This window comes from Podarcis tiliguerta (assembly GCF_965153285.1).
Source record: "Podarcis tiliguerta genome assembly, chromosome: W".
Lineage (NCBI taxonomy): Eukaryota > Metazoa > Chordata > Lepidosauria > Squamata > Lacertidae > Podarcis > Podarcis tiliguerta.
The window spans coordinates 7,019,718-7,091,806 of record NC_139552.1 but is presented as its reverse complement, the minus strand read 5'-3'; the positions used below and the strand labels follow the sequence as shown (position 1 = coordinate 7,091,806).

Here is a 72,089-nt window from a genome sequence, read left to right as displayed (position 1 = left end):
TTGACAGAGTGCCAGTAAATCAGATTTATTGCAGTGTCGTTGCAGCAGACTCCATGGGCAAAGGATTTACGAGCCACAAACTTTAACAGGTTATGGGAGGAAGTAACGCGTTAATGGCTCCCAGACCTGAGAATATAACTATGATGCGGCATGCTTTAGTCGTTAAAAAGACAGGGTGGTGGTGACGTCATCTGCGCAACGGTCAGACTTACCCTCTCAATTTATTTGCTGATCATATCGCACTGATGATCTCTGATCCAGAATAATCACTGCCAGAGGCCATAAGGGAGATGGAAAGCATATGGTAAAATTGCTGGGCTATCTCTGAACAAGTAGTTGTGTTTTAGTTTATCCTGTAAATTGTGATACATTCAAAGTGATCAGAGGCTTTAAGATCCGTCCACAGTGTGTAAAATATCTAGGAAACTCATTAACAGTACTATTTCACCATTACTAAAAATATTGTTAAAGACCGTAAGTAATAGACCCAAGTTAAACCTATCATGAATGGTAAGAGTGTTATCGGTAAAAATGATGGTATTACAAAAATTGTTTTCATTTCAGACTATTCCTATTTGTATATTGACTGAAACTCTTACAATTATTGGTAAGGTTTGTCCATCAAGGCAAAAGACTGACAGTGATTTACCAACACTTCCAGAAGTATAATGATGCGGTTCATCTACAAAATGCAATTAGAATGATAATATGCAATAAAAACCTATGCTCTTCAAAATACTCAGCCAATTAACAATTGGACAACATGATACTGTAAAATGGCTGTGGGAAACTTGTTGTGGTTCTGGACAGTCAAGAGTTAACACTCCAGGAAGCGTTCTGATTCACTGGGTGCACTGCCCACATGACCCGGGCATTTCCCTTTGATCTGTGCTCTGTGGGGGCTGAGCTCTCTCTGGAGAGCAGTCTGTCTGAGAATGTGAGCAAGGTAGTTTCATTTTTGTTAGAGACAGAAAGCTGCGAACATGCAGCTAGATTCTGTAGATTTTTCCTTTCTGTTTATATGCTTCTGAATAAAGAATGATAGAATAGAAGCACTGGTGTCGAGCTGAGTTATTGAAGACACCACGTCGACACAGACAAAGCCATTTTACGCTGCGTGTGAACTCTGCTATCGTCCAACAACTGAGAAGAGTGGCAGCGCACAAGTGGAAGCGTGTGGGTGCCATTGAAGTTTGACAGAGTGCCAGTAAATCAGATTTATTGCAGTGTCGTTGCAGCAGACTCCATGGGCAAAGGATTTACGAGCCACAAACTTTAACAGGTTATGGGAGGAAGTAACGCGTTAATGGCTCCCAGACCTGAGAATATAACTATGATGCGGCATGCTTTAGTCGTTAAAAAGACAGGGTGGTGGTGACGTCATCTGCGCAACGGTCAGACTTACCCTCTCAATTTATTTGCTGATTATATCGCACTGATGATCTCTGATCCAGAATAATCACTGCCAGAGGCCATAACCCTAACACTCAGAAATAGGATTTCCCTCCCTCATTTTTTCTTCTATTTCTACTGTGGCCAAGCCTTCAAAAAATATTATAGGGCTGCGTTTCCCCCCCAGTTCAGCTCAAGATCAGGTCAAGCACAGATTATGAGCCCCTCTCCACTGGGGACAGATAAACTGGGCAACAATTTTTTACTTTTTGAATGTTGTCTAGATTTCTACAATTGATTTCGGGTATTTTTGCACTGCTGAATCAGGAAATGGCATCTGTTTCTCTCCATCAGGTCAGGTTTTTGTGCTATGTTGATTTGAAAAAAAATCAGATCTTGTGACAAAATCGATTACATTTTTGTGGCATTATCAGCTGATTTTTGTCAACACATTGTTACGATATGAGTGCAACGCAGCTGCAAACTGGCAGCTCAGTGAAAACATCACATGATGTGGCTAGCTGTGGGAAAGAATCTTCCCGGAAGTTCACAGGCTTCACAAGCCTTTGTTCTGTGTGTAATATGAGACCTTCCTGTTGCGTATGTAAAGGAAGTTTGAGTCGCTTGCTTGCTGAACACTGAACTGTTCGGACATGTTTTTTGTAGAGTTGCACAGTCAAAAATAAACAAGATGTAAAAGACTTTCTGACTATCTTCTTTCCCTTGCTGGGATGCAAGGGGGGAAGGGGGTGTGCATTTTCCACGCTGGGAAATGTCGCCTATCTAGATCTCCTGGACTGCGGGGATTGCAGCCAGGTCAGATCACCGGTAAACAAGCCCGGGAGCCTGGGAGAGTTGCCAGCCTCTCCCGAGGGGGCTTGTTTTCCAACATGTGGTAGCAGATGTCCCTGGATCGAAACCATCCTCTGGAAGCGAAAAGTGGTAGCCCGCGGATGGTGGCTACAAAGTAACGGCTAAGGACGGCTGGTGGAGACGTTTTTGCTGATTTGCGACATTCCACGGACCTCTGAGTGAAGGATTGCTGGCTGCATTGTGAACACGGATTGAACGGTTTCTCTGGTTCACTGAGAAAGGCTTCTGTTTTTGGATTAAAACAGAGTCAGAGAACGCCACATTCCACGCATTCCAGGGGAGCTGATAAGAACTGCCGTTGCCTGCCGACAAGATGTGAGTACATTCTGGGGCTGATTTATGAGCTCGTTAGCTTCAAAAGCAAAGGGAAGCAAGCCAGAGCAGTAAAAAGGCTCAGAGGCTGCAAAGGACTGTTGGAAGGGACTTTCCAAGCGGAGCTAGCTGCAGGTGCTTGCAGCTTGTAAACAGCTCATAGACGTTTGGATTTTTTTCAGCTCGTAGCTGAAAGCTGAAGCTTGGAATCAAGATGGATGCCAAGAAAGGGGCAGGTTTACCTTACCCACCTCACCTGACTAATGACAATTATTCTTCATAGTCTGTGAAAATGAAAGCCCTGCTTCAGAGTCAGAGGGTGTTTGGAGTGATTGAAAATCCTATCCCAGCTGCACCCACAGCAGCTTGGAATTCTCAGAATGTGAAAGCCAGGTCGGCTATTATTCTGTGTGTCTCTGATGAGCAGCTCGTTCATATAGAAGATTTGCAATTCGCGCGCGAGGTTTGGGAAACGCTGCAGAGAATCCATCAAAGGGATGCCGCAGGTACTGCGCTGCTGCACTTTGAAAAGCTGACAAACATGCGTCTGGCGCCTGAGGGAGATGTACAGGTGCATTTGACAGAGATGAAATTCTTACACCAGCAGATGGCGCAACACAATTTCCCTCTTCAGGAAGAGATATTTTGCTTTATGATAATTAACAGCCTTAATCGGACTTATAAGACTGTTGCAAGTCAACTTGGTTCTCTACCTGCCAGGGATCTTACGGTGGAGAGGATTTGTTCTGTTGTTCTTAATGAGAGAGACAGACTTGCTGCAATAGCTGTTGCTAATGGGGGGAGTGAAGCTCGGAGTTCAAGCACCCCCACTGCTATAGCCAGAGAAGAGCAAGCTGTAGCTCTGAACGCTGTTCGTTGTTACAATTGTGGTCACACTGGGCATATTCAGAGGAACTGTAAGAAGCCACGTCAACAGAAAGGAGCTAGAGGGAGCTCCGCAAAGCCTGAGGTTTCAGGCAAAGGTCGTGCCAAGTCGCAGGCAAGACCAGCTAAGGCTTAGCTGTCGCCAAAAGCCACATCATCGGTGGAGAACACGTTTGTTTTGGACACGGGAGCGACCCAGCACATGGCATCACGGCGGGAATTGTTTTCTACGTTTGAGAAGCAACGCTTCACTGTGAAACAGGCCAATGGCCAGGAGATGGAAGCGACCGGGATCGGGATTGTGTATTTGGAAAGTCTGAACTTGACTATAAATAATGTTTATTTTGTTCCTGATCTAAAGTTCAATTTGTTGAGTGTTTCTCAGATAACTAAGAAGGGACTGGTGTTGTCCTATGATAAGCAGAGTTGCAAAATCTTTAAAGATGGAGAGCTGTACCTTTCTGCCAGAGAGAAAGACTTTTGATGAGAATGATTACAAAATGTGCACAGCATGTGAGTCTAAAATACTTTCTCTTGCAGGTATATCAGACGGAGCCAAGGATAAAAAGGCACCTAAGATTAACAGTGTTTTTCAGCGAGTGTATGCTGATGTAATTGGTCCTCTATCACCATCTAGAGGCAATGCAAAATACTATCTTGTATTTGTTGATCACTACTCTCAATATATATGGATTTATGTATTGGGATCACCCAGAGAAACCTTAGCAAGGTTTAAAGAGTTTTGTGATAAGGTTAAGAATGTTCATGATGCTAGGCCACCAGGTGGCGCGTTGGAAGATGGCCAACAATAACATCTCTCTGACCCATACGAGGTAATTAAGGGGCTGCTATGGGAAGTACGCAGCCTTCCTACCCCCCCAGGAAGTGGGGGGCCCTGTCTTGCCAGCGGTGTTCACAATGCACCCCCTGATTCGAGAGATGGGGGTGCTGAACACTTGGCACGAGCCCTCGGTGAAGTCAGATCTTCCTGATGCCGATTCCAATTAGCGTGTGCTGGTTGCTTCAGCTCGGAATTATAATTGGAAACATACGATTGGAAATGAAGCTGAAGCACATACATCAAGTAACGCTCGACAGATAAGACTGCTGACTAATGGATCTCTGTGACCGGGAGTGAAGGATGGATAAGTAAATCTTTTGATGAATCACCACTAGGAGACTGTATGTTTGGAACGAAGGGGGGGGTGGAGGAAAAAACTCTTTTTTTCTTTGCACGATGTGATATTAATAACCCTCCACCCCAGAAAGAATCAGAGACTGGATTACATTATTATTATTTTTATAAATAATTTTTATTAATTTACAACAAAATCAAACAAAACATACATTATTTTCACATTCAAATATTCATAGTCTTTCTTTTTTGGACTTCCTTCAGCTTTTCCATAAATCTTTCGTAGTCTTTATTAATTTACGCATTTCTTTTACTTTATATTGTCATTATTTAAATCTTTATCCCTTCATTTCCTTTTAACAATATCTCTCACTTTTTCACAGTGCTCTTTTAAAACCTTCTAGCGTTATTTGACCTTCACTTATACTTTCCAGATAATCAACAAATTTTCCCCAGTTTTCTGTAAACTTTTGGTCTCTTAGCTATCTAATCTTTCCCGTCATCTTGTCCAATTCAGCATAGTCTAACAACTTTACTCTCCAGTCTTCCATTGTCGGTATTTCTTGTTGTTTCCATTTCTGTGCCAGTAACATCCTTGCAGCCGTCGTTGCATACTGGAAAAACTTACTGTCCTTTCTTTTAATCTCTTTTCCTGTAATGCCTAACAGAAAGGCCTCTGGTTTCTTTGTAAAAGTATACTTTAAAATCTTTTTCAACTCATTATATATCATTTCCCAGAAACCTTTCACTCCTTTGCATTCCCACCACATATGATAAAATGTACCATCTTTTTCTTTACATTTCCAACACTTATTACAAGTCTTATACATTTTTGCTAATTTTACCGGTGTAATGTACCACCTGTAAAACATTTTCATAACGTTCTCTTTCAGTGCCGTACATGCGGTGAACTTTAAGTTCTCCTTCCAAAGTTTTTCCCAGTCTTCAAATTGTATATTATAACCTATGTCTCTGGCCCAATGTATCATAACCGACTTTACTTCCTCATCTTTCAAATTCCACTCTAATAGCAAATTATACATTTTCGACAAGTTTTTTACCTCCTTATTCACTATCTCTGACTGGATTACATTAGATAATAATGACATTTTAGACTTGGAGGGATGGAACAACAGATACGGTTGGCATGCCTATCTAATTTACAACAAAGTGGCGGTGCATAAAGAATTTCTAAGTCATGTAATTAGAAATTCATTATATAAGGTCTGGGTGAGACATAGAAGGTTGTTAGAACCGAGAACCCCATGGTGGGTTTCACCGTTAGAAGTAATATCGGTTAAAAAGGAAAATACAATAGGAAGACTGGCGACATACCAGCAGCTCCTGAGGGAGGAACAGGGCCAATTAAAATTAGGACCATACGAAGAGGTGACCCAATACTGCACCACATGTTTACAACTGTTAGGATATAGTTCCGTTCCACCTTAAAGTGTCAGGCATGATTGTTGTGTATCACATGCCTGTTTACTCCCAGCACTGTCTGCTGGGAACTTCCATTTTGTTTATAGCTTTTGTTCCAGCTGTTTTCCTGGACACGGAGGCAAACAGTCATGTTTTTCCTTTGTTCTGAACTATGTTGAATAAAGCTGTAAATATGCTCTCCTGTCTGCATCTTTCGCTGTGGATACTGCTGAAAGGGTGTGCACGGGCCTTGGAATGTCTCTGAGGCTTGTGTCGCTAATTGACTGATGCTGTTCCATGGGAGACGGGTGACCGTCCGGAGACAGCTGGGGGCCTGCCTGATGCCTCCATCTCCCTGGCAGTATCCCAACAACAGGTTTCAGGTCCAGATTCACGGCGCTTACAGGAGAGTAAGACTGGTGATGCCTGCTGAGATCCTGGCAGCAACAGAGGTATGTGGAAAAGGGAGGCTTTTCTGTGCCACGGCAGAGAGTCTTTGAAGTCCGAGCCAAGTAATTAGGCTGGCAGAAAGAAGCAAGCAGGCCTCGTCATTTACGACCTGCCGAAGATAAGGAGCTTTTGAAGGGAATAAGGCTCACGGCTGAAGTAAAGAGCTGAAATGGAGCTTTTACAAGCCTCAGATGGGGCTCTGTGCCCAAAGCTTAATGGCCACAACTATTAGACCTGGGCAAGGTACTGCGAGGGCCAGATGAGACAGTTTGGAGTGTGGCACACTGTTTCTGAAGCCCCTCCAGTTCCTCTGACAGATAGATGGAAGGCCGATGATTCAAGGGCCATAGACGTGATGGTCTTGTCAGTCTCTCTGGAGGAAATTGTAACACTGGCTGGCAACACAACAGCAAGTCAGATGTGGAATGCTTTGAAAGTAGCCCATCTGGCTGCATTTCCAGCACAGAGTTTGACTGTGTTGGAGGTCCTGGCTGTTTCCCAGATTGAGAGTGATCGCAGGGATGCCGAGGGCACCGGTTGCAAGCTGCAGGGGGAGCTGACTGTGATGTCATCCCAGACAGCATTCCAGCCTCCAGGGGGAGCCAAGGAGTCGGCAGCTGAGAGCTCTCTTCCTGTGAGAATCAAGGTCACCTTCGCAGAAGTCGGAAGGCGAAAGGTAAACAGAGACAAATGCCTGCAAATGGCCAGGAGCAGGGGGGCAAGCAGCAGCCCAAGCCAGTGGAAAACAAGTATTTGTTTGCTGGCACTGCTTCTCCAAAGGCCAAAGGCAGATTTCTTGTCGATTCTGGAGCCACGAAGTAAACAGAGACAAAAGCCTGCAGATGGCCAGGAGCAGGGGGGCAAGCAGCAGTCCAAGCCGGTGGAAAAAAAGGCTTTGTTTCCTGGCACTGCTTCTCCAAAGGCCAAAGGCAGATTTCTTGTCGATTCTGGAGCCACAAGGCACGTAACGAAAGATCGGCACTTGTTTATTTCCTTCACACATCAAGATGCAGAAATCCAACAGGCTGATGGAAACACGTTGAGAGTTGCAGGAGTCGGGACAGTGAAACCGGCAAATCTGCACACAACCATCAGCGAAGTAATAATTTTTTGGGACCGATTCGGATGGTCCGCCCCCACCACTTAATGGATCCAATTGGCTTCCAGAGAGTGGTAGGGGATGCTTTATCCCAAGTTGATGGCCTTTCAGCTGATTCCCTGGTGGCCTGCTGGAATGTGGAGTTAACCAGGGCTATTGACTGTCTGGCTCCGAAGCGCCCTCTCCGATTCCATGGAGCCCGGACAACCCCGTGGTTTTCCCCAGAGCTGAGGGCAATGAAACAATCGTTGAGATGGCTAGAGCGCCGGTGGCGGAAAACTCATTCTGAATCAGACCGGACACGGGCTAGAGCTCAACTTCGAGCCTACCAAGTGGCAATGGCGACGGCGAAGAGGACCTTCTTCACCGCCTCCATTGCATCTGCAGAAACAGCAGCAGGAGACTTTTTCAGGTGGTTCGCAATCTATCGGAACCACCTGCACCACCGGGGCCTGGTAGGGACCCCAAGATCTCCTGCAGTGCTTTTATAAAGTTTTTTGCAGATAAAGTTGCTCAGATTCAGAAGGAGGTAGACTCCACCGTGGGAGCAGGGCCAGGGCGGGAGAGTGCTAGAGTTCTGTCTAGTCCTGTTACATGGGATCAATTCCAAACTGTTACCTCCAAGGATGTGGACAGGCTGCTTGGACAAGTGAAACCGACCACCTGTCTCCTTGATCCTTGCCCATCCTGGCTGATAAAAGTGAGCCTGGAAGGGCTGGGCGATGGGCTCTGCGGGGTGGTGAATGCTTCCCTCTGTGAGGGAGCCTTCCCAGACCCGCTGAAAGCGGTAGTCATTAAACCGCTTCTTAAAGAAACATCTCTAGACCCGGCCAATTTGGCCAACTATCGCCCAGTCTCAAATCTTCCATTCTTGGGCAAGGTGATTGAGCGGGTGGTTGCTGAACAACTCCAGGCATGCCTGGAGGATGCAGACCATTTGGATCCCTTCCAATTGGGATTCAGGCCTCATCATGGGACTGAAACTGCCTTGGTCGCGCTGGTTGATGATCTCCGGCGGGCTAGGGACAAAGGTGAGAGCTGTTTCCTAGTTCTGCTGGATCTCTCAGCGGACACCATCGACCATAACATCCTTCTAGACTGTCTAGAGGGGCTGGGAGATGGGGACACTGTTATACGGTGGTTCCGCTCCTTTCTCCTGGGCCGTGTCCAGAAAGTGGTGTTGGGGGGTGAGTGTTCAGACCCCTGGGCTCTCACTTGTGGGGTGCCTCAGGGTTCTGTCCTCTCCCCCATGCTTTTTAATATCTATATGAAGCCGCTGGGAAAGATCATCAGGGGGTTTGGGCTGGGTGTTCATCAGTATGCAGATGACACCCAGCTCTACCTCTCCTTTAAATCAGAACCAGTGAAGGTGGTGAAGGTCCTGTGTGAGTGCCTGGAGGCAGATAGAGGATGGATGGCAGCTAACAGATTGAGGTTGAATCCTGACAAGACAGAAGTACTGTTCTTGGGGGACAGGGGGCGGGCTGGTGTGGAGGACTCCCTGGTCCTGAATGGGGTAACTGTGCCCCTGAAGGACCAGGTGCGCAGCCTGGGAGTCATTTTGGACTCACAGCTGTCCATGGAGGCGCAGGGCAGCTGTCTACCAGCTCCAGATGGTACACAGGCTAAGACCCTACCTGCCCGCAGACTGATGCGTCTGACCCTGAACTGGAAGAACCACTGTTCACCATTGGCCACTTTTCTCCTAAGAAAGAGGAGGTGAGTGAAGAAGAGTTGCGTCTAGTACGCAGATCTGAAAGGGCCACAAAAGGCAAACCTCCAAAGAGATTTGCTGATGAGTTTGCTAAGACAGCAACAGCTCAGAGAAGGTGTGGGAACCTTCAAGCTTCAAAGAGGTTCAGGAGTTAACCTCTAAAGATGCTGAGCCATGGCTTAATGCCATGAAGGCTGAAGTTGATTCCTTGGATAGGAACCAAACCTGGGAGCTAGTCCCAGTAGTCCCAGGAATGAGACTGGTTGGCAGCAAATGGGTCTTCAACGCCAAGACAGACCAGACTGGCAAGGTTTTCAGGCACAAAGCCAGATTGGTTGCCAGAGGTTTTTCACAGGTACCAGGACAGGATTACCATGAGACCTACTCACCCACCGTCAAGTATGAGAGCATTAGGCTAATGCTCAAGATTGCTGCAGAGGAGAATCTGCATATTTCTCATCATGATGTGAACACAGCTTTTTTGTATGGGATTTTGGGGGAGGAGCTGTATATGCTTCCACCTGACGGGACGCAGACACAGAAAGGAATGGTCTGTAAACTACGGAAATCCTTATATGGTCTCAAGCAGAGTGCCAGGTGTTGGGACACAAAACTCACTGAGACATTGCTTTCTCTAGGTTTTCACCAAGGCAAAGCTGATCCATGTGTGTTTGTCAAGGAGGAGGGGCAAAACAAACTGTATTGTTTATGTTTTGTTGATTATCTTCTGTTTTGTACAGGCTTTGTACCAAAGCACCCTAGCTCAGCTGAAGGAGCACTTTGACATGAAGGATCTTGGTGAGGTTTCCAACTATCTTTCTCTGCAGGTGGGGAAGGACCAAGCAGGTAATTTTCTGGTACACCAAACACAGAAAATTGCTGATGTATTAACCACGTTGAATTTGGTTGATGCAAACCCAGCAGACACACCAATGGTGACAGGTTACCAGGTAGATTATACTGCTGAAGCGTTTTCTGACACTACACTGTACAGATGCATTCTAGGCAAGCTGAATTTCATTGCTAGATGTTCAAGACCTGACATAGCTGTAAGCACTAATCTGCTTAGCAGACATGCCAACAATCCTACTGTTCAGGATTATAAAGCTCTGAAGCGCATAGCCTGCTATTTGATAGGGATTTTGCACTACAGGCTGAGGTTCACTAGTCAGAAGACTGGAGGTCTTGAAATCTTTACAGATGCTAGTTTTGGAAGTGACACCACGGATGGTACAAGCACTTCTGGAGTATGCTACATGTACATCCATTGTCTGTTTGACTGGCTGTGCAAAAAGCAGGCGACAGTAAGCCTAAGTTCCTGTGAAGCAGAACTCAATGCCCTGTCATTTTCACTCATGGATTGTGAATGGTTGATGCAACTGTTTCAGGACATCAGTTTCTGTGAAATGTCCTATACAGGTGTATCAAGACAATAGATCCTGTTTGGCTTTGCTGAACTCAGAGAGTTGCAAGCAAAGAACCAAGTACTTGCAGATTAAGTTACATTGTGCAAGAGAGTGTATTCAGAAAGGACTCATTCAGGTGTCCTACATGCCAGGAAATGAAATTCCTGCTGATCTGTTGTCTAAGGTTGTTAACAGAGAACAACTTAAGGTTTATGTACAGATGTTGCAATTGGGTTGAACCACAGGTGCTACAGGTTACACGGAAAGGGGGAGGATATTAGGATATAGTTCCATTTCACCTTAAAGGGTCAGGCATGATTGTTGTGTATCACATGCCTGTTTACTCCCAGCACTGTCTGCTGGGAACTTCCATTTTATATATAGCTTTTGTTCCGGCTGTTTTCCTGGACACGGAGGCAAGCAGTCATGTTTTTCCTTTGTTCTGAACTACGTTGAATAAAGCTGTAAATATGCTCTCCTGTCTACATCTTTCGTTGTGGAGACTGCTGAAAGGGTGTGCACGGGCCTTGGAATGTCTCTGAGGCTTGTGTCGCTAATTGACTGATGCTGTTCCACAGGAGACCGGTGATCGTCCGGAGAGAACTGGGGGCCTGCCTGATGCCTCCGTCTCCCTGGCAGTATCCCAACAACAGTGTCATCTAATTGCCCAAATATTTAATCAGGATAAAGCCATAGGATTTGAAAAAGAAGAATCAAAATTACAAAAAGTATTATTACAAAACTCGAAAAAGAGTATATCCAAAATGTATAATTTGTTATTAGAATGGGAGTTAAAGGATGAAGAAGTAAAAGAAGTTATGACTAAATGGGCATGCGATATAGGTTACACAATTCGGCTGGACCAGTGGGAGAAATTATGGAAATGTGATATTAAATTTACGGCATGTTACACAATCAGAGAAAATTTGATGAAAATGGTGTACCAATGGTACTTAACTCCGGTAAAATTGGCAAAAATTTACAAATTAAAATCAAATACCTGTTGGGGATGCAAGAAAGAAATAGGAACAATGTTTCATATGTGGTGGGAATGCCGACCTATTAAACAATTTTGGAATGAAATATATGAAGAAATCAAAAAGATGTTTAAAATATCTTTCAGTAAAAAACCGGAGGCATTCCCTTTAGGCATAATCACAAATGATATTCCTGACAATCAAAGGAAAGTATTCCTTTATGCAACAACAGCCACCAGGATGCTTATAGCAAAAAATTGGAAAAGGAGAAAAATTCCGTCAATGAAAGAATGGCAAATTAATTTTTGTGAATATATAAATCTGGCAAGACTCACAGCATTCATAAGGGGACAATAGGACCAGAAATTATTAAAAGTATGGGGATGTGCTAAAGAGTATATGAAAAAGCATTGTTCTAGAGTAAGCATATACGGTGGTGCCTCGCAAGACAAAAAGAATCCGTTCCGTGAGTCTCTTCGTCTAGCGGTTTTTTCGTCTTGCGAAGCAAGCCCATTAGTGGATTAGCGCTATTAGCGGCTATTAGCGGCTATTAAAGGTTTAAGGGATTAGCGGATTAGCTGCTAAAAGGCTATTAGCAGCTTAGTGCCTTAGAAAAAGGGGGTGGGGAGCGGAAAAAAAACCCCAGGAATCACAAGACATTTTCGTCTTGCGAAGCAAGCCCATAGCAAATTTGTTTTGCGAAGCACCTCCAAAACAGAAAACCCTTTCGTCTAGCGGGTTTTCCGTCTTGCGGGGCACCACTGTATAATGAATGATGCTTTACAGGCTTAAAGAAAAAGAAAAATGGTGTAAAAAAAGTATAAAGATAGAAGTAATCTACATTAGACATAAGAATTTAGTAAGAGTAAAAATTTTGAGGTCTTAGAACAAAGGAAGAAAGTCAATATGTGTATATGTATGTAATGACTGAATATATGGTTTTATTTGTAGATGTGTGCTTTTTCTTTTGTTTTTTTGCGTTCAGTTTTTTTTCTTGTGTGTATAGTATTAGTTTGGATTCAATGTTTGTAATTTTTGTTATAATTTTGCATTGAAAATAAAATTTATTTTTTTAAAAAGAAGTTTGTCAGAGTGCCAATAAATCAGATTTATTGCAGTGCCGTTGCAGCAAACTCCGTGAGTCAAAGGATTTACGATCCACAAACTTTAACAAAACGTATTTAGCATAGAAAGTGAAGACATGGATTGGAATAATTCATGGGCCAAAAAACCCTTAGCATCAGTCTCAACTCATATGAGTGATTACATTTAAGCTGTTACATAAATGGCATCTGACACCACTAACATGCAGCTATATTAATAAATCATTATCATACTTGTGTTTGTAAGCTTGCAATACAATTGGTACAATGTTCCACATGTGACTTATGTACATCCTTTTTGGCAAAGGTTGTTCACAGGGTGGGGGTGGGGGAAGCAACATCAAGGGGCAACATGCAGAATGCACATCAAGTTTAGGCCTGTTAACCATTTCCAGGGAAGAAAAGCTTAATTTCAATTGCAGCAACAAAACTACTAACACATTTGTAAAGCTGAGCAGGGTCTGGTATGGTTTCAAATTGGACAAGGGACAGCATGTTGAGATTCCTACATTGCAGGGGGTTAGACTAGGTCACCCTCAGAGATCCCTTCAAACTCTACTGTTCCATGATTTTATACAAATAGTTAATTGATTCACTTTCCACTTGGTGGCACAGAAATGGAAGAGACTGGATCATTTACAGAATTCTGTGTGGAAGCAAGATGCACAGACAATTTGCCTTACTGGAAAAACGAACAAGGAGAGTACAAGCACTGAACAGCACAGAAGACATAGATGACTTTACTGAAACTTGTCATCCTTTCATTGGGTTTTCAAAATGATAACCCTGATGACCGGCATCCACCTGATTCACTCAATGGACTCTGGCAGAATTTAATAAACTGATTTGTTCCGTGGGAATAAACGGAGGGAGGGAGGGAGGGAGGGAGGGAGGGATGGGAAACGAAGACATTTGTTGTATGTGTTTCTGTGTTATATACTGAAAATCAATAAAATTGACTGAAGAAAATAAGAAGACAACAGTGCCAGTTAGCCCAAGGAGTCTGGCCTGTATGGCAGAGCCCCTGTAGGACTTAGCTCCGCCGAGCCTTCCTCTTTGAGGCATGGTGTGAGTGATGATTGTGGGGTGACAATGATAGTGCCAAATCCGGCTCCCTTCCCATGGCTTTTGCCTTTTCCACTTTGCAGAGCAGCTCACTGTCCTCAGCACTGATGGGCCGGATGATGTGGCCAGGCTGGGTGACAATGTGAGGAGCTGTCAGACGCTGAAAAGCACGCTGGGTGTTCCAAGTGGGGCCCGTGGGTGCTTGGATGCTGCGTTCAAATTGCTTGCTGTTCTCAAAGGGGAAGGGCAGCTGGATCACCTGTAGTGGAGTGAAGAAGTAGTTTAATGGCATCCTGAAAGTGGAAGGCTAGGAACAACACATAGCTAAGCAGGCAGTTCCTGGGAGTGAGGGGGCACGTGCACAAAGTCTTGGTGAGCTGCTTGCATTTTATTATTTTGTAGTTCCAACCTGCTCTATGAACCTTCAGGCAGATAAAACAATCCTTATAAAAAAATACCAAAAGAAAAGAATTGCTATCAGGTACACAGTACAGGCAGTGACCATTTTCTGCACATCTGACTGTCGTCTGGCCACCAACATGCGTGCTGCTTTTGGCCCCAGAAAAGGGCAGAACGGGCTTATGCGCAACTGCTGACACGTGCAATAACCCAGAACACAACCCCATGCAAACAGGGTGTTGCCTGTACATGCCCAATCAAGTACATAGGAATTTGCCTTATAACAGGTTGGACTATTTATCCATCTGTCCCAGAACTGTCTACTTCTCAGCAATCCATGCACACACCTTTCCCATCACTTCATCCTTTTAAATTGGCAAGGCAGGGGATGGAAGCTGGGACTTTCTGCATGCAGAGCAGATGCTCTCCTGATTGAGCTAAGGTCTTTCCTCAGTTAAATTCACAGAGTTTAATTACATTCCTGCATTGCAGGGAGTTAGACTAGACGACCCTTGAGGTCCCTTCCAACTATATAATTAAGAAGAAGTCAATTCTAACATCTTAGAATTCTATGAGTCTAAGAACATTTATACTGTATCTTCTTTTCCCCACATTGTTTCTGCAGCTGAAAGCGTGAACAGCAGCCTCCTAGGCCAGAGTGATAAACTCACCTGATGCACCCCTGCTAAAATATTGCGCTGTTCACTCAGGATAACATTGGGCAGGTGCCTGTTCTTCCTTGGGGACCCAGCTGCTGGTTTGATAAGGAACCTAGAAGACAAAAAAGAAAAGGAAGAAGGGAGGTGAAGCAGGTAACAGTTGGCAGTGACAGACCATTAAGCTTCCACCCTGAACATACCGTCTCTTCTTCATCTTACTCGGCCGTAGTCCCGCGCCTCCCCACTCGCCCCATCCTGGAAGCACCAGATTGATAACTTTCGGTTTGCTGTTTTGCTCTGCCCGATGCTTTTCTTTCATAAAGTTGGCTACAACGTTGTCACTTGCAAAGGCCTCCCGGATCACCTGTCGCTGGTCTTTGCCCATCTCTAGCTGCAAGGGAGAAAAAGATCAGCAGGCAGGTGGACAAGGAGTCTCACAGGATTTCCAGACAATAGGTAACTAACACAGGAAGAGTATAATCTAACAGTGATCTTGATGCTCAATTGGAAATGTAATTGTTTTACGGAAAGTGCTGTTAAGCTTTTTTGAAGGCCCTGCTGGAGCCAAAAGACAGGTGTACAATGAACGAAGAGAACAGACAAATGAGTCTCCTCCCCACTTTGCATCCTTAACCAACAAGGAGCAAGATACTGATGTGTGGCAAGGAACTGCATCCAATGAAAGCTCATTCGAGGAGATTGCTGAATTGCTTCTGCTCACAGAGTCTGACTCAGTGCAGGGATTTGGAGCAGGAAGGAATTTCTCTGCCCAGAGGACTGTCCAGGAGCTCTGGTGTTTGGATTTTAAAACACCTCCTTCCCTTTCCCAGCAGCATGTGACTCAGCTCGCTTGCAAGAATTCTCTGGAGCAGTTTGGTCCTCAAATACTTTCCTGTAGTACACAAGCTGTCTGCTTGAGACATGCTGGCATGATTCAAACTAAATGACAAAGCATGCTTTGTCACATTGCAGCCTACCCCAATGTGCCCCCCCCCCAATACTGATGGACTCCAAATCCCATCATCCCCCAGTTAGCAAACCCAATGCTTACAGATAATGGGAGCCATAGTCAAACACCACCTGGAAGGTTGATCAGATAACAATACACTTGCATAACAAGAGACTCTTAATCTCAGGGTTGTGGGTTTGAGCCCCATGTTGGGCAAGAGTCCTGCATTGCAGGGGGTTGGACTAGATTACCCTCACGGTTCCTTCCATGGTTCCTTTCTACGATTCTATTATCGTCAGTGTGCTGCTGCTGTCCCTTCCTCTCTCCCCTTCTTTATGTGAAAGCAGGTTGAAATTACCTGCTTGTAAGCCCTGTTATGTCTGAACTTGTGGAACAGAAATTTGTTTTATCTGCTGCTCGTTAAAAAATAAACTAGCATATTGAAGACATCTAACCACAGTTCCTCAAGTTTGGACTTAACAGGGAACTGTGATTAATTCAAACGTGAAAGCATAATAATGTCCCTTTGGTTATACAGTGGAACCTCGGTTCCCGAACACCTCCGTTGTTGTACATTTCGGTTCTTGAACACCGAAAATCTGGAAGTAAATGCTTCCGTTTTCGAAACCTGAACGTACAACATGGCTTCCGCTGAGTGGAAGAAGCTCTTGAAACCAATGGGAAGCCGTGCCTCGGTTTTTGAAAAAGCGAACGGATTTTGTCTGAGAACCGAGGTATCATTGTAACTCCTATTTTAATGTCTAAGTTTCTCTAGGCATATAAATCGTACTAATGTTAATAGCCTAGTTTTTGTTTTTTGTAATTGCTGTTGTTGATGTTTAGGTGCTTTCACCAGGTTATTATTCATTCTTAATACTCTATTAGTATGTATGTATGTATGTATGTGTGTATGTATATGTACGTGCACATACACACACACAAAATGTGTGTGCATTCAAATAAAAACATTTTTTTAAAGGGGTAAAGTAGAAGCTTTCATCCTCCTTTCATACATGTGGAGGAGTGCATGAGCCTCAGGTTTCTTCTTCTAACAACAAACCCTAGTTTGCCATTTATTTCTGATCTGGGCTAGCCTGCTCTGAAAAAGCTAATCTGTGAAGGCAATGATTGGCTTTCTCATACAGTGAGTCAGTTGGTCCTTTTAGCTCAGTGCTGGCTCTCCAATAACTCTAGGCAAATACTGCTTCCAACTCTGCTACCCAAAATCAGTTTTTAACGAGAAACAAAACAAGGAATGAACCAAAGCTCTTCTACATGTGATGCAAGGGGAACCTGTGGACCTCCTGATGTTATTGGACTACAACTACCCTTAGCATAGTTGGCTATGCTAACTGCAGCTGATGGGTGTTGACTAATGACATCTGGAGGGCCACAGCCCCGCCCCATCCTCTAATGTAAAGCATACTCTCTACCATTGGTCTCTTCCCTGATGCATTGGGATAAGGCTCCCTGCAGCTGGAAAACAAACACGCCAAGGAGATTAAACCTTCTCCCTGACACACTAGCTTTCTCCCATTGGGGAGCTTTCAAAGATTAACACTTCGCATGTCGTTAGCCTGAAGGGACACAGTGCAAGTAAAGCGTTAGCACTTAGCTCTTCCGGATCCATGGAACCCCTGATTAACCCCTCCTAATGGTGCTCACCTCATCCTGTACAGCAGAAGGCAAAAACGGACACTGCATGGGACGAAGTGGTTGAGCCAGCACTGCCTTCAGATCAATCAGAGCCTTGTGCTTGGCTGTCTTATTGGAGGTCTGGGTCTTGCTATCCTTGGGCTGTAGCGATGACTCAGCTTCCAGAGGCTGCTGAAGTTCAGCACCGTTGACTTCCGGCATTCTGTTTTCCCATGGGACTTCCTCTGGCTCCATGGCCTCCATATCCTCTAAGGTACGAAGCCGTTCCAACTTCTCACTCAGGAGTGGCCCCTCTGGCACATGACTTGGAGGTGCTGGTAAAAGCACATCCGGCATCTTGGGCATTGCTTCCTCACCGTTAAGACCTGAAGCAAGAACACGACACAAATTATCATAGCATCTGAAGGGCACTGCTGGATCAGACATCACTCTAGCCCAGCATCCTGCAGGGTAGGAAAACCAAGGCTCTCTCTCTGTTGCTGCTCTTCAGCAACTGGTACTCAAGGGTACATTGCCTTGGAATGTGGATGCTCCATATTGCCATCATGGTTAATATCAGCAGACCCAAACATTTCACTAATCAACTTTTTTGAATACACCCCCCCCCCCAGCAAGCCTACCCAGGCATATCATTTTAATACATTCATTTTTTTCTAATTATTTTGAGTTTTAAAATAAATGCAAACATTTGTCAACTAGCTAAATAAAATGATTGCTTCTTACAGCAGTCAAAATATGCTTTTTCCCCCTGAAGGAAACACACGTAGCAAACAAACACAAAAATAATTCTGATTAATAAAAGAATTAGAGATGGATTTTATTTCAGCAGACAATGCTAAAAGACGTGGTGTAGTATTTTACATTAAACCTGAACTTGAACCCAAGCTAATCCAAAAAGATGATAAAGGGGGGATTCTAATGGTACAAATCAAAGTCCAAGGAGAAAAGATAGTATTGGTGGGAATATATGCACCAAATGAAAATAAATCAAAATTCTTTCAAAAATTTGAAACAGATCTTTTGGAGATTGCAGATGAGAAGGTAATACTAATGGCAGATCTGAATGGGGTACCATCATTAAAGATGGACAGAACAATTAGGAAAAAACACACCAAAGAAGGTAGGCTACCCAAAACTTTTTTTGATATTGTCAGGTAAGAGTTAGAAGTTTTCAGTTTATCAGAGGGAGAAAGCATTCCCCAAGGGGGGAGGGAGAGCAGTGAACCTAATAGAAGGGAGCAAGAGGAACAACAGGGAGGGACTGGCTGTTCACAGGAAAGGCAAGGGTTCAGTTCTAGCTCAGATTCGGAGGAGAGGAGATACAGGCCAGCTCTAGCCAGGAGGTTAGAAAAAAGAGCGGGAAAGCGAAGGGAGAGGTGCCTTCGCCATTTTGAGGGTGGCTGGTCACGGAGAAGCAGAGCTCAGAAGGTATCTGAAATAAGTGACTCTGAGGAATAATAGTTAAGAACTGTTTATAAGATTATTTTGTTAATACACAATAAAAAGTTATAAAAGAACAAGAAGCATTTGTGTGGTGATCTGAAGAGGACAACGACCAGTCCTGACAGAATACCTTCTGCTCTGCGCCTCTTCACTATATGTAAAGAAGGAGAAGCCAAAATGGAGGGAGCTGTGGCGCCAGTTGGGCAAGGAGAAACCCCAGCGCTCCAGCTAACATTACAGGAATTATGGCAACAGCACTTACAGTTGAAAAGTCAAGTCGACGTACTATCAGCAGCACTGAGAGAACATAGAACCATGCTGCAAGCGACGTGTGGAGATAGAGTGAGTAAAACATTTACTGTACATCCACGTAGCTTCAAGGGAGAAAGCTCTGAATACATGGCTTTCAAGACAGAAATTTCTTACATAATCGAGATAAAGGATAAAGAATTTCAATCGGAGCAAGAGAAGGTTGCTTATGTGATTAATTTCTTGGAAGGGAGGGCTAAGGACTGTGTTATACCCCTAATATCTCGAAGGGATGCCGCCCTAGGAAATCTACAAATGTTTCTGCAGTATCTAGACGCGATTTTCTTAGATCCTGCGCATGAAGTAACCACAGCTAGGCAGCTGTTGAGAATGAGACAAGGAAAAGACACTGTGGGAGTTTATTGGTCCCACTTTAGTTTGCTGGTGCAGAAATTAAAATGGGATCTGAATTCCCCCACAGTTGCAGCCCTTTTTAGGGAAGGACTGAATAATGAGATTTTAGACCAATTGGCCCAAATGCCAGAACCTAGTTCCTTGGACTCTCTAGTCCGAACGTGCCTGCAATTGAGCCTACGCATAGAACGGAGGGCTAGTGAAAAGAAGGAACAATGGAGACCGCGATGGCAGGACAACAATATCGAAAGTACAGAAAGCAGAATGGGCAATGTGCCAGGACGAGAGCGGCCAGAGCCCATGGAATTAGGGGCAGCCAGACCACTCCCAGTTACTACCTCTTCCATGGTAAGAGGAAATGCAGGAAGAGGAAGAGACACGAGGCGTTGCTTCGTCTGTGGAAAACCAGGCCATCTAGAATCATAGAATCATAGAGTTGGAAGAGACCACAAGGGCCATCGAGTCCAACCCCCTGCCAAGCAGGAAACACCATCAGAGCACTCCTGACATATGGTTGTCAAGCCTCTGCTTAAAGACCTCCAAAGAAGGAGACTTCACCACACTCCTTGGCAGCAAATTCCACTGTCGAACAGCTCTTACTGTCAGGAAGTTCTTCCTAATGTTTAGGTGGAATCTTCTTTCTTGTAGTTTGGATCCATTGCTCCGTGTCCGCTTCTCTGGAGCAGCAGAAAACAACCTTTCTCCCTCCTCTATGTGACATCCTCTTATATATTTGAACATGGCTATCATATCCCCCCTTAACCTCCTCTTCTCCAGGCTAAACATGCCCAGCTCCCTTAGCCGTTCCTCATAAGGCATCGTTTCCAGGCCTTTGACCATTTTGGTTGCCCTCCTCTGGACACGTTCCAGTTTGTCAGTGTCCTTCTTGAACTGTGGTGCCCAGAACTGGACACAGTACTCCAGGTGAGGTCTGACCAGAGCAGAATACAGTGGCACTATAACTTCCCTTGATCTAGATGCTATACTCCTATTGATGCAGCCCAGAATTGCATTGGCTTTTTTAGCTGCCGCGTCACACTGTCGACAATGTCGCAATAGTAAAGGATGGGAGTCTCTATCTGCAGCAGACATGGGAGAAGACAATTGCCCGAAGGAACTGCATCAGGGAAACGAATGTCCCCGGCTGGAAATGGGAGCTTGCAGCCGGGTGGAGGAACAATCGAAGGCTCTCACGCGGAACCACCTATCCCAGGACTAACGGTGAAGGTGCAACTACAACTACCCAATGGACATAGGGTCCAGGTAGAGGCGCTGTTAGACTCAGGAGCGTCAGCAGATTTCACAGACCAAAAATTGGTACAGGAACACAAAATCGCTTTGTTACCTTTGGATTTCCCACTACGAGTGAAAATCGACGGCATACCGCTACTGTCAAGAGAAGTGACTTACGAGACTCCACCAATGAGAATGGATATGAGTCATCACTCAGAGACCAGGGCTTTTCATGTGACCAAACTAGCTGGGCACCCGATAGTCCTGGGCATGAGTTGGCTCAATCGTCACAATCCAGTGATTGCCTGGCATCAAAGGTCTTTGGTTTTTGGTTTGATCTATTGTATGACACATTGTTTGGGGCAAAAGGGGAAAATCTCGGTGGAAGTAATGGGAACAGAGGTGGAAGGGAAGTTGATGGGGAATGAAAGTGAGATTCCGTCACAATATATTGCTTATCGGGATGTTTTTTGTGAAAAAGAAGCAGATAAACTTCCACCACATAGGCCCTATGATTGCAAGATAGATCTAGTCCCTGGGGCACAGTTGCCACCAAGCAAGATATATGCCATGTCGGAAGTAGAATCTGCAGCATTGAGGGAGTTCCTGCAAAAGAATTTGCAGAGGTTTTATTAGAGAGTCCACGGCCTCGGGGGGTTCTCCCTTTTTTTTGTCAAAAAGAAAGGGGAGGAAGGGGCACCAAGATTAGTATGTGACTTCCGAATCCTTAATAGCCAAATGAAGCCTTGCGTGTGCCCACTGCCACGTATAGATGACCTCTTAGAGAGAGTAAGGTCAGCCAAAGTCTTTACCAAGCTTGATCTACGAGGAGCATATAATCTGATAAGGGTCAGAGAAGGGGATGAGTGGAAAACCAAAGGAAATATGGGAAGCCTTCATTAAGTACTTTACACAGAAGTGGCAGGCTTTAAGCTGAACATAACAAAAACAAAAATGCTTGTTAAAAATGTAACCACGGAAGAAAAGGACGACTTAGAAAAAATATTGGGCCTGAAAATCTCAAAAGCGAAATACCTGGGTATTGGGATCACCCCCAAGAACATAAACTTATTTCAGGATAATTACACCAAAACTTGGTTAGAGATTAGAAAAAACTTTGAAACCTGGAGTAAATTAAAATTAACATTTCTGGGTAGGATTTCCATTATAAAGATGAATGTGCTTCCAAAATTAATCTTTTTATTTCAAATGATTCCAATACTGGGCGAAGCTGGTTGTCTCAAGATATGACAAAGAGAAATTTCCAAATACCTGTGGGAAGGGAAGAAACCTAGAATTAAACACCTGATCTTAATAGACATAAAAGAGAGAGGAGGCTTTTCTCTACCCGACCTAAAACTTTACTACGAGGCAGCCTGTTTCACCTGGCTAAAAGATTGGTGCACATTGCAGGATCCGGAAGGTTTTGACAACCGTTGGGGATGGCACGCCTACCCGATATATGGAAAAGCGAAAATTCATAAAAAATTTACCAACCATATAATAAGAAAGTCACTCTTTGCTGTATGGGAAAAATATAAAGACCTGATGGAGCCTAAAGTCCCGTGGTGGACTTCTCCAATAGAAGCCATAGCAGTAAAACGGAAAAATACTTAGGAAAGCTGGCCAACATATAAAACACTTCTAAAAAATGAAGATAACCAAATAAAATTAAAAAACTTTGAGGAAATAAGAGAACACATCTCAGACTGGTTCCAATACCTTCAGTTATTTGAAAAATTTAAATCTGACAAACAAAAGGGGTTCTCAACAGAAATTTCCTGATTCGAATCTGATTTTGTAAATTCTAAAAGAAAAACTCTTTCCAAAACTTATCGACTCCTTCTTGACTGGACAGTCAAGGAGGAGGAGGTAACAGTGGCAATGGTGAGGTGGTCACAAGATTTTGGCCATTCAATAACCATGGCCCAATGGGAAAACTTATGGAAGATCAATTGGAAATTCACAAATTGTTACACAATTAGAAAGTACTTTACAGATTTTTATAAAAAAAGAATTGTAAAGAAGACACTGATGGAAGAATATATAAAAAGCAGCAATCTCCCAAAAATAAAAGATGAAAAACGGTTATTATTAAATGCTGAAATAACATCGCAGGAAATATTAGATGAAATAAATCAAGCAAAGACAGGCAAATCCCCATGACCAGATGGAATTTCAGCAAAGTATTATAAAAAATCAAATGAACAGCTTTAGACTCACCTTTTATTCGACCGTCAGTCAGAAAAAGAAACATTTGTCATTACACAGTTAAAAACATCGAAAAAGATTTTAAAACTTATCAACACTAAAATGGGTTAAACAGATAGCCCTATATCAATACAGTCAATTATAGTCTTGCGACGCTTAAAAGCTAAAAAAAGAAATTTGGCCACCAAGGGAGGTATAGCTCTAGTGACATTATTTAGCAAGTGTAAAACCTGGTTTTCTCCGGGTAGGAAGCTAAATTGACATAGAAGTGGGGCTATAAAATTTTGTCTAAGCTCTGCATAAGAAGGGCAAGTCAAGAGAATGTGTTCGGTGGACTCAACCACACCCATGGCACAATGACAGGTTCTCTGGGCGTATGGTACTCCCCTGTACCTTCCCCACAATATCGCAGAGTCAAGGACATTTAATCTAGCCGCTGTAAAAAGTCTGCGGTATTCCACATAGTAGATTTCTGCAAGGTAGGGGGCTGGTATGGTCCGGTAAATCTGGTCCCCTAGGAACATCCCTGGTTTTACCTGGGCTATGTCCTCTTGCCTGGCAATGTCACTCAGTCTCCGAGAAATCACAGCTCTAGCTTGATTGTACGTCATAGACTCAAGGTAAAGGTGAGACAATCTGCAGGATTGAACCTCATTAATGACCTCCCTTTCCCACGATGATTGGAAATCGTCCCTCAATATCAAGGGGGCAATACCCACTGGTTTAAAACAAATGAACAGCTTGTGATTCCCTTAAAATATATGATGAATGAGATTTTTAAAAACAGGGGAAGTCCCAGAAACATGGAAAGAGGCCTATATAACATTAATACCAAAACAAGATTCAGGTATAACACTAGTAAAATATTATAGGCCCATCTCACTATTAAACAATGATTACAAACTGTTTGCATATATCCTTGCTAACAGAATGAAAAGTTCTTTGGAGTTCTTTGGAGGAACATATACACCAAGACCAAGCAGGATTTTTTCCAGGTAGACAAATGAAAGATATTATCAGAAACGTTTTAAGCATAATTGAATACCTGGAAGTGCAAAATGAAAAACAAGCAGCATTTATGTTTATAGTTATCATCAATTTTTGTTCATTCTGGTCCTGGAGGTTCTGGCAAGGAATATTAGAATGGATAAAGAAGTAGCAGGAATAAGCATAAAGAAAAATGAACACAATTTGTAAGCCTTCACGGACAATTTGGTTATTACTGTAGTTCTCTCCCTAGAGTAAGAGAAAAAATTCAAAAGTTTGGACAAGTGGCAGGTATTAAACTTAATAAAAACAAAACCAAACTGTTAGTTAAAAATCTTAAAGAATCAGAAAAGAAAGAACTATCAGAATTGTCAGGGAACTGCCATCGGAGCGGCATTGTCCAGAAAGTGGGAGAAGCAACAAGAGGAACAGCCATTTTAGATCTGGTCCTAACCAATGTTGATGACCTGGTTAATGGGGTAGAAGTGGAAGGATCATTAGGCACAAGTGATCATGCTCTTCTGAAGTTTACTATACAGCGGAAAGGAGCAGCCAAGCATACTAGGACTCAATTTCTTGACTTTAAGAAAGCCGACTTCATAAAACTTAGGGAAGTGCTGGGTGAGATCCCATGGACAGTAATACTAAAAGGAAAGGGAGTTCATGATGGCTGGGAGTTTGTTAAGAGGGAGATAGTAAAAGCACAACTTCAGGCAATACCAATGAGACGGAAACATGGAAGGTGCCTAAAGAAGCCAGGGTGGCTATCTAAAGAACTTTTAACTGAGTTAAGATTAAAAAAGGATGTGTACAAAAAATGGAAAAGGGGGGAAACCACCAAAGAGGAATTCAAACAAATAGCCAGCACGTGTAGACACAAAGTCAGAAAAGCTAAAGCACAGAATGAACTCAGGCTTGCTAGAGAGGTTAAAAGCAACAAAAAAGGCTTTTATGGGTATGTTCGTAGCAAAAGGAAGAACAAAGAAACAGTGGGGTCACTCAGAGGAGAAGATGGTGAAATGCAAACAGGGGACACAGAAAGGGCTGAACTCCTCAATGCCTTCTTTGCCTCAGTTTTCTCCAATAAAGAAAACAATGCCCGACCTGAATTATTTGGAGCAAATGATTCAGCAGAGAAAACACAGCCCATAATAACTAAGGAGATAGTACAAGAATACTTGGCTAGTTTAGATGTATTCAAGTCTCCAGGGCCAGATGAACTGCATCCAAGAGTATTAAAAGAACTGGCAGATGTGATCTCAGAACCACTGGCAATCATCTTTGAGAATTCCTGGAGAACAGGCGAAGTCCCGGCAGACTGGAGGAGGGCAAATGTTGTCCCTATTTTCAAAAAGGGGAAAAGAGAGGACCCAAATAATTACCGCCCAGTCAGTCTGACATCAATACCAGGGAAGATTCTGGAGCAGATCATTAAGCAAACAATCTGTGAGCACCTAGAAAGGAATGCTGTGATCACCAATAGTCAGCATGGATTTCTGAAAAATAAGTCATGTCAGACTAACCTGATCTCATTTTTTGACAGAATTACAAGCCTGGTAGATGAAGGGAACGCAGTGGATGTAGTCTACCTTGATTTCAGCAAGGCATTTGACAAGGTGCCCCATGATATTCTTGTAAAGAAGCTGGTAAAATGCGGTCTTGACTATGCTACCACTCAGTGGATTTGTAACTGGCTGACTGACCGGACCCAAAGGGTGCTCATCAATGGTTCCTCTTCATCCTGCAGAAGAGTGACTAGTGGGGTGCCACAGGGTTCTGTCTTGGGCCCGGTCTTATTCAACATCTTTATCAACGACTTGGATGATGGACTCAAGGGCATCCTGATCAAATTTGCAGATGACACCAAACTGGGAGGGGTGGCTAACACCCCAGAGGACAGGATCACACTTCAAAACGACCTTGACAGATTAGAGAACTGGGCCAAAACAAACAAGATGAATTTTAACAGGGAGAAATGTAAAGTATTGCACTTGGGCAAAAAAAATGAGAGGCACAAATACAAGATGGGTGACACCTGGCTTGAGAGCAGTACATGTGAAAAGGATCTAGGAGTCTTGGTTGACCACAAACTTGACATGAGCCAACAGTGTGACGCGGCAGCTAAAAAAGCCAATGCAATTCTGGGCTGCACCAATAGGAGTATAGCATCTAGATCAAGGGAAGTTATAGTGCCACTGTATTCTGCTCTGGTCAGACCTCACCTGGAGTACTGTGTCCAGTTCTGGGCACCACAGTTCAAGAAGGACACTGACAAACTGGAACGTGTCCAGAGGAGGGCAACCAAAATGGTCAAAGGCCTGGAAACGATGCCTTATGAGGAACGGCTAAGGGAGCTGGGCATGTTTAGCCTGGAGAAGAGGAGGTTAAGGGGTGATATGATAGCCATGTTCAAATATATAAAAGGATGTCACATAGAGGAGGGAGAAAGGTTGTTTTCTGCTGCTCCAGAGAAGCGGACACGGAGCAATGGATCCAAACTACAAGAAAGAAGATTCCACCTAAACATTAGGAAGAACTTCCTGACAGTAAGAGCTGTTCGACAGTGGAATTTGCTGCCAAGGAGTGTGGTGGAGTCTCCTTCTTTGGAGGTATTTAAGCAGAGGCTTGACAGCCATATGTCAGGAGTGCTCTGATGGTGTTTCCTGCTTGGCAGGGGGTTGGACTCGATGACCCTTGTGGTCTCTTCCAACTCTATGATTCTATGATTCTAGGAGGCTCCCGGACGATGGTGGAGAAGGTCCTAGTATGAGGAGGGATAGCCCATCCGCTGGGGAAGGTAATCAGCGCAACACCAGTGGAGAAGGGGAGGAGATAGAGGAATCGGAGAGGTGTCTCCCGGACTCTTCGCAGGAAACCAGCGGAGAGGGCACTAGCACTCCGTTGCCCACACCCACCTTGCGCAGAAAACTTTCGCGCAGGCAACGGGGGAGGAGACTGGGCGTCAAACAGCTTCTATGTTGAAAGCGGTTTAAGAAACGCCCACTGACGGATTCTGCCAGCGACTGAGGCAGCCACAGATCTTGAGGCTGTCCTGACAGAAAGGGTTCAACCATGCAACCTAGCCAGGAGTAAAGGCAACTTATGCACGAGCAACCCCTAGAACCATTACAAGAATCTATATAGAAATCCACAAGAAGGTAAAGTATTTAGGAATATGGCTGACGATAAAGAATCTTAATATTTACAAAGACAATTATGAAAAAAAATTAGAATGAAATAAAAAGGAATTTGGAAATATGGAATAGTATGAACCTCTCTTTCTTAGGACAATTTGCTGCAATAAAAATGAATGTATTGCCAAAAATGCTATTCCTTTTTCAGACAATACCGATAAGTAATAATGCTTGCTTCAAAAAATGGCAGCAAGATATTTCAAAATTTATCTGGAATGGGAAAAGGCCAAGAATATTTTTTTAAAAAAAAATAATTTTATTAGAAGTTTAAAAGTTACACAAAAAAGAAAAAAAGAGAAAAGAGAAGAGAAAAAAAGAATAAAAAGTTACATAGAAAAAAGGCACACAAAAAAACACAATACATCAAAACACAAGGGGAAAAAAATACATCAAAAAACCCCCACAATATATCAAAATCCTTATCTTTCATTAACTTATTTCCTCGACCTCCTCACACCTCCCATTTTTGTATTCCAGTTGTTAATTATATCAGCAAATCCTTTCCGTCTTTCACTGCTTTCTATCTTTTAGTTATCTTAATTTATTTTTACCTTATCTTATCATCAAAACCTTAAAATTTATTTATACTTAACTCCTTATAATATTTTTACTAAAGTCATGTAATTTCATTCCAGCATTTCCTAACATTCATTAATTTTACAATATTTCTCTAAATAGATTTTTAATTTTTTTTCCAATCTTCTTCCACCGTCTCTTCTCCCTGGTCTCGGATTCTGTCAGTCCTTTCTATCAGTTCTACCTAGCCCATCAGCCTGGTGATCTTCTATCCGAGGCTCTTAACTCTTCTCCATGTCCCATCTGCAGGTCTTCTTCAAATTTATGCTTACACTTTACTTCCATCTTGACAGTTCCTTTATTCCTTGTCGGCAAGTCAGCCCATACTCCATAGTCAAAACTAAAGTCCAAAAGATGTTTCAGAGCATGCTCCAAAGTCCCTTTGGGGCTAAAGGCCTCCACAACTCCAATCTCCCCCTGGCCCAGATCCGAATCACAAAGTCCAGAGCATCCCTTCATAAGGGAGTCTGTCCAACTTTCCTTCTCCGATCCAAGCAGGGCATCTTCTCTCCAGATCTGACTTTCAAAATCAATCATGCATGGCATCAGTTTATATCCATCAAATTGTCTCTGTGAAGACGAGACCTCCACTTGTATTACTTGAGATTCAAAAGCAGTTTTTTCCATCGTCTTCTCCACAGCTTGACATTTCGAAATGGGTTCCTGAGTCAATACCCGAATATTTTCTGTATAAATATTCACTTTTTGTCCAAAATTTGTCCCAAATTGTCAATTTTATTAGCCATCACATCCGTCTTCTCATGAAGTTGTTCCAGTAGGGCGCTTATCTTGCAAAATGCATTCACTAGGGCTTCTTGTTTTGACATTCTTGTCCAAGGTCACTTTTATTTCTCACAGTCCTTGATTCTATGGAAAATTCCTTCACTCATGCAACAGTTTCAAAGGCTCCCTCTAGAGGAAACAATTTCTATTTGTATCTGTCCTTTTAGACCCAGATCCAGCAACAAAGTTAATTTTCAATTTTCAGTTACTTTTTTCTCCTTTTTAAATGCAGAGGAAAGCAGTGGAAACAATGTATATCTCTTATTTAGCTATCTATCAGCATATGTTCTATTTGTAGTCAATGAGTTTTCCCAGAGTTACTGACAGCCCGGTCCCAGGTTCAAAATGGTGGAAATTTCTTTCTCCTCACTCTCTCTCCTGCAGGCTTAAACAGTCCAAAAAGAATTCCCCCCCTTCTCCTGCTTCCAAGGGGTTTTTAATATTTTAAATGGTGAAAATTTAATCCTTTACAAGAGGCTTTTCCCAGACTTTAGCTTGCGACGTCTTTGCTTTGATCTATTTACAAAACGGAAGGCGGACTTCCTGTTTAGAACCTTCCCGTTTCAGTGCCGAATTACGATGTTTAAAAATCCAATTTTCCGTTCTACTTACAAGTAGTTGTTTAAAGTCCAATTGTCCACAGGAAAAAGTCAGCACTCTCCAGCAACAGCAATGCGGCTTCGCTCCACGAAAAAAGCGATCGATTCGAAGCACCGCGCCGCTCACCCCACGTCGCTCCGGATCCCCGAAACCGGGTTTCCCCGCGAGTAGGGGAGGCGCAAAAGGTGCCAGCCGAATCCCAAGTCCACAGGCTTCTCCCGCCTGTGGTTTTTAATGGGTCTCCGCCTCACCGTGGCGGTCAGACCCTAGTTTTCGCGGAGCGGATTCCTCTATATTAGAGGAAATCCGCCATTGCCTGGAGGCGCTAACCCGGAAGCTCGGGAAAAGGCCAAGAATAAAGCACAAAATACTTACAGACTTAAAACAGTGGGGAGGCTTTTCTCTTCCAGATTTTAAAATTTACAACGAAGCAGCATGCCTTACTTGGATTTGGGATTGGATTAAATTGGAAAAAAGGAGGCAATAGACTTAGAAGGACACGACAACAGATTCAGTTGGCATTCATACCTGTGGTATGGAAAAGCAAAGGTACACAAAGGATTCCACAATCACGTAATTAGAAAGTCCCTGATAAGGGTATGGGAAAAATACAAAGAATTACTGGAATCCAAAACTCAGTGGTGGTTGTCACCTACTGAAGCATTATCACTTAAAACGTTAACAATGAAAGGAATATGGCCAACATATAGAGATTTATCAGTAGAACAAGAAGCAAAGTGGAAATTGAAAGATTACGATGAGATAAAGGAACACCTTCAGAGTTGGTTGCATTATAGGCAATTAAATGAAATCTTCACGGAAGATAACAAGAGAGGATTCACTTACAGTTTCAAAATTCCAAAAGGATATCATAGATGGTCATTCTAAATTGTTAAAGAAGGCGTACAATATTCTGTTGGAATGGGAAACTAAAGCTGAGGAAATTAAAACAGTAATGATCAAGTGGGCACAGGACATAGGTCATAACATACAATTTGAGGATTGGATAAGGCTTTGGAAAGTGAACTTGAAATTTACGGATTGTATATTGTTGAAAGACAATTATATGAAAATGATGTACAGGTGGTACATTACACCATTAAAACTGGCCAAAATGTACAAAACAGAACAAAAGAACTGTTGGAGATGTAAAGAAGGGGAAAGTACATTTTATCACATGTGGTGGGATTGTAAGATTATTTTTTAAAATTGGGCAATGATATATAATGAATTGAAAAAAATGTTTAAAATAACCTTTGTGGAAAAACCAGAAGCCTTTTCGTTAGGTATTTTAGGACAAGAAATGCCGGAGAAAAATCGGACATTATTCATGTATGCAGCAAGAATCCTAATAGCAGAAAACTGGAAGACTGGAGAAATATATTTTAAAAATAACTCCAAAGCTTCAACATCAAGACTGATGGAATGGGAAGGATATAAAGCTTACATCAGAGGGAAGATAATACCCTTCTCTGCCAACAAAGCCAAGCTGCAAAGATTAAAAGAAAATAATCTAAAAATTTCTTTAAAAACACTATGGGGCAATATGGCAAATAACCCAGCTAATGTTACATGTGAAAGACTACAACAACTAACATTAGAACTGAATAATATACTAGCTAAAGTCTAAGACTAAGTCTTAGCCTAAGTCTAAGACAAATATATTGGGAATAGGGAGAAAGACCAACAAAAATTCTAGCTAATTGTCTAAAACAAAAGAAAGCGAACCAAATAATACCCTTAATAAGAAATGAAAATAACATCGCAGCGACCTCATCAATAGATATCAATAATGATTTTTTTTTTAATTCTACAAAAAATTATATGAAGGGCCAGAAAATATATCGGAGGATGAGATGGAGAACTTCTTTCAAAATATCAAAACACCAAGCTTTTGATATCATCAACTCACACCAAAGAAGATAAAAAAGATATGCTGTCAGCACCCCTAAATATATTAGATATTGAGAATGTAATAGAAACAATGGGGAATGGGAAATCACCTGGACCAGACTGTTTTCCTATAGAATGGTATAAAATATTCAAAAATATACTAGTCCCCAGACTAGAGGTCTATGAGGAAATAGCTCATAAAAGTATATCTTCTACAACATTCAATAAAGCTTTAATAATAATTATACCAAAACCTAACAAAGACCCTACTAAATGTGCAAATTATAGACCAATATCGTTAATGAAAGTTGGTGCAAAGATTTTGAATGCAATATTGGCGGCAAAATTACAAAAAGTTATTCAAGACTCGATACCTAATAATCAAACAGGTTTTATAAAAACAAGACAAGCTACAGATAACATCAGATTAACAATAGATTTGATAAATTTAAACAAAGATGAAGAGGAGTTTATGATATTGTCATTAGATGCAAAAAAGGCTTTTGACAGAATATATAAAGAATTCATATGGTTTGTGTTACGTAAATTTGGTTTCCCTATAGAATACTGTAATTGGATCTAAATGATTTATAAAAACCCAACGTCCCGGATTGTTACAAATGGAAGAATTTTGAATTTGATTAGTTTAAATCGAGGAACGAGACAAGGATGTCCTCTTTCTCCGTTATTATTTAATCTGTGCCTGGAACCATTAACAAGAGCAATAATTCAGGATGAGCATATCAAGGGTATAAAACAAAGATAATTACAAAATTGTATAATTTTCAGATGGTATCCTTTTATTTATTACAAAACCAGAAGATACAATTCCAAAAATTATGGAGAAAATAAAAACCTTTGGCAGAATATAGGGATATTCTATAAATTGGACAAAATCAGATATTTTACCAATTGGGCCAAGGGCTACATTGTATAGAAACCATCAATTTAGGATGTGCAAAGACTTTATTAAATAGTTGGGTATAATGATTTCATCAGATATAGACCAAATTATAAAATTTAATTTGAATCAAATTATAAATGATATTTCTTTTGATATAGAAAGGTGGGGACCTCTAAACCTCTCCCTTTGGGGAAAAGTTAATGTCCTCAAAATGAATGTTGTTGCAAAGCTTTTATTTTTATTCTTAGAGGATTACCAATACATATTCCCAAATTTTACTTCCAAAAAATAAATCAACTATTTAGATCGTGCATGTGGGGTACAAAGCCACCAAAAATATCACTACATAAAATGCAACTAAGGAAGGTGGCTTTGGTCTCCCAAATCTGGAACTATATCACCAGGCCTACCTGCTGAGTAAGACTAATGATTGGAGAGCTAGCAGGAATCCCAATTGGGCTACTCTCGAATATAGTTTCTTTGAACCTCTTGTAGGGTGGACTAAACTAGGCTCCAATTTTATGAAATATCCTATTATCCTGGAGACTATTAAAGCACCTATAAAAATTTGGATGAATAAAAATAATAAGGATGACCCCTATCAGCATGAGAAACTAAAAATTTGGGCCAACCCAAAATTAAAAATTGGAAATCAAGTAATAATTTGGCAAAATTGGATTAAAAAGGTATTTTGACATAGAATCCATTAATTGATGAAAATTAAAAATTTGTGGAATATATGACTTCGCAAGTAAAGTATGGATTAACCAGTGAAACACAATGGAAGTACATCCAATTGAAACATATGTTGGAAAGGCAATTTGGCCCTGACGCTCTAGCAGCATCGGAAACACCCATGCTGCTACAAGATTTAATCTCTCTGCAACAAAAACAAAAAACTCTACACTTGCACTATATAAAACCCTACTCAACAGGAAGAAATATGATTTAGAATATTATGGACAAAAATGGAGTGAAGAGTTAGGGGTACAGATAACAAATGATATATGGGAGTCAAGTATAAAATCAACAGAAATAGCCTCTATGGATCTAAGACTAAGACTTATTCAACAGAAAATAATATTTAGAGTCTACTGGACTCCAGCAAAACTACACCAGAAGAAAATAACAAGTGCAGACAACTGCTGGAGATGTGGAAGTAAAAATTCGAACTTAGTACATATGATGATTAACTGCCCGATGATAAGATCATTTTGGTGTGAGTTGATGATATTTATAGCAAGAGTAATAAAAAGAAATTGTTATTTAGTGGAATTAAATTTAATTCTAAATTATATTCCGGAAATGAGGGAAAATACAAGGGGTCAAAAAAATGGGTGCACCGTGCTATATTAGAAGCGAAAAAACTTGTTTTGATGAATTGGAAGAGCCGGAAAAAGATTCCATTGAGCACATGGATTGAAAATATGGACAGACTAGCTACATATGAACAAATTGCATGTCAAAGCAAATTAAAAATGGATAAATATGAAGAAATCTGGAAGGAATATTTAAGCGATAAGGCGGATAGTGGTGGGAAGTAGGGGGAGGAGAGAGAGGTGGGGAAATATTGTTAAAAAGGTGTAGTCATAGGTATATCAGTGTATTCAAATCTGAATTGTCAAATTGTATTATTAGTGTTATTATGGTTTTTGTTTTTTGTGTCTTTTGCGATTGTTGTTTGTATTGAAAAAATGATTAAATAAATTTAAAGTTAAAAAAAACCCACCCATGCTTAGATTAAAAAAAAAAAGACGGGAGAAATACCATCTAAAGAACAATGGCAAGAAAAATTGGTGAACTATGCAGAACTGGCAAAATTAATGGACAAACTGCGTGAAAAGGACAATAGTGACTTTGGAAGAGAATGGGAACCCTTTACAACATACTTGCAGAAACAAAACAAAAAATGGACTCGTTGGCAGGATTTAAATAAACATTCACAACTTTATTTACAGAGAACAAGAAATAGAATTAGTGATAACAGAACATTATGTATAAACAGAATGTAACATTTGGTGTAACAAACCAGAAATAGAAGTTGGGGGAAGTCAACAGGGAGGGGGGAAACTAGAAAACGGATGTTAAATGATGATATTTGTTACGTATGCCAGCGTGGTTGCTCGAGAGCAAACAGGCAAGACTCCCACCGGTCTTTTCAAGGCTTTATTATCTGTGCAAAGCATTTACAGTGCAGAGCGTCTCAAGCCCATGTCTGCTCAGTCGCTAGCAGAATCTGGGAGTGGGCGGTCCTTAAACTTTCCCCAGCATAGCAGTCTTTTGACCCCCATCCTACGCCTCCCCTCTCTGCGCGTAAACTGACTGCGCAGAGAGGGCGTGGGCAGAGGGGGACCTGCCTCCCCTCCGCTTTGTTCATGCTCGGTGCTGTGTCTCTCCCTTGCATCCTCCTAGACCTGCACCCCTTCCCCACTGGAGGCGTGGCTTTCCTCCTCCGTGGAGGAAGTGCTGCTTCTCAAGATCTGATCTTCGGAGGCTCCCTGTAACTCAACTGCCCTTCCACCTCTCGCCTCTGAGCTGATGGCAGTTCCCTAACAATATTGAATAATTGTTATGAGAAATGAAAATTAATAATAATAATAATAATAATAATAATATCCTGAATATACAGCCTATGATTTTCACTGGATCACCCTGCCCTTGTATTATACAAGGAATAAAAGCACCTTATCTGTTCATTTCCCCCACACCATGCATTGTTTTATGGCCCTGGCCCTGCTGACCTGCAACGAAGCCTTGCAGCAAAGTCTCCTCCTTGGTTGCAGGTGGCCCCTTCTCTTCGTCACTCTCTTCACTGTCTTCTGGTGCAGCTGGAAGGTCCTCCTTGGGCTCTGTGTGGGGCCATCCTAACATCCAGGGGTTGTCTGGATCCAGCCCAGCAGGCCTCTCATTGACAACACTTGGCACAAGATCCCCCTCTGCGTCAGTGTCGTTGCCACCTTCCTCGCTATCAGATGCCGGGTGTACTTTCTGGGTCAGTTCTTTGTTCTGGGCCAGCTGCTCCTGCATGGCTTGCCTAGCCTAGAAATGCAGGCAGGCAATAGCCTTTACTTGCAGACCTTAGGCTTACAAAATCTATTCTTTCCTTCTTCACTAGAACCACCCCAGGTCCATCCAACCCCCAAAGCCAGGTGCAAAGAGTAGAGCCTTTGAATAGGGTTGCCATACATCTGGAATTTCCTGGACATATCTGGAATACTGCAGTTGGAAGCCGTGTCCAGGTGGAAATTGGCAACATGTCCAGAAAAATCTGGACATACGGTAACTCATGTCAGCAGTGTCGTTTTTGCCTATTTCCCATAAAATAGCTTTAAAAAGTCTGTCACACACATACACATACATACACAGCTCAACAACTCTGGCAAAAAAACAACCGCCCAAAATCTCAACAACTTTTGTGTCCGGATTTTCACTTTTTGAAATATGACAACTCTACCTTTGAAGGTGTCGCCATATGCAAAATGGAGGCTTAGGGGGAGGAGACAGTTATCTGCTGCACCCCAAAAGCCAACATAGATACTGGGATGGTTTGCATAGACAAACCTGTTTCTGTATTATTTCAAATAAGAGCTTGAACAATCTGGTGCTGGAGGATTCTTTTTGACATAGCTGTTGTTAAACAATCAGAAGTCAGAAACGCTTGCTGATCTACTGCAAATTGTCCAACAATCTACCAGTAGATTGTAGATCTATCATTGGCCCTCCCCTGACTTACAGTATCCCGTATTTTCAGCCACAAGAGGACCAGCAAAGCATACACCCCTCTAATAACCCCCCAGGAAGCAAGTAAAATGTTTAACAGCCCAACTTACAATAATTCACTACTATTTCCTCCCCCTCCCAAGTAAGAATTTTAAACAATACTCTCCAGAGAAAGTCAATTTCCCAGGAGAAAGGGTATGAATTGCAACTGGCCAGAAAATGATTTGCCATCTGTTTTTGGCTTTGGATGTAAATCCACCCAATGGCGGGAAGGCAAGCGGACAAAAGAAAGGTCTTTTATCACCCACTTGCAAATGTTGTTAAAGGTGCTCTAAAAAGCACTTCTATGGGAATAGCCTGATATTTTCAGCCAACCCTTTTCTGGAAGCTACATTTCAGCTCGATCAAATCTCTCAAGCACCTGCCTTGGTTTAATTACATGTTAAAAGTGGGTTTTGGCTGATAAAGCCTCTTCCCTCCACACATCTCTTACCTCTAGGTTGTACTTTGCCATGAGGACTGTAGATTTGGCCCACTTGCCCTTGTTCTGGTGTTTCAGGCTCATCCTCTCCTGCACAGAGAAGTAAGGCAAAATGTCACTATGATGGAGTACAGTAAGAGCGCCCTCCACTAGGCAGAGGGGCCTCATCTCAGTACCTGTGATGGTTTTAGAAGCCTTTGGCAAGGAATACCTCTGCTCACTCAGAGATATATTTACAGTCTTTATTCACATAGTATTTACAAGGTACAGAACATGCTTCATGCGTCCGAGTCCTCGGTAGCAGATCCAGGAAGTGGGGGCTTTCGGCTCCTCTTCCAGCAGAGGAGCCTGGGAAGTCCCAAGTGCCACCTCTGTTCCCTACGCTTTAACCCCCCCCCCCCTCCTGTCCTGTGCTGAAAGAATGGGCACCGCCTCTCGCTCTGTCCCTGAACTGGTAGAGTGGTGTTGCTGGTCTTCAGCATCAGAGAGCATTCTCGCCGCTTGAGGCCCTCCCCCTTGCTTTTCCTCCTCTGCTTCTCCTGTGTCTTCTACAGGCTCCTGTTTCTCCCCCTCCCTCAGTTCCGGGGCGTTCCCTGGCAGCCCCGTGACAGTACCACAGGAAGAGGGCTGCACCCACCTCAATACGCACTTTCTCAATTTTAGCTAGCTCTTCTAGAGCTGCCTCAGGATTACTTTTCCACAGCATTTCGAATTCTTTCAGCACCTTGCGTTTCCTGATCTTCCTAAGCATTCTGTGATACCTTCAGGAAGAGGAAGATAGCAATGTCAGAGGTTTGAACAGCCAGGCCAGAGGGAAAGGACACACAGCTAACTGACATCACTGAAATAGAGCTGTTTGCCCTGGCCATTGTTTGTTGAGGCTGATGGGAATTGTAGTTCAGCAACATCTGGAGGGCCAGAGCCTGCAGCAGAGTCAGTGAAGTGGTTAGAGAAGGGACAAGAAAACTGTGACTCTAAATGTTGCTGCCCTCCCCTCAACTTCAGCCAGTACAACCAATGGCCAGGGATGATAGGGGTTGGAATCCAACAACTTATTGAGGACTACTAGTTCCCCACCCCTTGTTTGGAGTATCAGCCTAATGCCAGAAAGTCTCAGTTTCAAACCCCTGCTAGCTGTCTAGCTCAATAGGTTACCCTGACTGAGTCACTGTCTCTGCCTTACCCACCTCACAGGATAAAGATAAAATGGGCATGGGGATGTTGAGAGAGAGGGGGGGGGAGAGCAATGTACACCATCTTCTCGAGAGATCATTGGAAGAAAAGTGTAAAAAATAAACAGACAGAGCCCACACCTGTTATTTATTATTTAATATTTTTTTAAATTCCATTTATGTCTTGCCCTTCCCTCCCAAAGGAGCCCAGTGTAGCAAGTCGCAAGATGCCTAGTCCTTTCTGGGCTGCAAGGAACTATGCAGGAACTGAACAGGGCTCATCCACAAAAGTGAGAAGAGGACTTTTTCCACCTACCCTCATTTCTTTTCGGCAGCCAACTTAAAAGGGTGAAGGTGGGTTGGATGGCTGTTCACAAATTTTCTCCAACTTAAGTCAGCTGATCAGCACTTACAGCAATGCCTGCTTTGGGCAAGGATCAGTTGAACTAAGGAGTTCTTCAAGAACTCTGTAGTGCAACCAATCCCTGCAAGCCTTGCTGTCATGACCAATCATCTGATCAGCACTAACAGCAAGCCTTTATTGGAACAGGAACAACTGGGAGCATACTATGCAGCTTCCCAATTATTCTTCCACAGCCATGTCTTTACCCAATGTAAAATTTAATATCAAGTATGGAGCAGGTAACTGTGCTTGTGGGGGGTTGGGGGAAAGTTTTATGGTCGGCTATCAGAACTAATGGGACTGTAGGTTCCCAGCTGCTGCTCTACAACAATTGCTTACCTTTTGCTCTTGATCTTCCGCTGACGTTGTGCCTTAGCCTTGTAGTAGGACTGCAGGACTCGAGCCCTCTGGTGCTGCATACGTCGCAACTGTGCCTGAAATGCGCAAAAACGGAGAGAAGGGCTGACTGTAAAAGCTTACAGAGCAAGGCAGTGTGGGATCCAGGAGGGAGGGAGAGATGGAGAATGGGAAAGAAACAGCTAGATCTAGACTCACCTCCTCCAGACTCATGGCCTGCAGTGAGGACTTCTCCTGTGGCGTCAGGAGTGGGTCCTTCACTGGCTGCTTTCCTTTGTGTAGAATATTAAAGATTTCTTGCTCCAGGGGTGTTTGTGCCTTAGAGCGGGTGAGAAGAGGGAAGGATGGACACAGAGAGGTAAGTTTCAGCTTACTCTAAAGACTAGTCCAACAAGGTTGCAAAAGGTCACTAACAAAACAGGGGACCCTCACCCCCCAACCTCACAATACTTTATTTGCCAGTCTGATTTTAGGTGAAGGGGTGCTACCTCTTCCTTTGCAGACTATGCTTGTCATTGCTGCCTCTGGAGACTATCTGGAAACTTGAGGCAACATGGGAACTAACGAAGTTATGAGCATGTTACACAGGTGCTTTCCCATATTCACTGGCTCCAAGTTAGTTCCAAGGCTCGACTGGTTTTGACATTTCAAGCCCTTCATGGGTTAGGGCTGCAGTATCTGAAGGACTGCTTCATCTCACTGTGTACCCACAAGTGCCCTGAGATTATCATTGGAGGGCCTTTTCTGCAAAACCTATGCCAGCAAAGTTATGGTGAGGAGACCACCAGGTAAAAGGGCCTTCTCTGCAGTGGCCCCGACTTGCATGAGACCCTCCACAAGAGAGGATTGCTTGAACTCTAATGTTGTTTTAGAACCAGGCAAAGCCTTTTAAAGGGAGGAACACCCCCCCCAGGCATTCAAACTCTGTTTATTTTACCCCTGAAATGTTTTAGTTTGTGATTAGATGCTGTTGTTATGGTTTTAGCTTTTCTCTGTCCCTATGCATACTGTTGTAATACTACTTTTTAGAACTTTTTTCCTATTTTATTGTTTCACTGCTTTTACCGTACCAAGAGAATGTTAGTTATTGGCTGAGCAAAAACCATAGCAGGCAGCTAGCTAGCTAGCTAGCTAGCTAAAATGTATTATTATTATTCATTTGTTACACTTATACTGCACCCCTACAGAAGAACAATTCATGAATAATTTCTACAGGACCCTCCTTTCAAGAGAGGGAGAATTCCACACCTTTCAGAGTCTTTAGTAAGGATAGGTTTTAGTTCCAATACAGACAGGAAGTTTTAAGAATGAGTGCTCTCCAAACATGTTGAGAGGGAGGGCTGCCTTGGCTGAAATGGCAAAGCTGTATAAAAGAACAGGCTCATGGAGACCAAATAGCATGATAGAGGCAGGAAGAGCAGTTAAAGGAACAGAGTGTGAATGGGCACAGAAACAGAGGGAAGTGGTTGGTTGCTACCTTTTCCTTTTCTGTTGCACTTCCCAGTTTTCAAAGTGCCACATCATCTTAAGTAAAATGTAAACACTTATAAAACTTTCAGAAGGGTACTTTTCTTCCAGAAAAATGCACCTGTGGCTAAATTTTCTAGATTTTTCTTCAGCTGTCTTTTAAAAGTAACTCAGAGGTATGGATAAAGATCAGCTGGAACTGGATAACCCATATAAGATAGCGTTACCACATAATTGCCATATATTATTTCTAGCAACAACAAAAAAGAAGAAAATTCCAAAGCCTGTATCAATAAATTACAGTTATCAGACTTTTGTTGATTTTTTTCCTACTCAGTACCACTACTGGGCAAAATGTACTCTTAAAACTTCAGGTTAAAGATATTGATGCAAATTTCTCAATGACTGCTGCTTATAAAATCTTCTCTAGGTCCAAATTTAATTGCTTTAACTGCCTATTGGGGTTTTCTTACAATGAACAATTCTGCCCTCCGTGGGGATGGAGCGATAGAAATCCTAATAGGTATTATTTTTGTATTTTTTAAAGAGATGAGCAAAGCAGATTTATTCCTGTCTGACTAAAATATCCAGGAAGGTCTTTTGAGTGTTATTTAGCTTGCTTATTGGCTAATATGAATAAAACAATAACAGAAACAGTTCATAGATATTCATTTCCCACAACAAAACCTTCATGAAAATATTCTGACAGTTAAGTGTTGTTTGGGCTGTTTTTCTTTTTCCTGTTTCATATACATGTATGAACCATATTAAATTTTATGCTAGAAGTTATATGGTTTTGGGGTTTCCTTTGTTTTTGAATGGGTCTGTAACTGCATAGTAACATTGGATTGCCTAACAACTTATATGGTATTAATCTGCACAATAAAACAGGTAAGTGTCTCTCTTTTTTTCTTTTTTTTTCAGATGAGGAACTGAGATAGAGAGGGTCACTTATATGCAGCCACTTGCTAAGTTCTGCTCAAATAGGAGATCAGAGCTAAGAAGTTGAATAGCTAAGTCAGAATTCTGTCTACCAGACCACAAGCTACAAAAGCCACAGTAGATGATTGGCACACCCACACACCTCCAGGTAGGGCTGGGAGAGAACTGTGCCTGAAACCCTGGAGAGCTGCTGGCAGTCAATGCAGAAAATATTAAGTTAGATGGGACACAGTAGAAGAGCAGCTTCCTACACTCCTAGGGGCATAGCTTGGCTTGAACATGAGGCAAGAGCACTGTGTAACAGCTGGGTCCAGCTCAAGCCTAATTCTCACTTCTTGCTGAGGTCAACAAACACCCACCTGCCATCCATTTATCACTTCTTCAATGGCCGTGACATTCACACTCTCTTGTTGCAATGGGAAGACTAGCTGCTCAGCACGTCTGTTTTGCTGCACCACTGGATGCCACTTAGCCAGGGCTTGAGATGTCTGAGTGTAGGCAGCTTCCCTCACCACCTGCAGGAAGACAGATAAGACAAGCACAACCTTCAGCAGGAAGATCCCAGTGACACACAGGTATTTCTTTAAGGAGACATGGGAGTTGTCAAGCCAGAACCCACTTCTGGCAGAACATACTATAAAAGTGTGACCCTCTGTTGCCTCTGACTAGTCTGAAACATATATATATATATATATATATATATATATACACACACACACACACACAGAGAGAGAGAGACAGACACACACACACACACACACACAAATACATATATATGCATGTATGGATATGTATAAATATATATATGGTGGACCAGCTACAGCGAGCTTTCCCAGAGGCATATTTTAGAGCACCCACTATAAAGATGCCCATAAGCCTCAGTATAAAATCTTTAGGAAGGCATTACTTCACCCAGGATATGATGCAATCCCATTGCTGGAATCTCAATACTTTAGAGACAGCTGGCAATGTAGCCAGGTATCAATTCTGCTCCATCTATTTGATTTGAAACCATTAACACAGCACACCCAAGTTAAATTCATGTCCATGAACCCCTCCTCTTCACAAGGCAAAAAAAAATAAAATACCTTGCTTTATCACACAAGACAAAAATGGGAGCTAAACAGTACAAACTGAAAGCATTTGCAGATGACTTAGTATTGACTTTACAGGAGCCAGAATCTAGTACTAAAAGGGTATTGGAACTGATCCAAGAATTCGGACAGGTAGCAGGTTTTAAGTTGAACAAGATGAAAACTAAGGTTTTAGAGAAAAACTTAACTGTGAATGAGAGAGAGAAGTTTCAGGAGGAGACAGGATTAACATTGGTTAAGAAAGTGAAATACTTAGGGGTTAACATGACTGCCCAAAATGTGAATTTATTTAAGGATAATTATGAAAAATGTTGGACTGAAGTGAAAAAGGATTTAGAAATGTGGACAAATTTGAAGTTGTCATTGTTAGGCCGAATTGCTGTGATAAAAATGAATGTATTGCCAAGGATGTTGTTTTTATTTCAAACATTGCAAATTTTGGATAAGATGGACTGCTTCAAGAAGTGGCAGAAAGATATCTCCAGATTTGTTTGGCAGGGCAAGAAGCCTAGAATAAAATTTAAGATATTAACTGATGCTAAAGAAAGAGGTGGATTTGCCCTGCCAGACCTTAAACTTTATTATGAATCAGCTGCTTTTTGCTGGCTGAGAGAATGGCTGCTTCTTGAAAACACTGAAGTGTTGGATCTAGAAGGTTTCAATAATGCATTTGGCTGGCATGCATATTTGTGGTACGATAAGGTAAAAGCACATAAAGCGTTTAAAAATCATATTGTTAGAAAAGCATTGTTTAATGCTTGGATAAGATATAAGGATTAGTTAGAAAAGAAAACCCCAAGATGGCTGTCACCAATGGAAGCGAAGGAACAGAAAAAACTCAATATGGAGGCCAAATGGCCAAAATATTGGGAAATTCTGGAACAAGATGGGAGACAGAATAAAATTGCAGAGCTTTGAAAAATTGAAAAATAAAGTGCGAGATTGGCTCCATTATTATCAAATAATGGAGGCATACAATTTGGACAAAAAAGTTGGTTTCCAGGTGGAAAAATCAAAATTGGAAACAGAATTGTTAGAGCCAAAAATCAAGAATTTGTCAAGAATGTATAACTTGCTGTTGAAATGGAAAACTCAGGATGAAATGGTGAAATCAGCTATGATTAAATGGGCACAAGATGTTGGACATAACATAATGATGGCTGACTGGGAACAGCTATGGACCACAGGTATGAAATTCATGGCATGTAATGCCCTAAGAGAAAATCTAATGAAAATGATTTATAGGTGGTACATGACACCAGTCAAGCTTGCAAAAATTTACCATTTGCCCGATAATAAATGTTGGAAATGTAATGAGACTGAAGGTACATTCTTTCACCTTTGGTGGACATGCCCAAGGATTAAGACTTTCTGGGAGATGATATATAATGAAATGAAAAAGGTATTCAAATATACCTTCCTGAAGAAACCAGAGGCCTTTCTCCTGGGCATGGTTGGCCAATTGGTGCCAAAGAAGGATAGAACTTTTTTTATGTATGCAACAACAGCAGCAAGAATACTCAACGCGAAGTATTGGAAGACACAAGATTTACCCACCCAGGAAGAATGGCAGATGAAGTTGATGGACTATATGGAACTGGCGGAAATGACTGGCAGAATCCGAGACCAGGGAGAAGAGAGGGGGAAGAAGATTGGAAGAAATTTAAAGATTATTTACAGAAACAATGTAAAATTAATGAATGATGGAATGATGTTGGATTGAAGTTATATGGCTTTAGTAGAAATGTTATAAGGAATTAAGTATAAATAGATTAATAAAGTGTTAAAGGAAAAAATAAGGTTAGAATGTCTTAAGATAACTATAGGATAGAAAACAGAGGAAGATGGAAAGGAATTGCTGAAATAATTAATAGAAGTGGAATACAAAAAGGGAGGTGTGAGGAGGTCGCTGAAATAAGTGAATGGAAGATAAGATATTGAAATTGATGTGTTTTAAATTGTTTTTGTTTTGTTTTGTTAGTTTAATGTGTTAGTGTTAGGTGTTAGTGTTATGTAGTGTTTTTGTATTGTATTGTCCATTTTTATTTCTTCTATGTAGTGTTTAAATTGTTGGAAAAGTAATAAATATTATTTTATAAAAAAAATATCACACAAGACAAAAACATTTAGTTATACATTCCACGTTCAACAGCATAGGACAATGGTGATGGCTTTTTCCTGTTTATGCTCCGTCTAGCATACTACCTCTGAATTGTTCTGTTACAGCCGATAACCCCCGATGGACCTATTCCTCATTAATTTACAGGACCCTTTATTTATTTTTTAAAAAGGATAAGCCTAGGAGCAAACCTTGAGAAAATGAATTTGACAACAAAAATTAAGAGATGTACAGGTAACTCGCAACATACACACATTGAACCTGCGTGCACTCAGCTTCACGTGCTTGGCGAACTAATTTTGTAAAAATTTGAAAGAGGCAGGGTGCATCTGGGGAAAAATGGCAATCCCACTCATCACTGTATCCAACGTGCTGTGACTATATGTGATTTTGGCTTTATGCTGTGACCGCGGAACGTAACCGTGTAAGTTGAGAATCACCTGTACCGCAGGAAAAGGTACATTTGCCAGTCTATCCTACTTGTGCCAACACACACACACACACACTTTCCCTCTGTTCTTCTCCTTTTGGTTTCTCCCTCCAGTGTCCTTTCCTTCACATTTCTACCTCCAATGCCAACATCTTCCTCCCTGCCACCACCCCAAGCACAGCTGCCCCCAAAACAGCCCACTGAAATCACCCGCTCATTCTCCTCCTTGCTCAGTGGGAGCTGGATGGTTTTTTTGTGCTGGGCTTTCTTCAGCTGCTTTTGAATGGAACCCAGAGCTGGTGAGCTGGAAGCTGATTGCAACAGTTCTGAGAGGAGAACTTTTTCTCTAGCACCTGCAATGCACAACACATGGTAACACTGGATGATAGGCCACATCTGGGTGCATTGTCTTTTTCTAAAAAACTTTTTATTGGAAATTTTATTTACAACATAAAATAAACCCCCCACCCCACCCCAGAAATACAATAAACATAACATAAAACTATACAAACAACCAAATAAAAGACTTCCTTTATCCTGTACTGTATCTGGCCTCCTTATTTACCGTATTTTTCGCTCCATAAGACGCACCTGACCATAAGGCGCACCTAGTTTTTAGAGGGGGAATGCAAGAAAAAAAAATATTCTTTAAAGGGAGCGCTGAGCAGAGCCTGTATGCATCCCAGGCTCTGCTCAGCACTCCCTTTCATGAGCCGCATGGAGCATGTGTGCGGCGCTTGCAGGCTTTTCCCCAAGAGCCGCACACACACTCCGCGTGGCTCTTTAAAGGGAGCGCGGCTATCCCTGGCTTTTGTGGGAGGTGGGGGAAGTGACAGAGCATGTGGCTCTGTCACTTCCCCCACCTCCCGCAAGAGCCGAGCGCTCTTTAAAGGGAGCATGGCTATCCCTGGCTTTTGCGGGAGGTGGGGGAAGGGACAGAGCTGCCAGCTCTGTCCCTTTCCCCACCTCCCGCAAAAGCTGCGGATAGCCGCTCAAAGCCTCCGCAGGGCAGCGGGATGAACGCTCCCCATGCCCTGCGGAGGCTTCACGCGAAGCTAGAACAGCTAGAGGGAGCGCTGCGCATGATTTCTGTTCTCATCCTGAAGCAAAGTTCTTAACCCGAGGTACTATTTCTGGGTTAGCGGAGTCTGTAACCTGAAGCGTATGTAACCCGAGGTACCACTGTACATTTTAGCTATTTTGGTAAGTTTTAAGTACCATCTATAAAACATCTTGATTAGATTTTCCCTCGATACATCACAGGCTGTAAATTTCTAGTTCTTTCTCCATAATTCTTCCCATGCTGTTAAGTTAATGGTTTTCCCAATATCTAAAGCCCACTTGATCATTACCTCCTTGACCTGTTAGTCTTTGACCTCCCACTCCAATAATGTATCATACATTTTTGATATTACCTTAGTTTTGTAATAACACTTTTTCTAATAATGAAGGTTCGTTTGAGAAACTGTTTTTCTTATCTGTCCTGAACACTTCATGCAATTGATGGTATTGGATCCAACCCGTAAGGTGTTGTTTAATTTCCTCATAATCTTTAATTACCAATTTATTATCTTTTTCCTTAATCAGATCTTTATATGAGAGCCAGTATGGTGTAGTGGTTAAGAGCGGTAGTCTTGTAATCTGAGGAACCGGGTTCGAGTCTCCGCTCCTCCACATGCAGCTGCTGGGTGACCTTGGGCCAGTCACACTTCTTTGAAGTCTCTCAGCCCCACTCACCTCACAGAGTGTTTGTTGTGGGGGAGGAAGGGAAAGGAGAATGTTAGCCGCTTTGAGACTCCTGAAGGGGAGTGAAAGGCGGGATATCAAATCCAAACTCTTCTTCTTCTTCTTCTTCTTCTACTTCCATATTTTTCTTTTTTATTGTAATTGCTTCTAGAGGTAATGCCCACCATGGTGTTTTCAGTTCTAGATCCTTATATTTTGTCCATGTTTTATATAATGATTTCCTAATGACATGGTTCATAAATCCCCTGTGTACTTTCCCTTTTTCATAAGCTAAATACGCATGCCAACCATAACGATTGTTAAATCCTTCTAGATCTAACAAATCACTATTTTTTAATACAATCCACTCTTTTAGCCAATTTAAACAGACAGCGTCACAATATAAATTTAGGTCAGGTAGGGCCAGTCCACCTCTATGTTTTTTATCTATTAGAAGATTGTGTTTAATTCTTGGTTTTTTATACTGCCATATGAATTTGGATATCTCTTTTTGCCATAATCTAAGACTTCCCATTCCTCCAATTATCGGTATCATTTGGAATAGATACATCATTTTCGGCAATACATTCATTTTAACTACCGATATTCTGTCAACAAGCGATAATCTTAACTTATTCCAGATTTCTAAATCTCTTTTGATTCCTTTCCAGGTTTTTATGTAATTATCTTTGAATAGATTACTATTATTATTGGTCAGCCAGATTCCTAAATACTTGGTCTTATTTACTATTGTTAATCCTAATATCTCCTGTAGTTCTTCCTTTTCTTGCTTGGTCATATTTTTTACTATCATGTTAGTTTTATTCTTGTTTAACTTAAAGCCGGCTACTTTCCAAAATTCTAATATTCTTTCAATTATCTGTATTATACTTTGGGGTTTTCAACAGTCAGAATCAGGTCGTCCGCAAATGCTTTGATCTTATATTCCTTTTTCCCTAATGAGATACCTTTTATTTTATTATCATTTCTTATGACATTCATCAATAATTCCAGTACCATAATAAATAGTAGTGGTGACAAGGGGCAACCTTGTCTTGTCCCCCTCTCTATACAAAATTCTTCTGTCATTTCATTATTAAGAATAAGTTTGGCTGCTTGTTTCCTATATATTGCCTCTATAGCTTTAATATAATCTTCCCCCAGTTTCATTTCCTTTATGACATTTTCATGAAGTCCAACGACACCTGGTCAAATGTCTTTTCCACATCTATTGATATTAAAGCAGCCTTTTTGTCTTATCTTTCTTCTAGGTATTCTAGTAAATCTATTACATTCCTCATGCTGCTGTGTATGTATCTACCTGGCAGAAAGCCAGCTTGATCTTTGTGTATACTTTCATTTAATAATTTTTTCAATCTGTTGGCTAGAATGTCAGCGAATATTTTGTAATCACTGTTCAGCAGTGATATGGGCCTATAGTTTTTAATTAGCGTCAGGTCTTGTCCTTGTTTTGGTATCAACATTGTCTTGTCCAGTATCATCACTCTGATTAGCAGCAGTTCTTCAGAGTCTCAGAGAGAGACCTACCCCATCACCTGATTTGTGACCATTTAACCTGGAGGTACCAAGCCAGGGACTTTCTTCTGCATGCAAAGCATATGTTCTATAGCAGGGGTCAGCAAACTTTTTCAGCAGGGGGCCGGTCCACTGTCCCTCAGACCTTGTGGGGGACCAGACTTTATTTTTTTTGGGGGGGCGGGAATGAATGAATTCCTATGCCCCACAAATAACCCAGAGATGCATTTTAAATAAAAGGACACATTCTACTCATGTAAAAACACCAGGCACGCACCACAAATAACCCAGAGATGCATTTTAAATAAAAGGACACATTCTACTCATGTAAAAACATGCTGATTCCTGGATTTAGAAGGTGATTGGGCCAGATCCAGCCCCCGGGCCTTAGTTTGCCTACCCATGTTCTATAGCAAGTGTGGAGAACCTCTGGCATCTTCAGATGTTGCTGAACTACAACTCCCATCAGCCCCGCGAGCATGGTCAATAGCTAGTGTGGTGTAGTGGTTAAGAGCGGTAGTCTCGTAATCTGGGGAACCAGGTTCGCATCTCCGCTCCTCCACATGCAGCTGCTGGGTGACCTTGGGCTAGTCACACTTCTTTGAAGTCTCTCAGCCCCACTCACCTCACAGAGTGTTTGTTGTGGGGGAGGAAGAGAAAGGAGAATGTTAGCCACTTTGAGATTCCTTCGGGTAGTGATAAAGTGGGATATCAAATCCAAACTCTTCTTCTAGGGATCATGGGAGTTGTTGTCCAGTAACATCTAGAAGGCCAAACTTGTATAGCCATGCCTCTCTGCTAGAGATTGAGAAATGGTACATGGATCTGGTCACATGCTCCCTCTTAGCCATGACCCATTGGTAACAGAGGATTCATCTGTGCCAGCGATTGCTATGCTGCGAGCACTTGAGGGTAAAGCTCTCACCTCCACCACAAAGATCAAATTCCGATATCTGTCTGCTCGCCTCAGTGCGTTCAACTGCCCTCCATCTGCAAAAAAAAAAAAAGAAAGAAAGGACATTGACCTAGTTAGGAATGGAAAATCAGGCTAATCATTCTTTGTCTCCATCACCAGGGCCATGAAACAGTCTGTGTTTGGGAAGACCGCTCCCTCTCCAACCAATTCCATCGGTCATTAAACCGCTTCTTAAAAAAGCATCTTTAGACCCGGCCGACATGGCCAACTATCGCCCAGTCTCAAATCTTCCACTCTTGGGCAAAAGGTGATTGAGCGGGTGGTTGCTGAACAACTCCAGGCACGCCTGGAGGATGCGGACCATTTGGATCCCTTCCAGTCGGGATTCAGGCCTCACCATAGGACTGAAACTGCCTTGGTCGTGCTGGTTGATGATCTCTGGCGGGCTAGGGACAAAGGTGAGAGCTGTTTCCTAGTTCTGCTGGATCTCTCAGCGGCCTTTGACACCATCGACCATAACATCCTTCTGGACCGTCTAGAGGGGCTGGGAGCTGAGGGCACTGTTATACGGTGGTTCCGCTCCTTTCTCCTGGGCCGTGTCCAGAAAATGGTGTTGGGGGGTGAGTGTTCAGACCCCTGGGCTCTCACTTGTGGGGTACCTCAGGGTTCTGTCCTCTCCCCCATGCTTTTTAATATCAATATGAAGCTGCTGGGAAAGATCATCAGGGGGTTTGAGCTGGGTATTCATCAGTATGCAGATGACATCCAGCTCTACCTCTCTTTTAAATCAGAACCAGTGAAGGCGGTGAAGGTCCTATGTGAGTGCCTGGAGGCGGTTAGAGGATGGATGGCGGCTAACAGATTGAAGTTGAATCCTGACAAGACAGAAATACTGTTTTGGGGGGACAGGGGGCAGGCAGGTGTGGGGGATTCCCTGGTCCTGAATGGGGTAACTGTGCCCCTGAAGGACCAGGTGCGCAGCCTGGGAGTTATTTTGGACTCACAGCTGTCCATGGAGGCGCAGGTTAATTCTGTGTCCAGGGCGGCTGTCTACCAGCTCCACCTGGTACACAGGCTAAGACCCTACCTGCCTGCAGACTGTCTTGCCAGAGTGGTGCATGCTCTAGTTATCTCCCGCTTGGACTACTGCAATGCTCTCTACGTGGGGCTACCTTTGAAGGTGACCTGGAAACTGCAATTAATCCAGAATGCGGCAGCTAGACTGGTGACTGGATGTGGCCGCCGGGACCACTTAACACCGGTCCTGAGAAGTCTGCATTGGCTCCCAGTACGTTTCCGAGCACAATTCAAAGTGTTGGTGCTGACCTTTAAAGCCCTAAACAGCCTCAGTCCTGTATACCTGAAGGAGCGTCTTCACCCCCATCGTTCAGCCCGGACACTGAGATCTAGCGCCGAGGGCCTTCTGGCGGTTCCCTCATTGCAAGAAGTGAGGTTACAGGGAACCAGACAGAGGGCCTTTTCGGTAGTGGTGCCCACCCTGTGGAACGCCCTCCCTTCAGATGTGAAGGAAATAAGCAGTTATCCTATCTTTAAAAAACATCTGAAGGCAGCCCTGTTTAGGGAAGTTTGTAATACTTAATGCTGCATTGTTTTTAACACTCGATTGGGAGCCGCCCAGAGTGGCTGGGGAAAGTCAGCCAGATGGGCGGGGTATAAATAATAAATTATTATATTATTATCTCCCTTCCTTCATACCGCTTCGCTCCAGCCAAGGCAGTGAGTGAATCCACAAGCTGATGGTGCTTCTTTGTTGCTTCTTCATTGTCTGCCTGGGGAACAAAAGGTTACCAATGAATAAGGGCCAAGGACCATCTCACAGAGGGCTGAACCCAGACTCATCCTTGCAACAAGATGAACAGAAGAAGAAGAAGAAGAGTTTGGATTTGATATCCCGCCTTGCACTCCCTTTTTAAGGAGTCTCAAAGCGGCTAACATTCTCCTTTCCCTTCCTCCCCCACAACAAACACTCTGTGAGGTGAGTGGGGCTGAGAGACTGTGACTGGCCCAAGGTCACCCAGCAGCTGCATGTGGAGGAGCGGAGACACGAACCCGGTTCCCCAGATTACGAGACTACCGCTCTTAACCACTACACCACACTGGCTCTCAATAATAATAATAATGAATAATAACTTCAAAGGGTATCACTGAGCATATCTCTAGCATGGCAGTGCTAACCTGTGATGAGATGCAGCTGCCAGCTAATCAGACTGACCTGCTCACTGGACTTACTGCCTTATAGCCAGGGCTTTTTTCCCCAGTTGGAACTTGCTGGAACTAGGTTCCTGCACCTCTCAGGTGGCTGCCATTGCCATTACAAGGGAGGAGTTCATGGTGAGTTCCAGCACATCTTTTAATAGAAAAAAGCACCGCTTATAGCTTTGAAGAGTGGCCGTAAGGAAAAACGCAAAAAGAAAAGGACAAGGGGAGACACAGATGTAGGGATCAAAACTCAGGATTAGGAGTAGAATTTTCAAAAGCCATTCAAGCCTTTGCAAGGAGGCATCAATCCAGTTCTGCTGTTTAATCTCGCAGAACTTTAATAAATTTATTCCTTATTGCATGAGCGTAGACAGAATTTTTGCGGGGGGTGGGTCAGGACGTAGTTGGGGAGCAGGATTTTTGTTTGGGGGGGGGCAGAACCGGCGTGATTGTCCCCCTTCACCCTCGGCTACGCCTATAGCATGCTGTCCTGGGCATCGTTCACGGGGCAAAGAAATCCTTAAAGCCAATTGCATTAAAGCGTCTCAACAGGAATACCGCAGCACCCCGAGAAGGGAACAAAGGTACCCCCCCCGAGCTTACACAGCACTTCCCCCACGCGCGGATGGCTCTAAACCATCCCCTCCCACACAGATGGGATCACACAGAGTACAGCTTTGGAAATAAATACGGTTGGGCTTCAAAGTTCACCTCCTTCTCCTCCTCGTCCTCACTCATGACCAGCTCGTTCCTCAAGGGATGTTCCTCTTCTGCAGCCGCCATGGGGGGAGCTCAGACACCCCAATAATCCCCTTCCCTTTTTCTTCAGTCCAGGAAGGGAGGTTGACCACGTGGATGGCCAAGCCCCGGCAGATAGCAAATAGCACCCTGCGCACCGTCAAACACAGCAGCACTTCCGGCTGTGAACCTAAATTTTTGCAGTACTTCCCATCTCTCCCCCACTGGTGAGGCCACAGGGGCCACTATTGCGCTGCTCTGGGAGGGCAAGGACATGTCGCACGTGACACGCCCTTATTTAAATATGCCAATTAATTATTCAAAATACATGCAAATACATGCAACGACACCCGTACCTTGCAATCTAAAAGGGAAGCGAGCAAGAAGGGTACAAAGGCTTATTCCCGGAGGCTACTGGCTATTTTAATAAGGGGGCGGGACCAGCTCATGACCACGCCTCATTTGGAATCTGGACAAGACCAGAAGGTGGGGCTTAGCAAGGGCCAATGACGTACCGGAAACAGCAACCACGTGAATGCCCGCTTTTGATCCATTGACGCAAAAAAACTCTGGTTGGCTCCAGCCCTTCATCTCTGCTCATCAGGCCGTTCCGCCCCCCTCGCGGCTTGTTTTTTTTTAATGGCTTGCGGTTCGGCCAGTGAAAATGCGGAACCAGGGATAGCAGGCGGTACTTGAGAACGAGATGCCCAACGGAAAGCCTAGTTCCTCTCCTCAGGAGGGTGAAAACCTCCCCCCCGTTTTTTACTACGATCCTGAAGTAAACAAGCTGCCGCCACGCTGTTGGTATGCCGCTTTCTTGGTCTTAGGAAGCGGCCTCTGAGCCGAGCGCACCAGTGCTTGTCCCCCACTCAGAATCCTAATGGATGAAGTGGGAGGGAGCGAGAAAAGGCCCCGCAACTTAGCCTCACCCTCTTCCCTTCACCACATTGTGAGTGAGCGATCCTCAGCTCAGCCAATCGAGCCATCCCCTCTGAACTGGGAGGCGGTGCTGAAGCACAGCTCAACGAATAAGCAGCCGATGTGCCAGAGAAAAGGCCTCGGCGGCACGCAGCCCAGCCTCGGCCCCGACAGCGCTGAGCGGCAGATGAGGGGGCCGAAATACGTGAGCGAGCCGGTGCGAGGGAAGGGAGGAGGAGCGGAGGAAATGGCAATGGTAAAAAAGACCCAGAGCCATGGCAGAGGAGAATGAAGCACTCCCATACCCGTTCCTGGAACTCGTGAGGTCGGGGCCCCGGGTGTTCCCCCAGGACAGCGCACTGGTGCTCTCCGCCCCTCACACAAACGGCCTGTCCTGCTCCCAGTCGCGGCACTGGGCGTGGTGTCCCCCCTCCCCTCTTTCTTTTTGTTACGCGTGGTCCGTGGTCCGCGAGTGGGCCCCTTTCCCTGTCACCACGACATGAAAATCCCTTGCTGTCATTCTGCTCCGTGGAGCCAGCCGTGCACGGCAGGAGCGCGGCTTTTCTCTCCCCCCATTGCTGTCGCTTAACGTGGTGTGTGTGTGTGTGTGTGTTTGCGGGGTCTGGGTAAAAGGCGGATCCTCATGGATCCTCCACTTTTTAAAAAATAACTCCAACAAATGCAGTGTCAAATCACACCTAGAAGGCACGCCTACAAACTGGACTATAAAAAACGTGGGTCCAACACTTTGCCGCGCTGCAGCACCACAAAAACATGGATCCGAAGCACAGATCCTCATGAATTCATACGATTTTTATATTGAAACAAAATAAAAACACCATGATACAGTGTAGACGACATCTTAGTCTGTAGGCAGAACCAAAAAAATCACGCATCCACTGTTTTGTGGTGTCACAATGGCGCAAAAACATGGTTAAAAAACACGGATCCTCATGGATCCTCATGATTTTTGAACTAGATCAGCCCAAAGTCAACATCAGATCAAACATCATGGCCAGGAGCACAGCATGCAACACAAAAATCATGGATCCACGGTTTCCTGGCCATACCGTGGCCCAAAAACGTGTTTCCGAAGCACGGATCCTCATGGATCCTCACGCTTTTTGCATTGGGCCAACCCAAACTCACCGTCAAATCACACATCATGCCCAGGGGCACAGCCTGCACCACAGAAAACTCAGATCCACGGTTATCTGGCAACGCCATGGCCCAAAAACCTCGTTTCGAAGCACGGATCCTCATGGATCCTCATGCTTTTTGCACTAGATCAGCCCAAAGTCACCATCAAATCAAACATCATGGCCCTGGGCACAGCATGCAACACAAAAATCACGGATCCATGGCTTCCTGGCAAAACCGCGGCCCAAAAACGTGGTTTTGAAGCACGGATCCTCATGGATCCTCATGATTTTTGTATTGGGCCAACCTTAAATCACCGTCAAATCACACATCATAGCCAGGGGCACAGCTTGCACCACAAAAAAACTCTGATCCATGGCTTCCTGGCCGTACCGTGGTAAAAAACGTGGTTTTGAAACACGGATCCTCATGGATCCTCACGCTTTTCACTTTGGGGAACCCCAAATTCACCCTTTATTCAAATATCTTCTACATAACCACAGATCTGACCACAAACATCATGGATCTACTGCTTCATGGCCCTGGTCAGATGCTACCCTGGATATATTGGCCAGTTTTTAGGTGGGTGTGCTGGGATGGAGGAAACTGAGTCGACTGAATCTTTATCCATCAAAGATGGGCATCCAATGGCTGGGCCAGAATGATTTTGGTTCGGTTTGCCAGCTCCCAGTTCTTCATGGGGCACAATAGTCACCTGTAGCAATAGTCACACCCGGTGTGATCCTGGATGCTTCTGTCTCTATGGAGGCATTGGTCACAAATGTAGCCAAACTGGCATTTTTTAATCTATGTCAGGTTAGGCGATTGATACCGTACCTGTCCCTTTCCAACCTAGCCATGGTGATCCATGCAGTAGTCACCTGCAGACTAGACTACTTTAACTTGCTGTACACCTGAGCCGGGGAGTGCAGGGTATAAATGTGATATATATATATATATATATATATATATATATATAAAGAAAGATAAAGAGAGAGAGAGAGAGAGAGATGCAGGGCTACCCTTGAGACTGCTCCAGAAACTCCAAATGGTCTAAAACGCAGATGCATGAGTTCTTAATTGTACTTTGTGGAGAGCCCACATCCAGTTGGTTGTTCATCAGCTGGATTGGCTCCAGGTGGAGTATCGAATCAGGTTCAAGGTTTTGGTGCTAATCTTTAAAGCCCTAAACAGTCTGTGACCTTTGTTATCTGTGGGAATTATCTTCCAATACACCCCCCATGAGTGTGACGCTCATCTAACAGCAACCTACTGGTGGTCCCTGGCCCAAAACATATCCAGCTGTCCTCAACCAGAGCCAGAGCCTTTTTGGCGGAACGCTTTGTCTAATGAGACCAGGGTTCGGTGCAATCTATCTCAGTTCTCTCACTTGTCCTGGTGAGTGGGCTTGCACATTCCTATGACCCTTGTTAGCGAAGCCGTTGGGAATCTCGTACTCCCAGCAGGGTCACCCAAGGCGGTAAGGTCAAAGAAAATTAAATATGCCGAGAGTCCTGTAGTGATTACATGCTCTTTATTGCAGCTTGTAAAACAGTGACTGAATTTCCCCCCAAACCTCAGGCTTTTATATACATTATTTACACAATGAGTCCCGTCTGATTGGCTGATTCTGCTTCCCTCCTGGAACCTGATTGGTCTTTTCCTGCAAGCCAATCAGTTGTTTCATTCTAGGATCCTACTTGCCTATTGTTCTAGGATCCAAGCTTAGTACATAACAGGGAAGGAGCTAGACAAAGAATGATCCAAGAAGTCCTCAACGGCAGAACAGGCGGATGATAACAAGCGGTTGTGTTACAACGGCTGTAAAGGCGGATGAAGGCTGCAGCAGATAGGATCCACCAGTTCGTCGTGACTACTCATGCAATCAGAACAGAGCCCTACTGCGAAGACTGTGCGTTGGTCAGCGTGCACTGATCTACACACATAAAACAAATTCACGCACAGGCGTCTTCCAAAAACCCAACCCAACCCCCCCAACCCTCCCCCCCCCCCATGGCAATCATTAAATGGCTACGGAGGCAGGAATGTGAAGCCCCTAGTCATGAACCGACACATGGGCGGTCAGTCGTTCTGACTCAAGGAATGAGGCAGTTGAGCAGCTCAGCAGCTGTATCCATAACTGAGCAGCCCTTTTTAGGATCCACTATGCTCACCCCGAAAAGGGGAAGGGGCTGGAAACGGTGCCCTAAACATAGTCTGCCTCCCTTTTTCCCTGACTGGATTACCACGCCCAGGTGGAATCTCTTTTCCCATAGTTTGAATCCATTATTCTGCATCCTAGTCTCTAGAACAGCAGTAAACAAGCTTGCTCCTTCTTCAACATGTAAAGGTAAAGGTAAAGGGACCCCTGACCATTAGGTCCAGTCTTGGCGACTTTGGGGTTGCGGCGCTCATCTCGCCTTATTGGCCGAGGGAGCCGGCATACAGCTTCTGGGTCATGTGGCCAGCATGACTAAGCCGCTTCTGGTGAACCAGAGCAGCACACGGAAACGCCGTTTACCTTCCCACCGGAGTGGTACCTATTTATCTACTTGCACTTTGACGTGCTTTCAAACTGCTAGGTTGGCAGCAGCAGGGACTGAGCAACGGGAGCTCACCCCATTGCGGGGATTCAAACCGCCAACCTTCTGATCGGCAAGTCCTAGGCTCTGTGGTTTAACCCACAGCACCACCCGCGCCCCTCTTCAACATGACATCCCTTCAAATATTTAAACATGGCTATCATGTCACTCCTTAATCTTATCTTCTCTAGATTAAACAAATCCAGCTCCCTAAGTCTCTCCTCATAGGGCTTGGATTCCAGACCTTTTACATTTTGGTCACCCTCCTCTGGACATGCTCCAACTTGACAATATCCTTCTTCAACTGGACACAGTATTTCAGGTGTGGTCTGTCCAACCAGAATAGTGTGGTAGCATTCCTTCACTTGATCTAGACACTATACTCCTATTGATGCAGCCCAGAATTGCATTGGCGTTCTTAGCTGCCACATCACACTGTTGACTCATGTTCAGCTTGTGGTCGACTAAGACTCCCAAATCCCTTTCACAGGTACTGTTGTCAGGCCAAGTGTCCCCCACCTGCGCATTTCATTTTTTCTATCCAGGTGTAGTACCTTACATTTCCCCCTATTGAACTCCATATTGTTGGTTTTGGCCCAGCTCTCTAGGCTATTCGGGTCATTTTGAATTCTGACCCTGTCCTCTGGTGTATTAGCAACCCCTCCCAGTTTGCAGTCATTTGCAAATTTGATTAGCATGCCCTCTATTCCATCATCCAAATCATTTATAAAAATATTGAATAGCACCAGGCCTTGTGACATGTGAAAGGACCGTAGTCACTGGAATTACCTTGCCTGGGTATATCAGTTGGTGTAAAAAATGACCAGTCTGCAAAACTAGGGATATTTTGAATCCATCTCATACAGACATGCTAAGAAGGATGTTATTGCATCAATCACAGAGTGGTTCAATCCATGTTTGGAATCTAGGTAGAGCATGGTCTTCCTTTTTAAAATGATTACTATCAGTATCCAGTGGACTTCTCTGTCATTTACTGGAATAATCAAAACATCTTTCTTTAGCACTCCAAATCTCAAACAGTTCTTCAGGGCTTGCACTGGCAATCTTTGACATATCTGCATGAAGTGGCAAGTAAATGGGAAAATTGTTCCATCGTGACCTAGCTCTTTGGCCATGATCACCCTGGAGGCAAGAAAGGCATCTATTATGCGGTCATTTATCCAGTTTGATCCTTTCAGTGTGTTTATGTCATAGTCATACACACAGATGTTGCCAACTGAACCCACAAGTCCCATGGTTTGTAGACTGAGTGTGGGGAAGGTACAGTTGTGCCATGGGAGAACTGATGTACAAATCAGTGATTTGCCCAAGCACTTCTCACTTTGTGTTGAGAATATAGGGCTGCTATCAAAATAATCAATATTGGTCGCTGTCAAATCCTCTTTCCCACTTTTTGGAGTGGAGGTCATCTGAGGTTGAGTGCTTTCCAGGTGTCTCATAGTCAGTTGGTGATCTTAAGGAGTCCAACCCCTCAGCAGCCTGCACTGAATCAGATGCTGGAGCTACTGTTATCTTTTCCTGCAGTCTGGGGAACTTTCTTCCCGATTTACTCTTTTGTCTTTTATTTCGCTTCAACTGTGTGAGCTGCAACTGGCAAGGCTTCCCTGGTTCTGGTGGCATGCTGACAGATTTTGTGGCAGCTATAATATGGTAACAAGTCCTGGATGATGGGCGCGCACACAATGTCCTGTACGGACTGTGCATGCATGGCAGACTGTATGGACGCTGCACGTGCGGCAGCCCGTATAGTCGCCAGGAGAGCGGCTGCCCGTACAGCCTGTATAGCCGCCGTGAGAGGGGCTGCCTGTACGGACACTATGCGAGCAGCAGCCTGTACAGTCGCCGCGAGAGAAGCTGCCCGTACCGCCCATATGGTCACTGCGAGAGGGGCTGCCTGTACAGTTGCTGCAAGAGCGGCAGCCAACACAGGCGCCGCAAAAGCGGCAGTCAGTACCACGACCGTACTGTCACCCTCCCCCCAGCGTGGCACCCCAGGGCACCACCACCCCACTGCCCCTTCGTATGCCCCTGCAGCCAATCAAATGTACTATGAACAATCTGAAGTCATGCTGGGCACAATTCACCACTCATCCTGTTCTTTTTTTTAAACACGTGGTAGACTCCAGGAAAGCTGTCAGCAGGCACCATGATGCCCATGGGCACCATGTTGGAGACCCCCTATTTCAAAGTTTGCACTGACAAACTCTGTTGGCAAGAAAACTTGCAGTTAAACCTCCATTTATAATTACCCCCCCCCCAAAAGCAACCAACATTTGTCCCAAAATCATTTGTAGCTGAATTGATGCAAGACAGATGATTGTTTTTCATGGTTACTTTGGTGGTCTCCATCTAGTTGGTTTGATAATTTACATTCACAGGTAAGATCATCACAATCTTCCTTGGATATTCTTGAGGTTTAGCAGCGTCAAAAATTTCCAGGTGCAGTTCTTCACAGTGGAAGCTATGGATATGAATGTCATTTAAATACAATGTTCTTGCTAATGCATTTCAGATAGAGTTTTTATTTCGGTCATTCCATGGACATTGGTGTGATGTTACAATGTAATTTGATGGAGCCCATTTAACAGTCATGACGATCCATGAGGATTAAAGTATTTAATATAGTGTTTGTTCCCTGGCTGTGCTCTGTGGTTTTTGTGGTTCATTCTGTGGTCATATACATCAGGTGTGATTTGATAGTGATTTCAGGGTGACCAAACATAAAAAACCTAAGGATCCATGGGGATCTGTGCTTCATGAGAATCTTTTTACAGCATGGCAGTGCCCCAAATGATCTGGCCAAGAGCAGCATAGGTGGTTGGGTAATGAATATGGGGCTACCCAGAAAACTGTGGAGCCGTAAATTTTTAAAAAATATACGTATATATATTCAATGTTATAAGGATAGGGCAGTACAGAAAGGAAAAAGGGGGAGGGGATAGATAGATGATAGATAGATTAAAAATTTAAAAGACCTATAAAGATTATCAAATCCTACAAATTACTGATAATAATAATGATAATAATATATTTGTGCCCCAGCCACTCTGGGTGTCTTCCAAAAAAAATGAAATAAAAATACATTAAAAAGTCACACATTAAAAACGTCCCTAAACATGGCTGTCTGCAGATGTCTTCTAAATGTCAGGTAGTTGTTTATCTCTTTGACATCTAATGGGAGGACATTCCACAGAGCGGGCGCCACTATCGCGAAGGCCCTCTGCCTGGTTCCCTGTCGCTTTGCTTCTCACAGTGAGGAAACCACCAGAAGCCCCTTGTTGCTGGACTTCATTGTCCAGGCAGAACTATGGGGGTGGAGACGCTCCTTCAGGTATACTGGGCCGAGGCCGTTTAGGGCTTTAAAGGTCAGCACCAACACTTTGAATTGTGCTTGGAAATGTACTGGGAGCCAATGTAAGTCTTTCAGGACATGTGTTATATGGTCTCGGCGGCCGCTCCCAGTCACCAGTCTAGCTGCTGCATTCTGGATTAGTTGTAGTTTCCAGGTCACCTTCAAAGGTAGCCCCAAGTAGAGCACATTGCAGTAGTCCAAGCGGGAGATAACTAGAGCATGCACCACTCTGGTGAGACAGTCTCTGGGCATGTAGGGTCTCAGCCTGCGTACCAGATGGAGCTGGTAGACAGCTGCCCTGGATACAGAATTGACCTATGCCTCCATGGACAGCTGTGAATCCAAAATGACTCCCAGGCTGCGCACCTGGTCCTTCAGGGGCACAGTTACCCCATGCACGACCAGGGAGTCCTTCACACCAGCCCACCCCCTGTCCCCCAAGCACAGTACTTCCATATTGTCAGGATTCAACCTCAATCCATTAGCTGTCATCCATCCTCCAACCGCCTCCAAGCACTCACACAGGACTTTCACCGCCTTCACTGGTTCTGAGTTGAAAGAGAGGTAGAGCTGGGTATCATCTGCATATTGATGGACACCCAGTCCAAACCCCCTGCTGATCTCTACCAGCAGCTTCATGTAGATGTTAAAAAGCATGGAGGGGAGGACAGAACCCCGAGGCACCCCACAAGTAAGGGCCCAGGGGTCTGAACACTCATCCCCCCCACCACTTTCTGGACACAGCCCAGGAGGAAGGGCCATGGAGTGTCCAGGAAGCTGTGGATTTGAGTTTTTCGTGGTGCAAGCTGTGCTCCTGGCTATGACGCGTGATCTGACATTGAGTTTGGGTTGGGCCAATGCGAAAAGCGTGAGGATCCATGAGGATCCGTGTTTCAAAACCACGTTTTTGTACCACGGTACGGCCAGGAAGCCATGGATCCGAATTTTTTTGTTGTGCAGGTTGTGCCCTTGTACATGATGTTTGATTTGACAGTGAGTTTGGGGTGGCTCAATGGAAAAAGTATGAGGATCCAACCTTCAAAACCGCGTTTTTGAGCCATGGCGTTGGCAGATAACTGTGGATCTGAGTTTTTTTGTTGTGCAGGCTGTGTCCATGGCCATGATGTGCTGAGATAAGATGGCGCCCGGCACACTTCCCCTGTGCCGATGGACGCCTGTGCCGATAGAAAAAACTTGAGCTCTCTTTGCAGCTCTTAGCAGAGTTCTGCAGCGGCAGAAAGTGTTGCCTTGTGTGTGGATAATAAATCAGACTGTTCGCAGGCTTCTTGCTAATCTTTAACAGCCTTTAATGAGAAGAAAAACATCATAAATCAGTCCCGGCGAGAGAGCAGGCATCCTTCTCGCCTCTCAGCCAAAAATGAAAGTAACTCACACACAAAGAAAGATTCCCGTATGTGAACATAACCACGCCTCAGAATGTGAGACGTCACACAGAACTGTTTAACCCTGTAAGTTCTGATTCTCCTCACATGATGTGTCATTTGACAGTGAGTTTGGGTTGGCACAATGCAAAAATCATGAGGATCCATGAGGATCCGTGCTTCAAAACCACGTTTTTGGGCCACGGTATGGCCAGGAAGCCGTGGATCCGAGTTTTTTGTGGTGCAAGCTGTGCTCCTGGCTATGATGTGTGATTTGACTGTGAGTTTGGGTTGGCCCAATGCAAAAAGCATAAGGATCCATGAGGATCCGTGCTACAAAACCACGTTTTAGGACCACAGTACGACCAGGAAGCCGTGGATCCGAGTTTTTCATTGTGCAAGCTGTGCCCCTGGCTATAATATGTGTTTTGACGGTGAGTTTGGGTTGGCCCAATGCAAAAAGCGTGAAGATCCATGAGGATCCATGTTTCATAACCAGGTTTTTGGTCCATGGCGTTGCCACATAACCATGGATCCGAGTTTTTTGTGGTGGAGGCTGTGCAGCTGGCTATGATGTGTGATTTGACGGTGATTTAGGTGTGGCTCAATACAAAATTCCTGAGGATCCATGAGGATCCGTGCTTCAAAACCATGTTTTTGGGCCACGGTTTCGCCAGGAAGCCGTGGATCCGTGATTTTTGTGTTGCATGCTGTGCCCAGGGCCATGATGTTTGATCTGATGGTGACTTTGGGCTGATTTAGTGCAAAAATCATGAGGATCCATGCTTCGGAACCACGTTTTTGAGCCACGGTATGGCCAGGCAGGCGTAGATCTGAGTTTTTTGTGGTGCAAGCTGTGCCCCTGGCTATCATATGTGATTTGACGGTGATTTAAGGTTGGCCCAGTGCAAAAAGTGTGAGGATCCATGAGGATCTGTGCTTCAAAACCACGATTTTGGGCCACGGTTTCGCCAGAAAGCCGTGGATCCGTGATTTTTGTGTTGCATGCTGTGCCCATGGCCATGATATGTGATTTGCCGGTTAGTTTGGGTTGGCCCAATACAAAAATCATGAGGATCCATGAGGATCCGTGCTTCAAAACTACGTTTTGACTCACCGTCAAATCACATACAGGTGAAACTCAGAAAATTAGAATATCATGGAAAAGTTCATTTATTTCAGTAATTCAACTTAAAAGATGAAACTAATATACGAGATAGACTCATGACATGCAAAGCGAGATATGTCAAGCCTTTATTTGTTATAATTGTGATATTATGGCACACAGCTGATGAAAACCCCAAATTAACAATCTCAGAAAATTAGAATATTAAATCAAATCAGCAAAACAAGGACTGCAAATAGAGCAATATTGGACCTATGAGAAGTAGAAGCATGCATATGTACTCAGTACTTGGTTTGGGCCCCTTTTGCATCAATTACTGCCTCAATGCGGCGTGGCATGGATGTGATCAGCCTGTGGCACTGCTGAGGTGTTATGGAAGACCAGGATGCTTCAATAGCAGCCTTCAGCTCTTCTGCATTGCTCAGTTTCATGTCTCTCATCTTTCTCTTGGCAATGCCCCATAGATTCTCTATGGGGTTCAGGTCAGGCGAGTTTGCTGGCCAATCAAGCACAGTAATCCCATGGGCACTGAACCAGGTTTTGATACTTTTGGTAGTGTGGGCAGGTGCCAATTCCTGCTGGAAAATGAAGTCAGCATCCCCATAAAGCTCGTCTGCAGAAGGAAGCGTGAAGTTCTTCAAAATCTCCTGGTAGACGGCTGCGTTGACCCTGGACTTAATGAAGCACAGTGGACCAACACCAGCTGACGGCATGGATCCCCAAATCTTCACTCCACACTGGACTTCAAGCATCTGGCATTGTGTGCCTCCCCATTCTTCCTCCAGACTCTGGGTCCTTGGTTTCCAAATGAGATGCAAAAGTTGCTCTCATCAGAAAAGAGGACTTGGAACCACTGAGCCACAGCCCAGTTCTTTTTTTCCCTTTAGCCCAGGCAAGATGCTTCTGACGTCGTTTCTTGTTCAGGAGCAGCTTGACAAGAGGAATACGACATTTGAAGGCCATCTCCAGGATCCGTCTGTGTGTGGTAGCTCTTGATGCACTAACTCCAGCCTCAGTCCACTTCTTGTGGAAGTCCCCAACACGTTTGAATGGTCTTTTCCTGACAATCCTCTCCAGGCTGTGGTCATCCCTGCTGCTTGTGCACCTTTTTCCTCCACACTTTCCCCTTCTGCATAACTTTCCATTAATGTGCTTCGATACAGCACTTTGGGAACATCCAACTTCTTCTGCAATTACCGTTTGAGGCTTTCCCTCCTTATGGAGGGTCTCAATGATGGCTTTCTGCACAACTGTCAGGTCAGCAGCCTTCCCCATGATTGTGCTTCCTACTGAACCCATTGCAGGTGTTATGGATTGAATAGCTACTGCACCTTTTCACAATATTCTAATTTTCTGAGATTGTTAATTTGGGGTTTTTATCAGCTGTACCCCATAATCGTCACAATTATAACAAATAAAGGCTTGACATATCTCGCTTTGTATGTCATGGGTCTATCTCATATATTAGTTTCACCTTTTAAGTTGAATTACTGAGATAATTGAACTTTTCCACAATATTCTAATTTTTCGAGTTTCACCTGTATGATAGCCAGGGGCACAACCTACACCACAAAAAACTCGGAACCACGCCTGCCTGGCCATACCGTGGCCCAAAAACGTGGTTCTGAAGCATGGATCCTCATGGATCCTCATGATTTTTGCATTGGGTCACCCCAAACTCACTGTCAAATCACACATCATAGCCAGGAGCACAGCCTGCACCACAAGAACCTAGGATCCACAGATTCCTGGACACAACATGGCCCCAAAACATGGTTTGGAAGGTCGGATCCTCACAAATCCTTATGCTTTTTCCATTGGGCCACCCCAAACTCACTGTCAAATCATACATCATGTCCAGGGGCACAGCCTGCACCACAGAAAGCTCAGATCCACGGCTTCCTGTTTGTACCATGGTACAAAAACGTGGTTTTGAAGCACGGATCCTCATGGATCCTCACACTTTTTGTATTGGGCCAACCCAAACTCACCGTCAAATCACACATCATGTCCAGGGGCACAGCCTGCACCACAAAAAACTTGGATCCATGACTTCCTGGCCACTCCATGGCCCAAAAATGTGGTTTTGAAGCACAGATCCTCATTGATCCTCACGCTTTTCACATTGAGGAACCCCAAATTCACCCTTTATTCAAATATATTGTACATAACCACAGATCTGACCACAAACATCATGGATCTACTGCTTCGTGCCCCTGGCCAGATGCTACCCTGGATATAGTGGCCAATTTTTAGGTGGGTGTGCTGGGATGGAGGAAACGGAGTCGACTGAATCTTTATCCATCAAAGATGGGCATCCAATGGCTGGGCCAGAATGAGTTCGGTTCGGTTTGCCAGCTCCCAGCTCTTCATGGGACGCAATAGTCACCGGTAGCCGCCATCAGGAGTCCCGGTGTGATCCTGGATGCTTCTGTCTCTATGGAGGCATTGGTCACAAATGTAGCCAAACTGGCATTTTTTAATCTATGTCAGGTTAGGCGATTGATACCGTACCTGTCCCTTTCCAACCTAGCCATGGTGATCCATGCAGTAGTCACCTGCAGACTAGACTACTTTAACTTGCTGTACACCTGAGCTGGGGAGGGGAGGGTATAAATGTGAAAGAGAGAGAGAGAGATATGCAGGGCTACCCTTGAGACTGCTCCAGAAACTCCAAATGGTCTAAAATGCAGATGCATGAGTTCATACTTGGACTTTGTGGAGAGCCCACATTCATTTGGTTGTTCATCAGCTGGATTGGCTCCAGGTGGAGTATCGAATCAGGTTCAAGGTTTTGGTGCTAATCTTTAAAGCCCTAAACAATCTGTGACCTTTCTTATCTGTGGGAATTATCTTCCAATACACCCCCCATGAGTGTGACACTCATCTAACAGCAACCTACTGGTGGTCCCTGGCTCAAAACATATCCAGCTGTCCTCGACCAGAGCCAGAGCCTTTTTGGTGGAACGCTTTGTCTAATGAGACCAGGGTTCGGTGCAATCTATCTCAGTTCTCTCACTTGTCATGGTGAGTGGGCTTGCACATTCCTGTGACCCTTGTGAGCGAAGCCGTTGGGAATCTCGTACTCCCAGTAGGGTCACCCAAGGCGGTAAGGTCAAAGAAAATTAAATATGCCGAGAGTCCTGTAGTGATTACATGCTCTTTATTGCAGCTTGTAAAACAGTGACTGAATTTCCCCCCAAACCTCAGGCTTTTATATACATTATTTACACAATGAGTCCCATCTGATTGGCTAATTCTGCTTCCCTCCTGGAGCCTGATTGGTCTTTTCCTGCAAGCCAATCAGTTCTTGCATTCTAGGATCCTACTTGCCTATTGTTCTAGGATCCAAGCTTAGTACATAACAGGGAAGGAGCTAGACAAAGAATGATCCAAGAAGTCCTCAACGGCAGAACAGGCGGATGATAACAAGCAGTGTGTTACAACGGCTGTGAAGGTGGATGAAGGTTGCAGCAGATAGGATCCACCAGTTCGTCGTGACTACTCATGCCATCAGAACAGAGCCCTACTGCGAAGACTGTGCGTTGGTCAGCGTGCACCCTAAACATAGTCTGCCTCCCTTTTCCCTGACTGGATTACTGCGCCCAGTGGGGTCACCACCCAGGGGTCGTAAAAGACAATTGAATTTTGGAACATGGAATATATGGACTTTGTCAGATAACACAGACAGTGAACGTCCTGAACGCAGAACTGCCATCATTGCAAGAGAGCTGCGATGTTTTAACATCGATATTGCAGCGCTTCAAGACTCTCGAAGAACAGGCGAGGGACAACTGAAGGAAGAAAAAGGAGGCTACACATTCTTCTAGAAAGGTCTATCTGAACAAGAACATTGAATACATGGGGTAGGCTTCGCTATGAAAAACAACCTTGTGAAGCTCCTCTCAGAAGTCCCTACTGGCATTAATGAGCGACTCTCAACCCTTCGAATAAAGCTCACAAAAAACCAACAGACTACTTTTATAAGCACTTATGCACCAACACTGGATGCCGATGAAGACATTAAAGAAATTTTTCACTCTCAGCTGGATACCATCCTATCAGAGACGCCTAAGGAAGATAAAATTATCCTCCTGGGTGATTTTAATGCAAGAGTTGGGTGAGATTCCAATCTGTGGACAATTGGGAAAGAAGGAGTTGGCAACAGCAACCAGAATGGAATCTTACTTTTGACAATATTTGCAGCGCACAACCTTGTTATTACCAAAACACTATTTTGACGGAAAAATAAATTTAAAATTTCATGGAGGCATACTCTGTCAAACCACTGGCACCTCTTAGACTATGTTATTGTCCATACTAAAGATCAATGTGATGTGTTCCTTACCAGAGCTATGACGAGCGCCAACGACTGCTGGACAGATCACCAACTAATACGTGCCACGATGGCTATCAAGATTATACCTCAATGTAGGCTTCAGGGGGAAAAACCAAGGCGCAAAATGAACACTGAAGTCCTTCAAGTTCCCATTGAGCGGGATTGCTTCTAAACGACTCTTAAGGACCATCTGCTTTCAGAATTCCCTGATAACATCGAAGAACACTGGACCAAGCTAAAAACATCCATTATTGCAGTCTGTGAACAAACTATTGGATACCAAACCAAGAAACACCAGGACTGGTTTGATGAGAATGACAGTGAGATTGAATGCATGATTGACAAGAAAAGGAAGGCATTTCAGATCTGGCAAAGAAGAAGAAGAAGAGTTTGGATTTGATATCCCGCTTTATCGCTACCCAAAGGAGTCTCAAAGTGGCTAACATTCTCCTTTCCCTTCCTCCCTCACAATAAACACTCTGTGAGGTGAGTGGGGCTAAGAGACTTCAAAGAAGTGTGACTAGCCCAAGGTCACCCAGCAGCTGCATGTGGAGGAGCGGGGACGCGAACCTGTTTCCTCACATTACGAGACTACCGCTCTTAACCACTACACCACACTAGTGATAGAAACTGTGCCACTAAGGGGAAAAAAACCTATGCCAATGCTAAGAACCAGAGAACTAAAAACACCTGGTGGATGACAAAAAAAAGCTCAAGAGATCCAGCACTTAGCCGACACTCATGATGCACAGAGTTTCTTTAAAGGCACAAAGACCATCTATGGACCAATAAATCATGGCATATGCCCCCTACGCTCAGCAGATGGTACCACACTTCTAAAAGATAAAGAAGCTATTGCACTGTGCTGGAAAGGACACTACCAACATCTCCTTAACCACAACTCCCCCATAGCTGCTGAGGTCCTCTCACAAATTAGAGATGAGCTTGCAGTATCTCCAAATCTGGGAGAGTTGTGTACAGCTATTAACCAAGTGAAAAACAACAAAACCAGTGGACCTGATGGGATACCTGCTGAAATCTTCAAAGTGGGTGGAATTGAACTTACACAACAACTTCACAAGCTCATCAAAAAAAATCTGGGAGAGAGAGCGATCCCAGCAGACTTCAGGGATGCCAAAATTATCAATCTCTTTTTAAAAAGGTGACAGGACTGATTGTAGAAACTATAGAGGCATCTCTCTATTAGCTGTAGCCAGCAAAATTCTTGCAAGGATCTTAGCAAACCGTCTCTTAACATTATCCGAGGTGACCCTTCCTGAATCTCAAAATGGTTTTCAGCCTTCTAGGGGGACAGTGGACATGATTTTCACAGCTCAACAACTTCAGGGAAAATGCAGAGAGCAAAACCAACCTTGGTACTCACACCATGCCGCCAGTTCTAGTGGTGCATCCAGCACCTCAGGGGCGCCCCTTGCTTGCTTCTGAGAAGAACTGGCTCTGCATTCCATACAAAATGTTGTTGTGCCTGCTGTTTGCTACAGAGACTGAAGATTCCTTCCCCCAGGTTTTGGCCCTGCTCAAGAACCAGTTAAGCACTTCCATGCCCCAGTCGTTTAAACTGCAGAATAAACTTGGCCCTTCCATGAATCCCATTGAAATCTATAACATTATTCAGTTGTGTCTCAGCATATTTATGGGAAATGTCACTATTACAAAGAGTTTGGAAGAAGAGTTTGGACTTGATATTCTGCCTTTCACTCCCTTTAAGGAGTCTCAAAGCAGCTAACAATCTCCTTTCCCTTCATTCCCCACAACAGACACCCTGTGAGGAGCTGCATGTGGAGGAGCGGGGAAGCGAACCCGGCTCACCAGATTATGAGTCCACCGCTCTTAATCACTACACCATGCTGGCTCAAAGACTAATAGATACCAGCTATACATAACCTTTAGTTTAAAAAATAGCAACAATATCTATCTAATGGAACGGTGCAGTGTACTAGCTAGTGTCACAGAATCATAAAATCATAGAGCTGGAAGAGACCGCAAGGGCCATCTGGTCCAACCCCCTGCCATGCTGGAACACACAAGCAAAGCACTCCTGACAGATGGCCAGCCAGCCTCCTCTTAAAAACCTCCAAAGAAGGAGACTCCACTACTCTCCGAGGTGGCATATTCCACTGTCCAACAGCCCTTACTGTCAGAAATTTCTTCTTAATGTTTAGGTGGAATCTCTTTTCCCATAGTTGGAATCCATTATTCTGCATCCTAGTCTCTAGAAAGGCAGAAAACAAGCTTGCTCCCTCTTCAACATGACATCCCTTCAAATATTTAAACATGGCTATCATGTCACTCCTTAATCTTCTGGATAAGTCTCCCTAAGTCTCTCCTCATAGAGCTTGGATTCCAGACCTTTTACATTTTGGTCACCCTCCTCTGGACATGCTCCAGCTTGACAATATCCTTCAACTGTGGTGCCCAGAACTGGACACAGTATTTCAGGTGAGGTCTGACCAACCAGAATAAAGTGGTAGCATTCCTTCGCTTGATCTAGACACTATACTCCTATTGATGCAGCCCAGAATCACATTGGCATTCTTAGCTGCCACATCACACTGTTGACTCATGTTCAGCTTGTGGTCGACTAAGACTCCCAAATCCCTTTCACAGGTACTGTTGTCAGGCCAAGTGTCCCCCACCTGCGCATTTCATTTTTTCTATCCAGGTGTAGTACCTTACATTTCCCCCTATTGAACTCCATATTGTTGGTTTTGGCCCAGCTCTCTAGGCTATTCGGGTCATTTTGAATTCTGACCCTGTCCTCTGGTGTATTAGCAGCCTCCCCATGAGTACTTTCCAGGTGACAGAGGGGAGTTTGCAGTTTCCTGCCCCCAGAGGGAAGAGCTGATTATTGTCCTTTGTTCCAGTCCGTGCTGAATCCACTCCCATCTGCAAGTTCTTTGTGATCCTGATGGTCTTCTGTCTAGGACCATCAGGGTTGGCATAGCAACTGGGCAGGGCTCCTGTGTATGTGCTGGTATGCTCAAGGGATTATGGCTGCCCTGTATCAAACCTTCCCCGTTTTGTAGTCCTTCCTTCATGGAGTAAAATAAAAATGGAACAGTGCAAATCCGATGTATGGTTGATTTTCTATTAATTTATAACAGAAGCGTAGCGTATGTAGTGTGTGTGAAGTTTGTACAAACTGAATGATTGGGGGGGGGGGTCCTGAGACAGTTCGGAGGGGGAAAAGGGGAACCAGCCAGGTGACAGGACACTCAGGTTACCACCACAACTCCTCCCTCAGCCCCTCCTTTCTGTGATATATGTATGATGTTTCTGGGGGTGGTCTTGATCTACAGGGTGGCAATTTCAAAAGTCTTTATAAGGCCTTGCACACCATTTTTCTGGGTCCTTCCTCTCTCCTGCAAGTGAGGGGAGCACCCTGTTGCAACAGTTCAATAAAGGCCAAGCCTACAGCTGCTGTTTTGCTCCAAGTAATCCTGGTTGGTGTCTTTGTTTTTGTCCAAGGGAGCCCTCAGATTTTTCCGTTAACACAGTAGCTTTGTCTAGACCACATTTTACTAGCTTTTTTGCAATAATATGGGGACCTTTTCAAAGGCCTTACTGAAGTCAAGGTAAGCTGGTACAAGGGAAAGCAGGATTGTAATTACCGTAAAAATTACTGATCATTTTGTATCAGCAGTCTCAACCTAACCTGCTATGTGGGGAGAGCCACGTGTTCCTTTGGAAGGCAAGTGGAATACAGTGTGATATACTGACAGCTGTTTTAAAAGATGTAACTGTAACTTAAAATCCAGTATCAGAAAAAAATAGAAATAGATGGTCCCTGTGTGGATAGTCAAGTCTGCATGATGGGGCCACCTCCAGTGACCATGTGGCCTGATATAAGAGGGTTCTAAAATCAGTCCTGAAAGTAGACTGATTGAGAATGACAAACACATAGCTTTTGCTCTTCCATTAACAGGGTGAGCTGAAGCAAATTCTTGACTCCCTTTGGGCTTAGCAATATTTCCTACAGCATTCTTGTTGAAGGGCATTGGAGGGTCACTTTTCTGTTTTTCCATCAAGCCCCCAGACAAGAATGCTACAGCATGAGCCCCAAACACTCAGTCTCATAACAAAAAATTGAGGGCTGAGGGTAGGGGAAATACATTCTTTCCAGTCCTCTAGAAGCTGACCCTTTTGGTCATTTTGGTCATGGAGCCAAATATCTGTTCCCAAGTTTAAAGAGTCTAAACAAGTAAAGAACAAGCTTGCCCTTTACATGCAAAAGCCCTGAAATTCAGCCCATTGGGCAACTGATCATGGGGCTGGGAGGAGGGAGGTAAGGACTAGCACCTTCTCTGCCCTCCACCTCAAACAGCTACCCCTGAAAGTTTCATGATGGTGTTCGATTTGAGAAGCTGAATGTTTATAAAGGCACTTAGCCAATTTCTGCCACGGAAATTCTGAACAGAAACACTCTGCAGGTTCAGTCTCCAAAAGAAACTACTCTATGGTCTCTGTGTTGGGAAATGGGAACAGATCTTGCTCATCACCAACCTTCCCTCCGCAAATCAGTATCACTATGAGGCTGAACTGAACAGCTTGCTTCATAGTTTTAAGAGATACGTTTCTGTGGTGTAGTGGTTAAGAGCGGTGGACTCTAATCTGGTGAGCTGGGTTCGCTTCCCCGCTCCTCCACATGCAGGCTGCTGGTTGACCTTGGGCCAGTCACACTTCTCTCTGAACTCTCTCAGCCCCACCTACCTCACAAGGTGTCTGTTGTGGGGGTGGAAGGGAAAGGAGATTTTTAGCCACTTTGAGACTCCTTCAAGTAGAGAGAAGCAGGATATAAAAACCAACTCCATGAATAAGAATTCTATGGAAAAGGACCATCCCTGCCATGATGATGAAAACTATATGTTTGGATTTTGCTGTATTATACCAACCTGTGGAATATGACAGTTCGCAGTTTCAAAATCTATTTGGCCACAGTGGATTGACAGTCTGGACACACAAAAACCTCTGGAAGATCTTTTGAATCAATGCCTATGCGAAAGCAGTGGTACCAGTCCTTGCAGTTTCCTTCACAGTAAACCATAGTTAGGTCACCACTGGGCCTCCTGCACCCTTCCTTCAAGAAACATAGTGACCAGCAGCCTTCAAACAATCCCTCTGGGCATGATCGAGACACAGTAATGTGACTCTCTTTCAAGATTTGTCTCTTCTTGGGAGGAACAGCATCAATTTCCACTTGAAAATATTTGTCTTGTCCTTCAAAATAGGTTTTCCCACTGTACTGTATTATTTCTTTTGCAATCCAGGGTCTAATGGCAGCCATCCTTTTGTATGAACTGTAATTGGGCAGCAGAAGCAATCAGATGGGCAATGGTACATGTGAAAGGACCGTAGTCACTGGAATTACCTTGCCTGGGTATATCACTTGGCGCAAAAAATGACCAGTCTGCAAAACTAGGGATATTTTGAATCCACCTCATACAGACATGCTAAGAAGGATGTTATTGCATCAATCACAGAGTGGTTCAATCCATGTTTGGAATCTAGGTAGAGCATGGTCTTCCTTTTTAAAATGATTACTATCAGTATCCAGTGGACTTCTCTGTCATTTACTGGAATAATCAAAACATCTTTCTTTAGCACTCCAAATCTCAAACAGTTCTTCAGAGCTTGCACTGGCAATCTTTGACATATCTGCATGAAGTGGCAAGTAAATGGGAAAATTGTTCTATCGTGACCTAGCTCTTTGGCCATGATCACCCTGGAGGCAAGAAAGGCATCTATTATGCGGTCATTTATCTAGTTTGATCCTTTCAGTGTGTTTATGTCATAGTCATACACACAGATGTTGCCAACTGAACCCACAAGTCCCATGGTTTGTAGACTGAGTGTGGGGAAGGTACAGTTTCCTGCAGTCTGGGGAACTTTCTTCCCAATCTACTCT

General features: G+C 43.8%; 1 protein-coding gene across 2 annotated transcripts; it reads right to left on the bottom strand.

The window, feature by feature from the left end:
* Nucleotides 1-12,758: 12,758 nt before the first annotated feature.
* LOC310668832 (U3 small nucleolar RNA-associated protein 14 homolog A-like) lies at nucleotides 12,759-51,577 on the bottom strand. 2 transcript variants are annotated; one of them, XM_083422162.1, is made up of 14 exons: nucleotides 51,277-51,577; nucleotides 50,062-50,135; nucleotides 48,355-48,419; nucleotides 44,379-44,521; nucleotides 40,885-41,040; nucleotides 38,315-38,434; nucleotides 38,099-38,193; nucleotides 36,822-36,945; nucleotides 36,197-36,274; nucleotides 34,725-35,022; nucleotides 17,506-17,861; nucleotides 15,092-15,282; nucleotides 14,904-15,003; nucleotides 12,759-14,092 (listed from the first exon to the last, which is right to left on the bottom strand). In XM_083422162.1, exons 1-14 carry the CDS (start codon nucleotides 51,346-51,348, stop codon nucleotides 13,802-13,804), a joined length of 2,163 nt encoding a protein of 720 aa, XP_083278288.1. In that variant the 5' UTR covers nucleotides 51,349-51,577; the 3' UTR covers nucleotides 12,759-13,801. The 2 variants fall into 2 exon arrangements, with proteins under 2 accessions (XP_083278288.1, XP_083278289.1); XM_083422163.1 differs by lacking the exon at nucleotides 44,379-44,521 and having other exon boundaries at nucleotides 51,277-51,369.
* Between the last annotated feature and the right edge of the window lie 20,512 nt (nucleotides 51,578-72,089).

Excerpts from the sequence above, each read along its gene's own strand:
- LOC310668832 (XM_083422162.1), bottom strand. The coding sequence starts at position 51,348 with ATGGCGGCTGCAGAAGAGGAACATCCCTTGAGGAACGAGCTGGTCATG. Across the intron at positions 41,041-44,378 it reads GCAAGGAGGAGAATGAGCGG|GTGGTGAGGGAAGCTGCCTA; the intron begins GTGATTTCAGTG and ends GTCTTCCTGCAG. Across the intron at positions 38,435-40,884 it reads AAGTGATAAATGGATGGCAG|GCACAAACACCCCTGGAGCA; the intron begins GTGGGTGTTTGT and ends ACCCGCTCTAAG.